Source organism: Beta vulgaris, chromosome 2 (assembly GCF_026745355.1).
Source record: "Beta vulgaris subsp. vulgaris cultivar EL10 chromosome 2, EL10.2, whole genome shotgun sequence".
Classification (NCBI taxonomy): Eukaryota; Viridiplantae; Streptophyta; class Magnoliopsida; order Caryophyllales; family Amaranthaceae; genus Beta; species Beta vulgaris.
The window spans coordinates 51,418,344-51,490,432 of NC_079203.1; the positions used below are offsets into that span (position 1 = coordinate 51,418,344).

At 32.8% G+C, this 72,089-nt stretch overlaps 5 protein-coding genes across 8 annotated transcripts in view; 2 read left to right on the forward strand and 3 right to left on the reverse strand.

Moving 5' to 3' along the window:
• The window catches only part of LOC125494938 (uncharacterized), a 5,783-nt gene extending 4,881 nt beyond the window's left edge, over positions 1–902 (forward strand). Inside the window, exon 2 of the mRNA XM_048638847.1 lies at positions 1–902. This exon is cut by the window's left edge and continues 3,133 nt beyond it. Within this exon, the coding sequence (XP_048494804.1) occupies positions 1–902 (902 nt within the window).
• Positions 903–5,622: 4,720 nt separating this feature from the next.
• LOC104906961 (tRNA (guanine(26)-N(2))-dimethyltransferase 2) lies at positions 5,623–13,813 on the forward strand. 3 transcript variants are annotated; one of them, XM_010695809.4, is made up of 13 exons: positions 5,623–6,081; positions 7,702–8,010; positions 8,129–8,216; positions 8,983–9,104; positions 9,708–9,847; positions 9,943–10,015; positions 11,089–11,177; positions 11,322–11,427; positions 11,672–11,887; positions 12,012–12,206; positions 12,663–12,740; positions 13,314–13,494; positions 13,592–13,813. In XM_010695809.4, exons 1-13 carry the CDS (start codon positions 5,755–5,757, stop codon positions 13,597–13,599), a joined length of 1,932 nt encoding a protein of 643 aa, XP_010694111.2. In that variant the 5' UTR covers positions 5,623–5,754; the 3' UTR covers positions 13,600–13,813. The 3 variants fall into 3 exon arrangements, with proteins under 3 accessions (XP_010694111.2, XP_057248757.1, XP_010694108.2); XM_057392774.1 differs by lacking the exons at positions 13,314–13,494; positions 13,592–13,813 and adding an exon at positions 13,061–13,101 and having other exon boundaries at positions 12,663–12,741; XM_010695806.4 differs by having other exon boundaries at positions 5,624–6,081; positions 13,314–13,813.
• Positions 13,814–14,454: 641 nt separating this feature from the next.
• On the reverse strand, positions 14,455–18,218 carry LOC104906953 (probable UDP-arabinopyranose mutase 2). Its single transcript, XM_010695796.4, has 4 exons — positions 17,714–18,218; positions 15,435–15,685; positions 15,175–15,343; positions 14,455–15,072 (listed from the first exon to the last, which is right to left on the reverse strand). The coding sequence occupies exons 1-4, from the start codon at positions 18,026–18,028 to the stop codon at positions 14,740–14,742; spliced, it is 1,068 nt and encodes a 355-aa protein (XP_010694098.2). The 5' UTR covers positions 18,029–18,218; the 3' UTR covers positions 14,455–14,739.
• A 9,788-nt stretch (positions 18,219–28,006) lies between these two features.
• Positions 28,007–33,026, reverse strand: LOC104906946 (cytochrome P450 85A1). Its single transcript, XM_010695784.4, has 9 exons — positions 32,692–33,026; positions 32,079–32,400; positions 30,885–31,034; positions 30,412–30,660; positions 29,899–29,985; positions 29,740–29,818; positions 28,621–28,727; positions 28,390–28,514; positions 28,007–28,276 (listed from the first exon to the last, which is right to left on the reverse strand). Exons 1-9 carry the CDS (start codon positions 32,880–32,882, stop codon positions 28,189–28,191), a joined length of 1,398 nt encoding a protein of 465 aa, XP_010694086.1. The 5' UTR covers positions 32,883–33,026; the 3' UTR covers positions 28,007–28,188.
• Positions 33,027–68,744: 35,718 nt separating this feature from the next.
• LOC104906937 (PI-PLC X domain-containing protein At5g67130) overlaps positions 68,745–72,089 on the reverse strand; it is a 20,338-nt gene continuing 16,993 nt past the window's right edge. For both annotated transcript variants that reach the window (XM_048639448.2, XM_010695773.3), the window contains exons 4-7: positions 71,983–72,081; positions 70,498–70,801; positions 69,859–70,082; positions 68,745–69,081 (exon numbers count right to left, since the gene is read on the reverse strand). In XM_048639448.2, coding sequence (XP_048495405.1) covers positions 68,977–69,081; positions 69,859–70,082; positions 70,498–70,801; positions 71,983–72,081 — 732 coding nt within the window. In that variant the 3' untranslated portion in view covers positions 68,745–68,976. The remainder of the gene's footprint in view (positions 69,082–69,858; positions 70,083–70,497; positions 70,802–71,982; positions 72,082–72,089) is intronic.

The following is a 72,089-nucleotide window of genomic DNA, read 5'->3' on the forward strand; positions in this document are numbered from 1 at the left end:
GGAAAATCCTCCCACATGAGGAAAATGTTTGCCCGCTCTGTAATTCGTCTCCGGAAAATGTATCTCATCTTCTCATACATTGTCCTTTCTCACAATGTATTTGGCAATGGTGGTGCAACCTATGGAATCTCAAGTGGGTTTGGCCAGCCCATCTAGAACCGGCTTTCTTGCAATGGGCTTTTCCCGGTAAAAATAAGTTCTTCAAGAACGTATGGCAAGCGTGTTTTATGGTAATCATATGGTCCTTGTGGAAAGAACGAAATGAACGAATCTTCAACCAAACTTCTTGTACAACAACCGAAATCCAGAATCTCATCCTTGTAAGACTATGCTGGTGGATTAAGCCATGGAAGAGCTCCTTCCCATACTCAGTGAATGATGTCTTGAGGAACCCATCATGCTTAATGTGGAGGGAGATCTCACCTCACCTTCGGCCCACTCTAAAGCCATCTCACCAATGGGCTGCCCCACGATCATCCATGCTAAAATGGAATGTCGATGCTTCTTTTAACCCAAACTCTCACAGATCTGCAATAGGTGGGGTTCTCCGGAACGACCAAGGTGTCTTTGTATGTGTCTTCTCCTGCCCTATTCCTCCCATGGAAATAAACTCAGCGGAAGTACTGGCTATCCACCGGGCCATTCAAATCACACTCAACAACGATAATTTCAAACTTTGCAGCATCGAGATTGAATCAGATTCCCAAAATGCAGTGAAATGGTGCTCGGAGGCGAAGGGAGGCCCTTGGAACCTAAACTTTATCTTAAACTTTATTAGATCCGCTCCCAAAAGAGGTCTCTCCCTCTCAATCGCGCATAAAACAAGAAACACCAACCTTGTGGCAGATGCACTAGCTAAGCAAGGGCTCTCAAGAGGATCAGACTTCGTGGCATGGCTCTAAGTCTCAAGGTTCATGGAAGGAGGGAGTCACTCTCAGTTAACATTAAAATGTATGACTATGTTCTATGTTTGTGGATAATGTTTGTATGAACTAAATGAACTTGTATTCTGGGTTTATGCCCTCGGGCCTTCGGCCTTCTCGTTATAAAATGATCAAAAAAAAATAACAACCCTTTGGCCTTTTTAAGTATTCTTTCGCTAATCGTATACAAGTTTGTAGCCCATAATACCTAAAGATATCATGGGGGTTGAAATTTTGAAGCAACTACAGTTGTACTTCGGCTTTGGTTGCCACTAACATTTTGGCCCATCCTCTTGTTACTAAATAAAGCATTTGACAGGGCATTTTAGTCCAATTTAAAGTAATTATGTAAAAATATATTTTCGTTGTAACTAATAAGTGCAACATTTCGATTTTCATATATACAATTTTGACCATTAATATCTCTAATAATGTATTTGTAAATATAATTTTCATTGAAACGAATCCAACAACATTTCGTATGATCATTTTTGTTTTTTATATATAAATTAAAGACGCGGTCAAATTAAAATGTGTGAATAGTACAAAAGTCAAAATGTTAAACGTAAAAAAAACAAAGAAGATATATATAATCATATTAAACTATCATGGTGTACTAGTAATTTCTTATTCTTTTAACAACTTGAAAGGGGGAACAAACATTGGAACTAAAAGTTTCACATCCTACTTTTTATGTGTTACTTTTATAGTTCTATTAGACAAAATAGAAGTTATCAAGTACAAGGAAGAAGAGCCTCATGTGTCCTTTACAATATTATCATAATTTGAATCCTATTTATTCCATGAAAAATTAAACAAGAAAGTACAATAATTAGATGAAGAAAGAACCAAAAAGAACATCCTCATATGTCATTTTCACTACCAATAATTATAAATTATGTTTATATTATTCCATCATAATCAAAGTTGTGTTTACTGTTTAGCAATAAAAGCCAAACTTATAAGTGACTCCATACTTTCCCCCCAACAATTTCCAACATCAAAATGTAATCTTGATGAGGGGCAAAAAAGTTCCCTTTTCTGGTAGACAAGCATATAGAATGTACTAGTACTCTCACTGTTTAAAGAGGATCACTTTAGATGTGTAGCATAAAACAATTTGTTGGATATAGTGTAAAATTTTAGCATTTTACTGTTTGATATAAGATTCTACTCGACATGAAGTAATAGAACTAGAGGTGATCAAGGTAGATGAATACTATATGTTAGCGTCTGGTAATTCTTTGGCCTAAAAAGATTTGGTGTTGCTCATATTTTACAAGAGATGCTTACTTATAAATCGGATCATATTAAAGCTCGCCAGGAAGTACTTGGTACTACGATCATTGGGGGAACCACACCTAACCCCGAAGATGAATTCTGCTACTTAATTAGATATCGGTCCAAAAATGGGCGTTTTTTTACACGATTTTTTGGCCCAAAGTCGGGCCCGGTCCGATTTTCTGGACAAAAATTCCGAGCCACGAGCCATCTAGATTTGAAAAAATAAGCTAAATTTTGACCCGATCCGAAAAATAGTCAGAAAATCTCGCTAGGTCCGGCCCAAAATAACGAGCTTTGGTGCGGATTTTTTTTGCCCGAACCGGGATACTTTTTTTGGCAAAATTCAAACCCGTCCCTGATCACCTCTAGTAGAAATATAGATAGAGATCAGTTTTGAACAATATCCCTATACATGAAAATTAAGAAATTGCATAATATAGGATTTGATTCCGAGACCTCAAGTACATATACCAAAGTTCTAACCACTAGGCTAAGTTGTAATTAGTGTTATTATCATAAAGTATTATATTAATAAATAAATTTTTTTCTTACCCGGTGTAGTCGGAACTAATAACTAGTTGCTATATTATAGGAAGGGATAGTGTGAAAAGTTTGAAAAATATGAAGATACATTGTAATTTGTAAATTTTCAACAGACACAAGATACTCCTTAAAATAAGAACGACTACAACATACTTTGAAACTAAATCTTCAACAAAATCTTGGAAAAAAAGCTGACCAAACATTGATACACAATCACTTAAAACTCATGTTAGGTTGTTAATCCTAACGAAGCGGTATGGAGGAGATGCTAATCTTGCAGTTGTGGTCTTTTATCGAATCACACCTCTTGTGAAGGTATATCGACTTAGGAAAGTGATCATATCACGGGGTTTCAAATATAATTACCTATACTTAGGAAAGTGATCACGATTGAAAAAGCTCTCTATTTGCATAATTCTCCTTGTATCATAATCACATATTCAAAGTTCTAGTGCACTATTTATCCTTTATTTTCCTGTTAAAGGGTTTCCATGTTAATTCTTCTTTTATTCTTTGTTGCTTTAGCTTTTTAGTTTCCCCGTATATATGATACTTCGATTGCTCGATTTGTTAGCACCTATGATACTTATTCCTAACAGAAAGCATGCATCATATATTCATATTCCATCCATTTCTTAAAATTCTTCCACTTTGACATTTTTTCACTATTTATAAATTTTACTTTGACTATCATTTGCGATTTATATGTAAGTGAAATATAATTATTGTTATTGTTATTATTATTTGTTGTTGTTGTTATTGTTATTATTAATTTGTTGTTGTTGTTGTTAATTATGATTTATTTATTATTTTTATTATTTTTATTAATAATACTAACTATTATCACTATTAATGATAATAAAAATATTATTCTACTTATTATTATTATTACTATTCATGAAATATAATTTTACAGCATTAAAAAAAATTAAATTCATTTCAATACAAACAAATCAAGTTCATTTCACTTCAACGTAAGAATGCCAAAATCTCGATAATAATATATACTCTTTTATAGGGATATAGACTTTTTAAGATAAAAAATATACGAATAATTGTGAATCTATAAGTGAGAAACTATGTGCAATATTTAGCAACCCAAAATACCCATTTGTTTAGCAAATTAGCCCAACATTACAAATCATGGTGTGGGTGCACCTAACATCACCAACTTTGACAAGTAGCAAAAACATGAAACTATCGGTCTTGGTGCAGCGAGTGTCATAAATGACTCCACAACTAACTTTTGTTGTCGATAGCGTGTTGATTTTTTTTTCCTTTATTTCCTTTTCCCCTCATTTATTATATTTTTTCATTAATTAGAAGTCTAATTCACGTGAGTATATGCCGAGAAAACTTAGCTTCGGCGTCATTTATGACACTTGCTGCACCAAGGCTAATAGTTAGTAGTTTTTTTGGCTATTAGACGAAGTTGGCCGGTGGTGCTGGGTGCACCCAAAAAGCGTGGATAGCAATGTGCACCGAAAAGAACATATCATTCATATAAAAGAACATACAATTAGAATGAATGAATACGTATATCTCCAATTATAGAAAAACATAGAAGCTAATGAAAAAAACATATAGTAATTGAACATATACTCTAAACTAAAAGACCATATCTTTTACATTCAAATTTGAAGAAAAAAGGTCAACGACCGTTTTGAAAACGTAAAACAAGTTGTAAGATTATTTAAGGAGCACATATAACAATATTTTTCTTTAGATCATGAACTCGTTCACAAAAGGGTGCACCATATTTGACATGCATTTTTTTTTTTTTTTTTTTTTTTTTTGAGCTGGGAAAAAACCTAGCCTCCCCTCTCCTTTTCTCTCTCTAAAACCCTAGCCTCCCTTACCCCTTCTTCATCAATTAGGGGGCTGCCATGGATGTTTTCATCCATGGTAAGCCCCTTTTTCCCTTTTATTTTCAGTTTTTAGTTCATTTTCTTGTTTTGTTCAATAAATTAGTATCTCTTTACGAGATTTTCTCAAACCCTTTTATGGGGTTTTTAGTTTTTGTTTTGGAAATCTCCTTCTCTCCTATGGGAGTTGTGAGTATGGTTCTTTTGTTTTTAGGTATGATAAATTATTCTCATTGGTTGAAGTTCGAGACTCAACATGAAAAATTAGGGTTTCACAACTTCTGTAAAATTATGGAAGACTATTGGAGTACGTTCATCCCAAAATTTTCGCATCTGCAGATCGTATGCCGAACCAGAGCGAACTCACAGATTGCATTGCTTCAGATGAAGATTTTTATTAAGGCAAAATTAAGTCAAATCTGCGATGTTTACATTTCTAGGGTGATATGTATTTCTATTAGAATTTTATGTTTTTCAGAAATGACTTGTAAGTGCCGTTTGACGAAATATTAATGAAATTCCTTTTCTTTCAAAAAAAAAAAAAAATATTCGACATGCATGCTAATTTGTGGTATTGAGGTCAATTTTATTTATTTATTTTACGAATCTAAAAAAATATTTTAATGAATTCTAAGCTCATAACCCAAAGACACAAAACGACAACATTTCAATTACTACAAAAAAAAAACAAATGAAGAAATATCCAAACTAGCATTTTCATCAAATGCATCATCCGAGCATGTTCAGAAATGCACCCTCCTTTCACATGAAGCCAAAATTTCATTCAAAGATAATTCCAAGACTCAAGTCATGAGACAAACTCAAAAACAATTCAGTTTTCCATTCCAAACGGCAACACTTCTCGCAAATGTATCACAAAAATCCAAAATTCATGGTATTAAGGTCGATTTTATTTATTTATTTATTTTCTTATAAATCCAAAAAAACATTTAAAAAAAAAATACTTACTACATATAAATGAGATTTCGACTCTGAAAATCATGGAGATAGGGTTTCATAAGTCGACAAATTAAAGGAGCCACTCCGTTACCATCGTAATTCATCACTGAACATGTATTCAACTATTCATAAAATGATATAAATTTGCCCCCTTTTAACTCCGATTTTGTGTTAAGTGTATGTACTCATTGCTCTCCCAACTTCCCAAATTTAAACGAGATCGACCCCTAAATTTCACTCACTACTCCCATTCTTCGTGCGCTCAAAAAGTCATCAAAACCTTAAATTGCCCTATTTTTCAACTTCTGAGGAAAAGTTTGAAGAGAAAAATCAGCAAAAAGTACTGGGGGTTTGATAAAATGGGTAGTTCAAAAGATGGGTCAGTTGAAGAAGAACATAAAGACAACTCTGCTTCTATTGATTTGAATGATTACGCCATTATTAAGGAAGGAGAAGCTGAGATTCTTATGCATCGTGAAAACCAAGTGTTTTTCAACAAAGCACAGGTTTGTTTTTGTAGTGGGTTTTAGGGTTTTAGATTTGGTTTAAAGTTTATTAATTTAAAGTTGTTATCTTTATATCGTGTTACGAATGATTGGCTCATTTTAGGTTATTTTTTCATATGTCAATTGGATGAATTGATCTTATTTCTGTGATTTGTTTTGATGTGTATGAATATTGGTATTGATTTTGTAATGTTGATTCATGTTTGTAATTTAGGCTCAAATTCTGGTTCTTTATACCGGCCGTTTGGTCAGTGGTCATAAATAATGGTAATGGTTATGAGATTTAGTGTAAATTGGTAAAGAAGTTCTCATGTTAATGACCATATGAATGAAACTTTATCACAAAACATGGGTTTCCCTTTCTAAATTTCCATTACCACTCAATACGACCTTTTCAAGCGGTATGGATACTAATGAGATTTTAGGAAGAAAATGAATATTTTGAGATGAAGTAGCATTACCATAGGTAATGACATTGGATTTTTAGTACAAATTTACACTATAATGCATTACCATTCCCACCATTTATGACTTCTTACCAAATGGGGCGATAGAGTCTGATATTTGAAATGTTTAATTCATCAGTGAAATCTTATTTGTAATATACTATAAGCATAGACAACTAATTGCATTGCCAATGTGATGCCAATGTTTTGATGTGTATGAATATTGGTATTGATTTTGTAATGTTGATTCATGTTTGTAATTTAGGCTCAAATTCTGGTTCTTTATACCGGCCGTTTGGTCAGTGGTCATAAATAATGGTAATGGTTATGAGATTTAGTGTAAATTGGTAAAGAAGTTCTCATGTTAATGACCATATGAATGAAACTTTATCACAAAACATGGGTTTCCCTTTCTAAATTTCCATTACCACTCAATACGACCTTTTCAAGCGGTATGGATACTAATGAGATTTTAGGAAGAAAATGAATATTTTGAGATGAAGTAGCATTACCATAGGTAATGACATTGGATTTTTAGTACAAATTTACACTATAATGCATTACCATTCCCACCATTTATGACTTCTTACCAAATGGGGCGATAGAGTCATAGTTGTGTGATATTTTGTGGGAAATGTTTAATTCATCAGTGAAATCTTATTTGTAATATACTATAAGCATAGACAACTAATTGCATTGCCAATGTGATGACATCACTTTATGAATGCACTAGCAAATATAATTTGCTCATTCAGATTGAAGATATGAGAGGTATGATTATGTTATATTGAAAGTTTTTCTTTTTCCTCCTTTTTGTGCTTAACCAAGCTTTCTTTGAGCTGGGATTTATCAAAGTTACCATTTGAATGACTTTCCCTGGGAGAAGCAAGTGCTTGAGGAATGACAAGCTGTACAACCTAATGATAGGGTGTTATACGAGGTTCTTCAGCTGATACTGCTTGTCTGACTGTTTTTCAAACCTGCGAACTAGTCCTTAGTGATCCACACTCTAGAGGTCTTGAAAGTGCTAGTCATACTAAGACGATCTTTGTTTTCTTTTGGCAGAACGACGTGTAGATTGCTTGACATCAGTGTTTTGGTAATATAATTGTTATTGCAAAAATATTTTCATGATTGGAAGTTGTTATCTTTTTTTTTTTTGAATATTAATCAGGTTAACAATCGGGACATGTCCATTGCTGTCCTGCGAACATTTATAAACAAACGTAAGCAAGAGCATGAAGCATTTTTGTCAAGGAAACCGAAGGGGAGATCTAAAAAATCTGAAGAAAAATCTGATTCCCCTGCTTCTGAGGATGTGTCAGTAGAATCTGTTGCTGAATCCAAGACAACTAATGGTGTTCATGATGGTAATGCTCCCGAAGCAAAACCTGAGGATGCTTGTTGTGGCACCACGGGAGAACCAAGCAAGAATGCTGGAGGAAAAGCTCCGCGGGAGCTAAAGCCGCCAACAGTCCTTGAGGTATCAAAGTTTGATCTGGTTGTTTTGTCTATCTTGGCGTAGATGCTGAAGGGAGCTTGTATTAAAGTTTCTGCAATGTAGTGTTTCTGACATGAATCTTCTTTGTGCAAATCTGCAGGCTTTATCAGCCTCTGGTTTAAGAGCTCTGAGATACGCTCGTGAAGTAGAGGAAATTGCTAAGGTAGTTGCTTTGGACAATGATAAAGGTTAGCTTCTTCCAAGATTAATGTATTTCAGTTCGAGCACTGCATATTAAGGAAGCTGTTTAATAATTTATGTACGGTTTATACATGGACGTGGTCAGTTTCTCTTGTAATTGCTAGTAGGTTATCGTTGATTAGTGAACATGCTGTGGTGTTGGATATAGTTCATATACTTCTTTCTGTTTCAAAATAGTAAGCCATATTTGATTTGTAAATGCCTTAATTTTGGCCATTACTGGGATAGAGAATCCTATATAAGTAGTTGTCAAGCTAAATCTAGCAAAGATATAACTTCAAATATATTGTTGATGTTAGGAAATTTTGACCACAAAAGTCTAGTGTGGCCTATACATCGAGGCTTAGCCGGTAGATGTCTAAGAGTGTGTTTGGTATGGAAAACGTAAACGGAATGGAAAGAATTTGGATAAGGAGGGGAAATGGAAATAATAACCGTTACCTTTAATTGTTGTTTGGTATCTTAGTGGAATGGAAACAATTGAGAGGATTATGATTGAGGAAGGAAACGTGATTTGTTTCCACTAGTTTGATAAGGGTAACAAATGGGGGATTATGTTTCCCCTTGGAAACGGTATTTGTTACTTAACACTCATACCAAACAATTAGAAATGGAAACACTTATTTGAATCCGTTTCCTACATCAAAATTTCTCATACCAAACACCCTCTAAGATACATATATTTGTACTTTGCATGTGCACCACTATATTTAAATAGCTGTCTTGTTGATAGTATGTGCGAATGTTCTGCAGCTTCTGTTGAAGCATGCCGGAGAAACATAAAACTTAATGGTTCAGTGGCATGTTCAAAGGTGGAATCTCACCTAGCTGATGCTCGAGTTTATATGCTTACTCATCCGAAAGAATTCGAAGTGGTAGGCTTTCTACTTGGTGGATTTTTTCTTGTCTTGCATAACCGTTGTATGAACTCTCCTGTATTTATACACTCTTCACTCTCGCTACTAAAAACTCAGGGATGGATTATTAAGGGAGTTGTTCTCTCTTTTTATATCTTGTATTCCCACTCATTTTATTTAGTTGATCCACTTTGATTTTCACATTTGCCGATGCACAACTTTGACCATTTATATCTTTGATTGCCCATTAGTAAAATTGTGAAAAGTCGATATATTAAAATATTCATTGAGACATTCAACATCTTACATGATAGTGTTTGTTTTTATATATTAGTAAAAAATTAAGGTCAAAGTGGATATGTGAATAGTGCAATAGTTCAAAGGGGACATCTAAATAAAAATGAAGGGTGTTTTTTCAAACAGATTGTATGATCTTTTCGTCTTTATGTAGAGGATCTTGGCGGAGTTTGCTTTCGAACCTTTAATGTTACAACTTCTAATTAATATATTGGATTTTTAAACTAATATTCTGCTAAAGTTGGAAACTGAAGAATTGCCTTTTTTTTTCTCTCTGTTTTCTCTTAAGAAACGTACTATTATTTATTGTTAATTTGCTTGCAGGTTGATCTTGATCCATATGGTTCCCCGTCTGTGTTTTTGGACTCCGCTGTTCAGTCTGTTGCGGATGGAGGCATGCTTATGTGCACAGCCACAGATATGGCAGTATTGTGTGGAGGTCATGCAGAGGTTTGCTATTCGAAGTATGTAGTTCGCTCCTCTTTGTTGTAACTTGCTGAGCTCTCATGCCTGCTTGTAGATTTTATACTATAGTGATAATGGTTGATTATTCAAACAGGTATGGTGCAATTCCATTGAAAGCTAAGTACTGTCATGAAATGGCTTTGAGGATTTTGCTGGCGAGCATTGAGGTACCAACTTTGTCTCTGCCTTGGTTTCTCTACCTTGAGAGAAATTTAACCATTTTCACATGTCCGTTTTTACCAATGTTACCTACTTTCTGTTTCCATTTGACGATTTCATTGTTTTTCAAGAGCTTGGAAAGTTGGAATGGATTACTTCTTATTTTTCTGTTTTTTTTTTCGTATGATAAGCATTATCTTGCTATGCTATGATATTAGTTGATAGTCAAGGAGATCAATGTGGTTGAATATTTTGTTGACGGTGAGGCCTGAAGAAGAGCCCCTTCTTCATAGTTCATGCTTAGATCTTAGGTGATGGTTATACCATTCCATTTTGATACACATTGCCTCTTATAAGGTTCTTACCTGGGGGAGAACGAAGGACATCAGATATGTAATTAGGGTGTTGCTGGTTATGTTATATGCCGTATTGGAAAAAGCCATTTGACTAATCAGTATTGTGTGATGTTTGGTATGGTACAATTGTGATTAGATGTAAAAAAGTTGTCAAATGATGACTTTAAATTTTAAACATTGTTGAAAATGGAAGACCCGACCCATAGCTGGTGTGTGGACTGTGACCAGCAACATTCTTAATGATATGTCTGTGACTTTTGGATTTTGTGACAATACTTTTTTGTGGAATTAATGCAATTGTAATGAGTAATGACCTAGGCATATTGAGCAGGTTTGTATTGATTATAAGAGCACTTTCTCAGACCCGCAGTTCTGACTGTTTATGATTTGCAAAGAGATCAATCGGTTGTCAATACAAGGACTCATTTATGGACTATGGTAACACATGGAAAAGAGTTATCTTTTTCTTAATTCTTGCTGTTTAAAGGGATAAATTCATAAACATTTCAAACTTACTGCAGACCTGAGTTTTCCTCTCTGGTTTAATATATGTACCCACCTTGGAGAAATTTTACACATAACAGTAGGGTAGTGATGTAGTCAACTGAGTTTTTTTTGGCATTTCTTCTAGAATATGTTGTTTCTTATATTTGGAAAGTTTTGAATTATGTTGGGCCTCCTCAATATGTATGCCACTGGTGCTAACCTTTGATGGTACTATGCAGAGCCATGCAAATCGCTATAAACGGCACATTGTTCCTGTACTCTCTATACAAATGGATTTTTACATCCGGGTTTTTGTTCGTATATACAGGTGGGGGTTATTTTTCCACAATTTATGATGTTAGCTTTAATTTCCAGAGCAGACGACAATACTAAAATTTTCCTGGTTACAGTTAGGAATTTGGATTTTGACCTTCTCTAGTTGATCCTTTTGCAAATTTATGACACAATGCAGTTCTGCAAGCGCTATTAAGGAAACTCCTATTAAACTATCATATGTTTACCAGTGTGTTGGATGTGATTCTTTCCATCTCCAGCCTCTCGGGAGAGCTGTCTCTAAGGTAATTTTGATTATGAACTATTTGACAGTTTTGACGCACTCTTTCCGTCTATAGTGCTGCAAATTGGGCAATTGCCACTTTCTTGGATATTGGATATCTTTTGCAAGTACTTGCAGTTCTTTTTCTTACAAAGAGAGGAAGGTTACATAAATTTCTGAGTAGCAGTATTTATGATAGGTCTTTTGCTCACTTCTTTTTCCCACCCTGAAGTTGCATATATTTTATTTTATTTTTGTTTCTCCAGAACAGCAACTCGAAAAAATACTATCCTGGCAGTGGTCCTGTTGTCCCACAAGAATGCACTCATTGTAATAAAAGATATAACATGGGTGGGCCTATATGGTCTGCTCCTATACATGATCAAGAGTGGGTGACCTCCATACTATCAGATGTGAAAGCTATGGAGGATCGTTATCCTGCTTATAATCGCATTGTTGCTGTGCTGACAACTGTTTCAGAGGTATATCATGTCTTAAAGAAGTGATCCTTAATATCATTTAAATTAAAGTCTCCATGCATGAAAATGTGTTATGAGCTTGTGTTAGCCATTCAACAGGTCTCATATAATTGTATGTGTCCTGCAGGAGCTGCCTGATGTTCCATTGTTTTTGTGCTTGCACAACCTTTGTGGAACATTGAAATGCACGTCTCCTTCAGCTGTAATATTGAGATCAGCAGTACTGAATGCCGGGTATCGTATATCAGGAACACACGCGAGTCCTCTTGGTCTAAAAACGGATGCTCCCATGAGTGTCATTTGGGACATCATGCGTTGCTGGGTAAGAAGTAGTTTGAGGCTTTGAGCTACCTGTTTCTAAGATCTTGTACTTCTTAAGAACTTCGTACCTTCGTTTTTTTTTTCTCGATTTCGGCCTTTTCACTTATTTAACTTTACTAAAATGAAATTAATTTATTGATTAAAATTATTTTTGCTGATTCTTCAGTATTTTACTCATCTATAAGTTTACTGTTTTTAATCGTTTCGAACTGTTACTGACTGAAACTGGTTTTTTTTACTGATTGATGGTCATTTTTCTGATTAAATCTGATTTAAAATGGAAATGAATTTTTAAGTTCGAGTTGAGACTTGAGAGGGCCTTATTATCACTACTAAACCGCATTCTGTTCTGTAATGTAACAAATTTGGTCATACTGGTGGCTGGCATATAAACATTACATTTCCACAAAGAGCAATGTCTATTAGTGTAAGCTGTGTTCTGACTTCTGTGGTGTAGGTGAAACAACACCCAGTTAAATCTCAGTCTGCTGATCAACCAGGAACCGTGATACTCTCCAAGGAACCAGAACTTCAGGTAGCAACTCTTCTCATTCCCTCCCTCTCATCTCACAATATATATTACTATTTTTTAAATCAAAACATTATGCCACATTTGGCTTCGTCTAATCTCGATAAATTTGCTTATGTATTTTTGTGGAGGTATGTCTTATGTTTTGTCATATATCCCAAGTCCATCTAGAAAGATAAATTATATTATGTGTTTGGTTTTGGTATGAGCCTATGATGCGTAGTAATAGAAAAAATGGTCTTAGTTCACAATGTATAGCCATAAATATAAAGTGTCAATTACTACTGTCGTTTCTGAAGAACTGCAACACTTCCTTTTTCAAAGGTCAAACTTTACCAACTTTGACGATTAATTCTCACCAATGTTGAAGAAAAAGTATTGTCAAGTGGGATCTTGTTAGGTTTTTGCTGATGAGTATTTTCTAATTTCTTTTACTTGTATGTTGGTAATTAAAGATAATAATGGTCAAAGTGTCAATGAGTTGTGCATTGAGCTGCGAAAAGAGAAGTGAAACAATTTTCTTCAGAGTACGAATTCTGAAATCTCATCCTTCTTGTACTCTGTTGAATCATCTACCAGGCAAACTTTACCCGAGCAGTCGCCTCTCTTAGCAAGGCGCAGGCAAAGAAAGTTGCGCGTTTTCTTCCAAATCCAGAAAGGTACTGGGGGCCAAAGGTCAGAGCTGGCCGCCAAATTACGAGTAAACACGTGTCTCTTATGGGTGAAGAGGCCATCAAAGGGTCTGCCAACTACGAAGAAGGTGAAGAATCTGATGCTAAGCGTCAAAAGATGGACAATAATACCTCTGATTCATGAGCATAACACTCTCTTAATCATGGTTTTATGTACCTCAACAGGGGGCTGATGGGAAGTCCAAGATTATGAAGCCATTAGCCATCCTGTGTTGCGACAGATGATAAAATTTTGGCTTTTATTTAGTTAGGCGTCTACATTTTTCTGATTTTGGTCTATGTTTTAGATTTTTACGTTCACATGTAATTGTTTGCTTCTGTAATATTATTGGCAGTTTTGTGCTAATTTATATGATGATATCTTAATTAATTGACTTTTTTTCAGAACTGTTTTGTAGTATTGGTGCTACAAATTTTGACAATTTGGATACCACTTTTTCAAGAACTATATACATATTTTTTTTTACAATTTCTAGGTTTCGAAATACTTGAATATTGTGGTTAATCAAACTACAATTTCTTTTTCTTAAGATAAATAGTTAGCTTGTGAAAAGGTTATATAAAAGACGTTGAAAAGTAGAAAAATGTTATGCAAATTTGTAAAAGGCATATAGGGTTAGGCCGTTTAACATCAACCTACTTGTTTAGTAAGGCACTAGGTCTTTGTAGATATTTGAAATGGCCTTTAAACTGTCTAAACTTGAGTGATTAAGGCTTTGTTCGTTTGGATTGGACTGAAGTGAATGAAAACTGTGAGAGAAACTAACTAAATCGAATTTGTTTGAATTGACTTGAATTTTCACTAATTCAGTCCAAAAGAATAGAGTCTAATTGCTTCAATTTTTATTTCTTGCTTGGTTAGCTGTCTTTATTTAGTCTCAATTAGCAATGATTAGTTTGTGAAACTAGATTTCATAATTCCAAATTTACAAATAAAATGGAGTTAGAGTTTGATGTTTCCATTTTCCAAGTATCCCAACTAATCACAGTTCACAACAGGAACATAACATAAATCCAAATAACAGAAGTACCGAAGCATAAAATTTTATTGATCTAAAACTCATGGCCTGCAGAAGGCCAATGTAACTGTAAGACCATTATAATATCAATCCTGGATAAGCTAATACTGACCAAAACAAGTCAGAAAAGAAATGGTGAAAATCAATGCAGTATATAAGAGCAGCTTTTACTAAATATACTTCATATTACCACTAATTCTGAACACAAGTTTCAGAATATGGGTGTTTTAAATATGCCACAAAAAGAGTTTGAGAAAGCATGAAAATAATGTAAACACTGGATAGTTGGTTGATCTACTTGGCGTCACCATTAGACAACTCGGCTTTGGGTGGGTTGAGCTCGTCCCATGCATCGATCCATGTGACCATAGCATCAGCAAGCTTGTCAAAGTAAGGGTCTACCTTGGATAACTTATCCTTGACCTGTTTAGCGAGCTCTTTGTAGCACTGCTGAACAGTGGTACAGTCCTTTGGAATAACAGCAGATTGGAAGAAGGGGATGATTTCTTCTTGCCAGAAAATGCCCTTGTACTCTTTCCTTAAGTTCGTGAACGGGTTGCTAGCTTTGCTGTGGTAGATGTAGGGAAGACCGGTTTTCACTCCCAATCCCAAGTGATCACAGATGACCTATGCAAAAACCATTAACCCTTAGCTTACATACATTGCCATTGAAAGACACAGTAACATGCTGCAGGATATGTGGGTAGTAAATCGGAAAGAGAACTATACCTTTGTGCACCATCCAGCCCACATATCGTCGTAACGTCCAATAGGCTGACCATCGCCCATGAGACCAAAGTACATGGCAGGGCCGATAAGCTCACGATCAAAAGCCAAGTTCATACCACACATGGGGAACAATGTGCCCTTGGGGATAGTCAAAACTGTGTCCACATACCTGAGATGGCATACATAACAAAAGATTAATCAAGTGACAACTTGATTTAGACGAGTAAAAAGACCTGCTTGATAATGGATGGGTGCACTACCTAGTGTTCCTCTCAAGGGGCTTGACAAGCTGGGTAGGTGCATCATAATCAGGGATGTTGAGCCAGAGACCATGAGAAACAGCAGTAGGAACACCCTCACGTAAGCTGAAGGGGTATCCACGGACAAAGTCAGCACCATCACGGAAAGGATCGTATAAAGTGTTGAAGAAGAAAGGTGTTGACGGGCACAGAAGGTTCTTAATGTGCTGCTCGAGAGCATTAATATCTTTGCCAGATGAGTCCTTGGCAACCTATACCCCAGAAAGATTATATTTACGGAACATTAGAAGGAAAACTAACGTAATCATTAATGTATAATACGTAAAGGAATTAGCAGATCAAATGATTCCTGTGTGGGGGGCTGGGGGAAATGACAACAGACAAGGATCACAGAATCAGAGGAAAATCATAAGCTGCTAATAATAAAGAAATCTGCATCGACTGCACCTAGTATCAGCAATAGCAGTCAAGTATTGAACAACACATTAAGATTCAAACATTATGTCACACTCCTAATATAAAATCTACAAGAAAAACTGTTTCTTAAACCAAGTACAAGATCTATTAATGATTTGATTGCGGGTTTAATTCTAATCATTATTTTTGTCGCCTATGTTATCATTGGACATCTTCTCTCAATACTTAGTTTCATCTTCATGCATAAAAAGGCTATAGACTTGCAATTTTTATCTAATACCATATGATGACTACAATGGGCTTACTCTATCCCATTAGATGTCTAACCAGTTGAGAAATTCCCAATATATACCCGATATGAACAACTCTTTTGTTCACACCATTGATTGTAGAACATAATTATAAACGCTGAAGTCAGGACATTGAATAAAAATGTTGCATATCGAAATCAAAGTATCCGTTGTACCCATCTATTAGCGATTATAGTAAGATGACGATATTTAACTTTCAATAAACAGCATTTTTGATACTATATAAGACAGTTCTGATTGAATGTACTATTAAAAGTATTGTTATGAGCAAAAAAACATTCATTTTCGATTTTAAACGTCCTCATTGTTAGCTTTTTATGCCTTTTGCTTTCAAATCTTATAGGTGCACATCAAATTACAATGATTTCTTGAGTTAAAAGGAAACAGATACTAATAGAATGCATCTCTTTCTATTTTTTTGCAACATTTTAGTCCATCATATATTGCTGTGGAATAAAAGTTTGTTACTTTTATTCAACTAATGACATAAAAAGTGTGGTACCAGGGAAAACAGATGAAACATAATCAGGAAAATCTCATGCAAAGTTCACGTTCAGGCAAATAGTCACAGAAATCAATGCAAAAAAAAAATACAAATATGATTCAATAGCATGCAAAATATTAGAATCAGTGTCATGCATTAGATCTATGGTAACAATACAAAAACAATCACTTACAAGTTACAAAAAGTAAGATCACACCAAAATTCATGGCATAAATATCAGCAAAGAATCACATTGTTCTACAAAATCACAATTAACAACCTAGATTCCTAGAACCGCTTATTTGTGTTCCAAAGACATTATCAATTTACTTCCTAACTACAAATAATCAAATATAGGGAAAAACTTTGTCTACCTACTTGGTAATCTACCCACTAGAGAATATTGAGTGGAGTCCAATTCAGCAAAATTATTTATATTTTAATTATCTATTTCTAATGCCTAATGGGTAGTTTACCCAGTGGGTAGATGTAGCAATCTCCATCAAATATAATACCTCCGTTCTTTTTTAATAAATACACTAACACTTTTCACGAATGCCGATACACTACCTTAATCCTTTATATCTCTAATTTTGTATATTTAAAAAAATATTAAAAGTTCATATTCTAAGAGTACATATCGAGAATCAAACAAGACCTCATATCATATGATTATATTTTCTCTTAACCTGTCAACGGAAAATTTGTGAATAGGGTCAAAAGTAAAAGGATAACTATTAAAAAGGAAGGAATGGAGGTCGTATGTATTCAACCATGCAAATTCCAATTTACCAATTTAGCCAAAAAAATTGATCTCCAATTACATGCAACACTAGATCACAACACATTAAACCAACAAAATCAATCAAAATCTTAACTTTATTAAGATCTATAATCAAAACCTAAAACTCAATAAGCACAAACATTGATAAAATAGAGAAAAAACTCAAAACCCAACAAAATTCAACAAACCCAGATGAAAAAACCAATAATAATTCAAAACCCAGATAACAAAACCAATCAAAAAACATGAAAAAAATTAAAAATTTCAACAAAAAAAAACTTACAAAGCAATCATCATCAATGGTGTAGATGTATTTCTTCTTAGAAACCATGTAACCAAAACAACGGCAAGCAGAATCTTTAAAGGAGATACAATTAGCTTTAGGACCCAAAATTTTATTAATATCATCTCTATTATAAAGTTCATAATCAAAACCTTCAGGAACATGAATTTTTTTGGTAGGATCACCATCTTGTACAATGATTAAATGGTAAGGTTGAAAAAATGGCCTCCACATTTCAAGAAAATCAAGGTTTCTAATTGTGGGTATGATGATATCAAGTTCATCTTTAAGCAGAGGAGTTGCAGAAGTTGACATTGTTGCAAAAACAGGAGAAGAGAGAGAAAGTGAAAAACAGGGGATGAGAGAGAAAGTGAGTGAGATGAGGAAGTGAGTTAGGAATGAAGAAGAATAGGAGTTTTGAGAAATTTATAGAAGTTTTTTTTTTTTTTGAGGGATTTGTTATGATTTTTTTTTTTTTTGTAGATAGATTTTATTTGTGAAGAAAATTAATAGATATGCAAGAAGAGTGTGAGAGGCACGTGGGTTTTTCTTGTGAATTGTCCTTAAATTAAGGGTTTGTTTTAATTTTTTTTGGGAAGTGAAGGAAAGAGCTTGTTTTGGGGGGCCTATTTTTATGGTTTTATGGATAAAATATAATCGATTAAAAATAGAATAGTCTTTTAATTTTAATTTTTTGAAAGGAAAAAAAGTTGAAATGGATTTTCTAATTTTAAGGAAAGAATATTCCTATTAAAGTAAAAAATAAAAAAAATAAATCTGGTTGGATTGGAGGGAAAATGGATGATAGTGTGAATATATATATATATAATTTGAAATTAGTTTGGCATTGGATACTCGGGTCGAATTTATGAATAATATCCTGATGGAAGATAGTTTACAAAAGATTTGGTTTTTTTTATATCTCAAATGACACAAATGTGAAAAGTAAGAAATAATTTGTATATGTGTATGGACGAGTGATTTTATTTTACATTTTTAGGTTATAATTTGCATAAGTGTAAGTTTGCATCCTCTCACATTTTCATCCTTGTGCTCACGTGCAGAGAACATATTGCTGGAGAGTGGAGAATGTGAAGGATGTACTAATACCATGACCTAGGTACATCCAAAATGTTCAAAAAATGAACTTAGTTTAGGCGCAATCGAAAATTTGTTTTTTTTAGTAAAGTTATGAAATTGGAAAAAGCAAATAGAGATGTTTATTAGTGTGTCAAATTGTTCATCTCATATATATTTTTCACATGATCAAACCACTCCTACATGAAAATACCTTATTTCAATTATACTGACAGTTATGCACTTCACATTTATGTTGTTTATCTTAGGTATGCATTTCATGTGTCCTGTTCTATGTTCATCAATAACTAGTAACTACAGTAACTTCCCCTGTAAAGAATATTGGTAACAACTAACAAGGGAACTTTAGCTCAGGACCAAGCAATAAAAGATATTGGATGTTTTAAACCAAGACTACGTGCTTTATATGAAAGTAGTTACTAATTATTATTATTTTTGGTACGAATGAGCCACAAGGACGAGGATGAGAATCGACCTCAAGATCACCTGAAATTGGAAAGGAAGCTCTAACCAGCCGAACTATCCCTCATTTTCAAGTAGTTACTATTTTCACTTGTTAATTAATGGTATGAATTCACTTTTCAAGAGTAAAATTTTCCATTTTCCAGTCAACTTTTAGGCTTAAGGCACCAAATTTTGGGTACATATCACATGAAGTAATTGAGAATAGGAAGGTAAACTAATTGGTAAGCCGATATGTAAAGTAATGAATTTCTAATCTTTTATTTCCAGTATCATATTGATATTTTATTTAAAGGTATTAATTATATTCACACATACTCATGTAATCATGTATAAACAGAGGAAGGAAATATGTTTTTATAGTATCGTTTATTGAAAATTTGATATGTAATAATAAGAGCTACAAACATATAGTAATAAGCTCAAAATTGAAGTAAAAACAAAATATCACTAATCAATGTAAGATTTGCCATACATTTAATACTTACTGTTAGTCTTTAAGATTGCATATATCAAATCCTAAAATGTGAAAGACACCCAAAAAAGGTAAGTGGATTGCTTTTAGAGTGTAACACTTATATGATAACAAGATCCACCATGACCTATTTTCTTTTTAGATAAGAGACATAATTTTCTTTTCGAACGTCCGTATTTCTTAATAACAATATCCTTTTCATAATTCTAGCAACGTTTGCTTTTGTTTTATATATTTTACTGCAAATTACTTCTAATTTGTTCACTATGAATGGTGATCCGATTGTTAGATAAAATTAGAAATATAACTCTATCTACCCGGTGGATAAACTACTCGCTAGAGATAGATTATCCACCAATTTTTCATAAAATGTTTAGTGAAATCCAACTCGTCTATAAATAGTGCTTTCTTAATTGTCTATATTTAGTGGACGGATTATCCATAAGGTAGATATAACTTATAAAATTATCCTTCAAAAGAATAATATACTCCATTTTTTAAGATGTAACATATTGACTTTGGACACTATTTATCCAATACACTTTGATCATTAATTGTAATTTATACATAAGAAAAAATATAGTCATGTGGGATCTTGTTTGATGCATCATGGTACTCCCTCCGTTTCCTAAAGATCTTCCCACTTACTGTTCCTACAGATACCAAGGAAAATCAAGTTGTGTGGGGCATGGTGTGAGTAAAGTAGGAGAGAGAAAGGGGTTAAGATAAATAAACAAATAAAAAGGGGTTAAAGTAGGAGAGAGAAAGGGAGTAAAATTGAATTAATAATGTAATAGTAGACCATATGATAGTGACATGAGAGGGTAAATAGGGAAATTTGTTTTGCCAAATAAGGAATAAAGCAAAAGTGGGAAGATCTTTTGGAAACACCCTTAAACGGAAAGTGGGAAGATCTTCAGGGAACGGAGGGAGTATACATATAGACTTTCCAAATATATAATTTTTACTTTTATACAATTAGAGATATTATCGATCAAAGTTGTGCCTTGACAAGTGTGAAAAGTCTAATGTTACATCTAAAAAAACGCAGGGAGTAAAAAATATTATACAGTAGTTCATGATCTCAACTACTAATTTTTAGTATTATCTGATTTTGTAATCACTATATATATTTATTTGGTGCTAATTGCCATATATATATATATATATATATATATATATATATTATAATATATATATATATATATATATATTGATGCGTATATGAGCCATAAAGGTCGTACAAAGTATAAAAAAAGAAAAGGATATTCGAAACTATAATATATCATTCATAACACTTCAATCTTGACCAGTAAAACAAGATATCCTTGATTTACCATATCTATTTCTGATTGCATGTTGACTCAAGGTCGTGCCATAAATCTAACACTCGTAGACACGCAGAAAAGTGCGGAATTATATGTGGAAGAAATCAAAAAGTTAAAAGTGGAAGTGGAACAGAAGTTAGGTTGATTTGACTTGGACAAATGGAAAAGTAACAATACGATCGAGAAGGGTCATATATGAGAGGATTAATTGGGTTTTGTCGCACTTCAATTTTAAGGTATTGTGACACTTTTATTGGCCCTTTAACAATTCATTTTGCTTTCAACCTCTTTTAAACTATTTCTTTGCTGATTTTGCATGATTTGGGTTAAATCCAATTTGAAGTTTTAACAACATGCTTAGTATTAATTCACATATATCAATGTCAATGGGAATTATGTACATTGAATGAGTATGTTGGCCAACAAACTTTTGCTCTCTTCTTGGTGACTTCCACTTAACTAAAAGTGTTTCCTCCAATTTTAGTTGATTTCAAGTTTTGTATTACTTGAAAAGTAGATAGTACAAGAAAAAAAAGTATGAAAAGGTGTTGTAATTAAGAGAGAAAAAAGTGTAAATGTGATGGAAATAGAAAAGTATAGCTAGCACTTAACAAGAAATTATAAACAATAATAACTTTCGTGATATTAATAGAAGATTATTATAACTAGTACTTAACAAGGAGTTGTTTAAAAATTTATTTATATTGTGCTTGTAATAACCTTGGAAGCCATTTCGAGTGTGAAAATCACAATTGGTTACATATGCAGTTGATTATACAAGTTTCAATCATATTTTTACTACTTGCGAGCGAGATTGGTATTCTAATTACTTGCTTGCTTATTGTATATAGCGTTATTTTTTCAGGAATTCATTTAAAGTCGTATGATAAAAATTCTCTATAAATCGCACATTATCATAGATCAGCTCATGAATCTATATAAATTTGAAATTTAATATAAATCTAGTAAAAAAAATTCAAGCCTATTCACAACTTTCCTTAATCAAACTTAACTGTGCTCCACTTATAAAATTTTAAGCCCAAGTCAAATACTTTTCATGTTATTTAGATTAATAAGCAACCCTACAAACAATGCTACATCTATCCAGTGGGTAGTTAATCCACTAGATATATAGAGAATTAAAAAACTATTAAAACTGATTATTTAGATTACACTATTAATTTATTTTGTTTTTTCCACCAGGTACCCTGAGGTTTCAAGAAATGCACCAAGTACCCTTGTTGTTTCAGAAATGCACCAAATGCCCTTGTGATTGGCATAAAATGCACCAAGTACCCTTACTGACTAACAACGTTAAGTTTCCGTTAGCTTTAAGGGTTAATTAACCCTCTAACCCTAATTAAACTCTAATTAGTCCTAATTAACTAATTAAACCCTAACTTCTAACCCTACCCTAAAACTAACCCCTAACTTCTAACCCTAACCTAATTTTAACCCCCTAACTTCAAACCATAACCCCACCACCACCAATCCACCATCACCTCCCCTCCCTCTCCCCCATCCCCACTCCCCGCAGCAGCCCACCACCCCACCCCACCCCCGCAGCCCCCTCCCCCGTCGATTTCCCGACCCCACCCCCGCAACAACCCCCTACCCCTGCAACAAGCCCGTCAATTTTCGTCGAATTCCCCCTACCCTCATCGATTTTCATCGAATTCCCCCCACCCCTGTTGATCTCCGTCGAATTTCCCCCACCCCCGTCGATTTCAACCAACGACCCCCAATCACTTTTTCTTTCTCTTTAATTGTTGCGGGTCTGATGGTGTATTTTTTTACCGGGGTGGGGAGTGGGGGCTACTGCGGGGGTGGGAGTGGGGGAGGAGGAGGCTGTGGTAGGGGTTGGGGGAGGAAGGGTCTGTTTGACTGGGGTGGGGAGGGGGTGCTGCGGGGTGCGAGGAGGGGGCTTGCTGTGACTGGTGTGGGGGGAGGATGGCTTGCTGCGGGTAGGCAAGGGGTTGCGTGGTGGGGTGGTGGGGGAGGGTTAGAGGGTTAATATTAGGGTTAGGGTTTAGGAATACGGGTTAATAATGGCAAAATGGTAAATAAAGCTAACGGAAACTTAACGTCGTTAGTCGGTAAGGGTACTTGGTGCATTTTATGCAAACCATAAGGGCATTTGGTGCATTTCTGAAACAACGAGGATACCTGGGGAATTTCGTGAAACCTCAGAGGTACCTAGTGAAAAAACCATATTTATTTTATTTTTAGTGGGTTGTTGACCCATTGAATCGATAAAGTTTTTCCCGCAACCCTACCACTACCAGGCCAAATGTATATCCAATCCAAAGTTAAAGCATCTGGCATTCTGGCCTTTAGTAGTTAGCTAGTTGCCCAAACCAATCAACCATTGAACCAGCTTTACGCCATTGTTTAATTCTTACGTTAATTGGTTGAGGAAGTGTTAACTAAATAAAGAAATGAAGTGGGTCTAATTTCTAATTTAGGAGTTAGACAAAGGTGACCAGATGTTTAGATTAACTGGTCTCTAATTGTCATGATTAGTATGGCCATATATATTTGGATGGATATAAATATATAATGGCCCAAATTCACAAAAGTTGGACCAAACATTGGGTCACACTCTAATTATATTTAGTTTTAAGTCACACCCTTGAAATGGGTCTACCATGTGGGTTGGGCCACATATGTAGCCCAAAGTTCTTGCTGAATATCAGGCCACGATTTTTGATTGACTCGAGATTGAGATAATGTCTACCATCATCCTTTATTACTGTTTCTTAACTTTACACGTTTAGTTTAAGAATTTTTGTCCGATTAGAAAAGATTATAGTATATTATCGTTCAAAATGTTATTGGATCAGATAAGTGATGTGATATGGGAGCTATTAAAAATTTGGAATATACTTGTGCAATCCATGAAAAAGTAACATGTTATTGTAAATATCCACTATAAACAATAAATTGGAGAGAGTGGGTAAAAAGTCGTTTCTAATAAAAAGAATTTTTATTGAATGAGGAAATAGAGTGTGAATATATGATATTTTAAAAAAGATAGAGTTTAGAGAGATTATTATAAGTATTATAATTTTCTCGTTTTAAAATAAATGGAACGTAGGGGTGAGACACAAGGATTTAGGAGAGAAGAGAGTTAGAAAGAAATAAAAAGAGCGAGGAAACAATTCATGTGATGAAAATAGAGATAGAGATAACTAAATGCCAAATAAAATCATGTTTCATTTATTTTCAAATAGCCTAAAGTGAAAAATGTTTAATTTATATCAGAAAGGAGGAAGTATATCTTTTAAAATTTGCCATAAGATGAATAAAATATATTTGCTACTTTTTTTTATATAAATCCCAAGCATAAGGTAGGCATCTCTTTATGAAATTGCAAATTCTTTCGTGTTCTCATGTGCTCCCAAACAATTTTTTTTTGTGCGTATATTTGTCACATATTTTGCCCAAATGAAAAATATGTGAAATATGCAAATATAATATTTGCGAAAATTGTGAGAGGGAGCATCTAGTTCTAGCTTATCTTAGGAGCACTACGGATGATTTTTCACCAAGTAGAGGGAGAAGATATCATTAGTTCATTACTTAAATGCAACTTTAAATATCATGCTAGACATATTCTTCATTTGTCTTCTACATGAGGCTCGCATGTTTAAATGCTAGCGAAATTTTTATGTATACAGTAAATAGATGTAGCATTATTCTTAAATGATTCGTAATACTATTGACTATTGAGGCATTCCTACTAGGGATGGGCGGATGGCAATGGGAAGGGTTTGGATAGGGTAAGGCTAGACCCATATCCATATCCTATTTTTTGGATGTAGAACCATACCCGACCCATATCCATAGGGTAAATTTTTTTAGGACCTTTACCCATATACCTGTAGGGTCCGATAGGATATGGGTAGGGTCCAGGGTCTAAAATGGGTCCAACACAACAAAAAAAATCCGCGTATATTATCACATGTATATATAATCGTTAAGCACAATTTTATATATTAATCTTGCAATTAAGTTCTACTAGTTCTATACTTACTTCATTTCTTAAAAAAAAAACATCACAGACAATTAGTTCTACACTTCTACATCATTAGTTCGCCGGTGGAGAGTGAGAGACGAAGAGTAGAGCAAGAGAATGAGAGTAGTGGGGGAGAGAGAGACCGTGAGTTCGATAGACGTGAGATTTACGGCTAGTAAGTGAGGGAGGATCAAGATTTTAATGTATAGGAGGTCTGCTAGAAGTTGGAAGGTTATGTTTATATCTATATTTATTTTAATTTTAAAAAATAATATATATATTTTATTTAGATGGGTCTATGGATAGGGTCTCGGTATTTGAGGAGTGGACTCATACCCTACCCTTACCCGATAGGACCAAGACCCATACCCTATCCTTACTCATAGGGTCCAAAAAATTAAGACCCATATCCTAATTTTAGGATAGGATCTGGATGGGTTTGGATAGGATCCTGGATCCATTACCATCCCTAATTCCTACTGATAAATTAATAGGACTCTATTATAATTTTACTAATCTTTATTAGTAACCCCACTTCTTTCTTATCAAAAAATCTATTCACATTGCATAAGAAATTCTATTTACCCATTGTCAGACGTTAGTAACCCATCATTTTTTTCAATTACTGTTGTAACGCATCTCATAAACTTTGTAAACCATGAATATGTTCCATACATCCATTCTTCTGATTGAAAAAAGGAGAGAAGAGAATATGATTCATTCTTTGCAACCCTATGCGGTTAACTAATTAGTTATATGATTGAGCCTTTGATGTTCGTTATGCACTTGATGACTTGTTGACAAAAGTATGACTTAGACTTAACACTCTTAAAACCACTTATTCAACATCACTGCTATGCACTACGCCTTATACAAACAAAATTAGTGAAGGTCGTCTTAAATTATTGTATTTCATATATTTGTAAGACAACATTGGTCTCAACATTAGAAACTATGACTTAGGTACACCCAACAATATAAATTTTGACTAGTTGTCAAAACATTGCAAATTATTAATTTGGGTGCAATGCAAGTCATTAATGACACCAGAGCCCAGAGATACCTTTCTCGATGATGACTAGTAGCCAATCTCAAGCTTTCTCTATCTAAAACTCTTCTTCTTCATGAAGAAATCTGAAAACTAATACTAGAAGGTTCATGGGTATAGCTAAAAGGTACATCCATCGTCATTTATGACACGCACCGCATCCAGAGTCCAGAACAATAGTTTCTGGTGTTTTGGCTACTAGTCAAAGTTCCGAGCCATTATTTATCTATTTGTAAGTGATGAAGTACATATTATCATTTTGGCGATGAATGATATCAGTTAAAACAAAAAAAAACAATTCATCCTATACTATATAGATATCGATAATTGAACGTAATTTTCATCAAAGCCTAATAACTCTGGTTGGTAATGGATTCTTCAATTTGTTACCTCGCCTTCCCCCTGAAGTAAAAAATTCATTACTTGGTAGTAATGGTTACCATTTATTTCCATTTTTTGACTCGAATCAAACACTAATTAACAGAGGTAATCATTTTTGTTACCATCTCAGTCCTTCATTTATATCCATTCTCTTTTCATTCCATATTTCAAATCAAACAACCCATTAATTATCATGTTACTCAAATATTCTAGATGATCAAACAACTTGCTACTATGCTTTTGGAGAGCTCCATTCAACATTAACATATATAAAATGGTGCTTTTAGGGAATATGAAAATAGTACTTGTAATGTTGCACTTTCTTGTAGCAATGGGTTATGCTTCACTAAATAAACTACTAAGTATTTGCTTACTATCATTATTCCTTTGATTGTGCGCTTTTTTTCTTCTTTTTGCCGCCTTCTTTTTGTGTTGTTTTAAATTTTGATGATTAGGTTGTATTGTGGATTTAGCTTTCCAGCCTACAAATTTTTATAATAAGGTAAGGTTTAGTGTATTAATCAACAAATTTGGACTACAACTTATTGCCAAATTAAAGGATCAGATTCACTTTGGGAAGCACACTTAGAGAATATGGACAATGTCCTTTAAGCTAAAAAACAGACTATAAGCTAAGGTTGTATTTGCACCTGGGTCCAATTTACAGACTGTACTAAGGTCCCCATGAAATTATACAACCAATTATTCATACTATACATCATTAATTTGAAGAACCATAAAAATAATCTTTCAAAAAAAAAGAACTTTATTTTTGACTTTTCTTTAGAATTATGTACTTTTCATCATCCAAAAAATGTGTTACTATATCATTTGTAATAGTATGTAATTGTTGTATGAAATCATAACATTATTGCATGCTCATGCTAACAAAGTTTTTGTGAACATAGCTAACTTTATTTTGGTAACGTCAAGGTTTTTTGTGAGTGATAAAGGTACATGTTTTGACATTGACTAAGAAAATAAGGCACCAACTAAATTTTGGATAGATACATCACAATATATGTGGTTACAATATTACTACGTCACTATAGTTTTTTTTTATTCATATGAGCCACGAAGGCAGTACAAAGAAGGAGAAGGGGGATCCAAACCTGTGACCTATCGTTCACAGCACCTCAATCTTAACCACTAGGCCAAGACATCCTTGGTTTCTACTTCACTATAGTGATTAAATAAAAAAAATACATAAAGAGGTCCAAAGCATTGTTAATTAGTTATTTTTTGGTTGCGCACCTGTTAATATGATCATTAGATTTGCGGTCTTAATCAGCCACCCGTTACTAATAAGCGAGGTCTTAATCCGATTGTTAACATTGAGAATTGCGGTATGTTAACTCTTAAGTTCGATAACATACTTATTAATTTAGTCAATATGGAGAGATTGAGTCCTAAACTCCAATAACTGATGTTGTTGCTGGTATTATTTGTCAAGGTTATATAATTAATGTATGAGACAGGAACATGAAAAAAATCAGGGAATGCTACATTTCATTATGAATTCTACAAGTGTGTTAGATGTTAGGGAATTATTGTACAAAAAATCCCTAATGTCATCCGTCTGTGCTACTTTTTTTGGGGTCTTTTTTAGGGCATAAGCCTGTGCTACTTCTGTACATTTCAATGGAGTCTAGAAAAAATATATCTCTAATAACTCGAAACTCGGATCCGTAATCCATTTGGTGCCTCCACTCTAGGAAACTTTACCAGTTTATTTCCCTCTACTTCTTCCCATCTGCAAATCACAAAGAGCAAAAAATCAATTATAAAGACCTAAAAAATTAATGACGATAACGAACAGACCCTAAAATGTTGGTCGTATAGTTTATTTTGATTCATGGTTAGTACCTGTATCTAGTTACAAAATAATGAAGGAATGTAGAAATTTCAGCAATTCCTAATTCCTTCCCAGGGCATTGCCTCGTCCCACCTCCAAATATTAGAAAGTAATGCTGGGATTCCAAGCCTTTATCCTGAATTTTATACAAGACAAAATGTTATTTGTGATGGATGAGTTTATAATTAGATTAAGTAACTGCTAATTGTAGGCAATATTGATTAATGAATCTAATCACTTACCAGCCATCTCCATGGATTGAAGGAGAGTGGATCAGGGTACAAATATGGATCATAATTTACTTCTCTTGTATACACATATATTCTCCAACCTTCTGGGATCACAAAACCTGAGAATTTATGAAAATATATGTTAGTAATTGTCCAACCTTAGTATCTTTAAAGACCAAGGATCAAGTTTTTATATGTGACTTGAGTTATAGATCTAGGTTTAACTGAAGCAAATGTTTCAAAGTGTTCGATGTCTAGATAAATGTCGATAAGTTCATATAAGTAGTAATAATGGCAAAACTCGGACAAAAAAAGAAGGCAACATATGAGCTAAACCGTCTTAACACTTTTCTACCAAGATCTATGTTCGAAACTCATCTAGAAATATAATACTAAGACTTCTGTGCCTATTTGTTAACCAAAAAGAAGTTGCGAAGTGTTGAAATCCTTATCTAAATTGCCATTAAACGTCCTTCATTTTTAAATAAGTGAAACACTTCTTTCACTTATTTCAGAACGGAAGAAAAAGTATGTAATTATATGCAATTGCTTTGAGTTTGAAATATAAGTGCATGTAACATAGCATGTTGACTTTTAAGCATATAGGAGCAAAATAAAAGTTATCCTAATATGGAGATCTCCTTATAGTATTATGCAATGTGCACCAAAAGCTATGGGCCTAAAAGATGAAACACTATGGGTCAGAATTATAAGCAGACCATGTGGATCAAAATGTAGGAGGGTCCACAAAAAAAGAATTGAGTTAACCCAAAAAAGTTTACAATAAGTATGGACTTTTGCATATTCTATTTCCAAAGTCACAATAAAGTATATTTGTTTTAATTTTTATAAATATATTTTAGATAGTAAGATAATTAAATAGCTTCATAGCATCAGCAGCAACTAGCCACCCTTTAGACAGATCAACTTACCAAAAAGGCAGACCATAAAAACAACATATAATAATTTGACAAGTAACATGGGATTATTAACATTATTTACATAACTTAATGATCTAAAAATAATCGAAAAAAGCTATATGCAGTTTTAAGGGCTGTATATAAGAAGTTAAAAATGGAAATAAGTTGCATTAATTGATTCGGAAGATATTAATTAATGTCAAACACCCACCATTTATTTCCATCTCTTTAGTTGTTTTTCTCAAGACTCCATTAACAATTGTGGCTAATCTGGAAGTCTCAAAGATAACCTGTTAAACAAAATAATTAATTAGAGAAGTTAATCATAATTAGTGATTTGAGTGTTTAAAGAATGATTTAATGTTCTTACAGCTCTAGTAAATTTCATAGCCTTGTAATCTTCCCAGTTTATTGGTTCATCTGGCTTCTTTTTTGCTCTGATTTCCAAGTGCTCTTTCTACAAAAATGTAACAACTTTTAGAAACAGCAAAAACTTCATTAAGTATCACTGTAATGATTATGATATTAATCTATATGAAATTGTCAACTTTTTTTTTTGTTATAGTAACGATTTAAAATTTTCTAATATGCCCTTAAGATAAAGCAAGCATATATCATGATTCGTATGTGCCAAATGAGTTGGAAAATTTGCTTTTTATTGGTGGATCCTTATTTTCACTAAATTAATAGGAGTATAATAATAACATTATTATATAGGATATTGTTACATTTTCTTTCTGATGCGTATAATTATAATATCAACTTTTTATAGTTTAGTCTATCTTATAATTAAAGATATTAACGATCAAATGTGCGTCTAGAAAGTGAAAAATCACAATGGTGCAACTAAATCGAAACGGGCGAGTATAAAACGAGCCCTTACTCTGAGCTCTTCAAGAACATGGGGATGATCATGGAGATACTTGACAGCCATCATTGAAGTAGTGGAGACAGTTTCATAACCAGAATAAGCAAGGGTAATGATGAGATCAATGATCTCTTCTTCACTTAATTTATGTTTATTCTCTTGATCTTCTTTTAAAAGACAATTAAGCATATCAACTTGTGTTCCTTTTGATGCTCTTCTCTCTTTAATAAGTTGTGTCAAAATATTCACTATCACCTTCCTTGCCTATAATAACACAAAAGTGCAAAAAAAGGAATTAGTCATATTATGTTTTTCAATTTTTTCAACTATATTTTGCCTAGAAAATATTTCTTCCGTTTTTTAATAAGTGACACACTTCTCGCAAAAAGCTCTCACATAAAAGGAAGAAATGTGTCACTTGTTAAAAAACGGAGGTTAGTATGAGCTAAGAAGGAATTATATAGTATAAAATGTTAATGGTAATTTACCTGAAATCCCCTACGATAATTAGTTCCAGGGAGGTCAATAGGGAGCGAAAGAGTCCCTACAACAAGCTTGAAGAATTCAGACATAAATTCCTGGGCAATTGAGCTTGATTCAATGCCAGCAATTTGCTTTAGGGAAGAAAGGAAAGCCATCTGAACAATGAAAAAACAAACACATGCAACAATTAGCAAAACATAGAAACTCATTATGGCATTTAGGCTCCGTTTGGTAGGGCGTAAAACGTTTTCCTGGAAAACAGTTTTCCTCTATTTTCAGTTTTACATTGTTTGGTTGGCAAAAGAGTGTAAAACCATTTTCCTTTGGGGTAAAATTATTCTCCCAATGATGGAAAACCATTTTCCTTTCAAAATGAAGGGAAAACTATTTTCCTTATCTCTTTTGTACACTCCTCTCACTACCTCCTTACTTTCCCTTTCATTTTCCTTTCATTTCATCATTTTTCTTACATCGAACCAAACAACGGAAAACTAATTTTAGAATTGTGTTTTCCATTGTAAATTGTTTTCCATGAAAATCATTTTACACTGAAAATATTTTACGCCCTACCAAACGGAGCCTTAGTGATAAATGAAGCTATTATGTTATACACTGTGTTTCTCCTTAATCTGTCCGTTTCTGTTTTAATCTACACACTTTTCTTTTTTATTCGTTTCTTTTTAATGTACGCAGTGTTATTTTTTCTAGTTTAAGTAACATATCTCATATACTTTCTCATTTTCTTTACCCATGTGATCTTTACCCATGTGATCGACCTTTTTATATAATAACCCACCTTATCATTTTTCTCTCGACCTTTTTAGTTTCCCCTTGCTTTTTAATTTATTTCTTTGTCATACTTTTGGAATGAGGAGTGGTGAAGTAAATAAATTAAAAAAACGAATAAATATTATGTTGCACGGACTGAATTTGTTTGGTGAGCTCTACGAGTGTGACAATGATGTAGGCGAAATTCAACTTACAAACTTGTTAAGCTACTTAACTACTCTTATAGTAGTTCACCCCTCATAACAACTAAGTTAGCTGACATCCACATACCGCAACCCAGGTTCGATCGAGTATCGAACCTCGGGTTCTCAGGTTGACGGGGTCCAGTGTGAATTTAGAGATTTGTCTAGAGTTGAAGAAACATAATGAATGTTAAATAGAAGATGAGGGATAAATTATATGGAACTGACCTCCTTAGTCTTATCTTGGATGTCAATGACAAGATTTTGCCAGTTGCTGAGATGGGATCTCATGAACTCATCAATTTTGGGAAGAATATGGTCTCTAATCATGGTGGGGCTGATAAGAGAAAGAAGGGCACCCCTCATGTACTTGTGAGTGGAGCCATGAACAGCAGCAATGTTGCATTTCCCAAGGATGTCTAACATAGACTGAGGGTACCCTGGTACTAACCCTTTTGATTCATTCATTAGTATATACCTGTTTACTTCTGGATCCATTGACACTATTGTTGGGCACCCTAATATATGGGACTTGAAAAAATTCCCATATCTGCAAAAAAAATGAAAATCAAAAAAACATTATTCTTTTGGTCAAACAACACTTAGCCAAACAGGAAGCTAAACCTAAAAAAAGAACAACTTTTTTTTATTTTTTTAAAATTTTGAAAAATGGGTTTTTTAATAATAGGAAAATCATAAAATGGGTATTGATTATTTTTGAAAATAAATAATCTAGGGGGTGAGAAAAAATTAAAAAAATAGAAGGGTGTAAGGCAGAAAAAACAGGGGAAAACAGAGGACTCTGTTTTTTTCTATTATTAAGAATAGTCAAGTGGCTAACCTTGATCTTTGGTTTTTCATAAAGTTGGGACCAAGTTTAAGAAACTCAGTGGTTTCACCAAAGATAGGCCAACCCATAGTACCAGGAGGCAATCCTTTTTTCCTATATCTAAGTTCATTCCATCTTAACAAGGCAGATGAGAAGCAAAACAAGCTGAAAATAACAGCAAAAATCACAATAAAAACTGCCATTGTTGATTTGTTGATGATGTTTTTTTATGCTTCTTTGCTCCTCTTCCTGATGTTAGAACTAGAGAGGAGAGAAAAAAGAAGAAAAAGAAATGATTTTTGAAAGGAGATGAAGAAGCACTTGTTAAGAACTTAGGAGTGTGGGGGTGAATGAGGGTGTATTTATAGGCCTTTTTGGAGAAGAAAATGTGTAATGTAAATGGAAGGAGTGGTGGGGGGTCACTCAAATAGGGCCAAAACCATGCACCCAACTTAACTATGGAAGGGCACTATTGATTATCCTATGACCTCAAGGTTATTTTAAAAGTATACAAACCTAGTTAATAGTGTTAGTTGCTCTTTCAATAAATGCATTGTATCCTATTTTTTTGTCATTGTAACTTCTAAGGGGGATGTGTAGGTTCATAATCCATGACAGGTAGCAACTCCCTTTGAAATTGATTGTCAATTTGAAGTTTCTTGTTAATTTTTTTAAAATAATTATTGTTTAACTTTATTAGAAATATAATTCTACTATAGTAATTAAAAATGGGTTATGATGTTGAAATAGATTTATAAATTTCGGAGAGGAAAAATTAAAAAGGATGTTTTTATTGATGTATATTAGATAATACTCCCTCCGTTTCCTAAAGATCTTCCCTCTTTCCGTTTAAGGGTGTTTCCAAAAGATCTTCCCTCTTTTGCTTTATTCCTTATTTGGCAAATCAAATTTCCCTATTTACCCCCTCATGTCACTATCATATGGTCCACCATTACATTATTAATTCAATTTTACTCCCTTCCTCTCTCCTACTTTAACCCCTTTTTATTTGTTTATTTATCTTAACCCCTTTCTCTCTCCTACTTTACTCACACCATGCCCTACACAACTTGATTTTCCTTGGTATCTGTAGGAACCACAAGTGGGAAGATCTTTAGGAAACGGAGGGAGTAAATCATAAGTACAGTATATATATATAGCATTACAAATTATCTCCGTGAAATAAATTTCTAATATTACCCAAACACTTAGTAGACACAATTTTAATATAATATTTTCTCAAAAACTCGATCCGAAAAGGAAATTATATTTATGAAATAACTTTCTAATATTACTCAAATACTGTAATAGAACTAAATTATAATATAATATTTTATAGGATACTAACATATCCTGAAGATATCAATCTTATTTGATATATATAATCATATATAGTATGGACTCTTTAAAGGTTGTTGGTTTTAAGTGATCCAAATTCTCATCCTCCTCATTCTTGGGTAGCCGATATATATTTCACATATCTAAATTTGACACATTTTATTGTCCTTTTTTTATACACAAAATAATAAGTTGTACTCCCTCGATGCTGTTTTGTTCTTTCTTATTAGACCTTTTGTATTAATTTTTTTTTAAAGATTTCAAATAGAAATAACAATAGATAATATAAGAAACATTTGATTAGGATTACCTTTTATCATATACTTCCAATAGACTTGTGGTTCGTATTATACATGGGTTTAAAATTTGTCATAAGAATAATAATATTACAATAAATTTTAAAATTATAAAAATGAGAATAAGTCCTTAAATAATACTCCTACGGCAAATGAATATTTTTATAAAGATAAGATAAAAGTGAATATTATTAAACTACTTCCTCCGGGCCAGAATATAATTTGAGTAATTGTTAACACAAGTAGTTTAAGTTATAAGTTGTAATGTGATTATCAAACGTTATTTTATTAAAAAGTAGATGTGATAGGAGTTGGTATGGGATCTTTTTTTATTAAAGGAGAGAGAAAGGTACTAATTTTTTTTATAAAGTTAGTGGTTTCTTGGCATACATAGGAATTTAATTCCATGTAAAGTTATATTTTCTAGAAATTTATCTGATTTATTATGTAATTCCTATATAATGGCCTTAATATGTTTGATAGACATCAATGAATTGCGATTTCCATTAATTGATATGGGAATTCTGAACGACAATGGGGGATGAGCGAATAAATTCCCACATTTGTGGGGATTTTGAGTTCCCAAAGAGTTATCATTTTCCCCACTTTCAGTCAACCAAATAAATAACTATCCAAATCAGAAAATCATGAGAATTTTTATTGCTTACATAATTTCTTATATGCCAAACAACCACTTAAGGCCTGTTCTCCCCAGCTTATTTTCAGTTCAGTTCAGTTCAGCTCCAATAAGTTCAGTTCAGCTCCAATTAGTTCAGATCAGTTCAATTCATATCAGTTTAGTTCGGTTCAGTTCAGCTCCATTCTTTTATAACCATTTTGTTAAATACTATTATTATGTTGGTATAATTTATTTTACTAATTACTCTTATTATTATTATCATTATTATTATTATTATTATTATTATTATTATTTAAATATATATCATTACTATTAAGTATTATTATTATTATTATTATTATTATTATTATTATTATTATTATTATTGTTGTTGTTGTTTCTATATATTATTTTGTTTATTATAGCTTTACTCATTATTATTAGGAAGAACATGGTTTAGGTCAATGCACAAATAAACCCACTTTTTTTAGCCCATAAACCAATCAAATCGCGTCAAGACGGTTTATGATGTAATTTTCGCGGTCCAACCCAATCATTATTTTTATTACTAAATATTTTATAATATTAAATCTAATTATTAAAATAGTAATATTAATTTACTTCTTAAATATTATTGTTATTATATATCATCATCAAGTATTAATATATTAATACAAATAATATAAAATAATTATTATTCATTATCATTATTATCATTAATTATTATTATTAATTTATGATTATTAATATTATTTATTTATAACTATCATTTAAAAATATCAAAAATACTATTATTATTATTATTATTCATCATTATTACTTATCATTATAATTATTATTTAATATTCATATTATTATTGTTTAAAGTATTATTTATATATTTATTACATTCAGTTTAATTCAATATAATTCAATTCAATTCAATTCAATTCAATTCAGTTCAGTTCAGTTCAGTTTAGCTCCAATAAGTTCAGTTCAGTTCAGCTCTAATAAGTTCAGTTCAGTTCAGTTCAGTTCAGTTGTTTTATGCCGAAGAGAACAGGCCCTTATAGTGGAGTTCACTAATGGTACACCCGGGTGGCCGGGTGTACCATGAGCATGGTACACCCAGGGGTATTTTTCTAATAAATTAGAACTTCAGGTGCTCATTTGACACCAAATTTGCTCATATGGGTATTTTGCTCATTTTGTAATAAAAGTATTTGCTCATTTTCTTAAATGAGTAGAAATGTTTGCTCATTTGCTCATTTTTTCATTTTGCTCATTTGCTTATTCGCTCATTTGCTTATTTTGCTCATTTGGAGAAAATAGTCTTGGGTGTACCATGACCATGGTACACCCAGGTGTACTATAAATGTTCTCCTTATAGTGTGGGCCAAAATGTTGTAAGAAAAGTATTATACTCCATTACTCCCTCCGTTTTATTTTAAACTACACACTTATACTTTTCACGCATGCCAATGCAAAACTTTGAGGATCGGACATATATCTTTAGTTTTGTATTTGATTGATTTGATTTTAATGTTGTGGAATATTCATCTGTGAAGTTGTATGACAGATCATTTATTAGGAAAAATGTTTTAGAACTGCGGTTTCATACTTTGATGGTAGTATTTGGAAACTTGATTCATAAAGTTGTAAGAGTTGAATTTCGTGTTTTATTTGTTTGATTTGATGCGTATGTTGCCAAGAATTTAGGCTTGGACCCTGACCCGGACCCTAGACCCTAAGGGTATGGGTCCAATTTCTCCATACCCTTAGGGGTCTGAGTCAACCAAAAAAATTACCCGACTCTTGCCCATCCCTACATGTAATATTGGCCTTGAGTTCATGTCAAGTCATCAATACTCAATCATGTTTCACTAGTAGAATAATTACTTATTGCTGCGGTTTTACCAATATGCAGCAATATATCACGTAAAAAGAAAAAGAAAATATATATAAAATAAGTATATTGCTGCGGTTTCGACCGAAAACCGCAGCAATATAGTTTAAACGAAATTTTTTTGATTTTTTTTTACCATTTGATCAAAAATATTATTGCGATTTCTGGCAAAAACCGCAGCAATATATTAAAATAATATTAAAAAAAATTATTTTAATATATTGCTGCGGTTTTTGACAAAAACTGCAGCAATATGACCTTAAAAAAAGTATTTAAAGATACTAGGATTATAAGCCCATCTCTCTAAGGACTTGTTCTCCCCAGCTTATTTTCAGTTCAGTTCAATTCAGTTCAGTTCAGTTTAATTCAGTTCAGATCAGTTCAGATCAGTTCAGTTCAGCCCAGTTCAGTTTAGATCAGTTCAGTTCAGTTATGCTCTTGACAATACTTTTACTCTCACATATCACTATTCATTTCAGTTCAATTCAGTTCAGTTCAGATCAGTTCGGTTCAGATCAGTTCAGTTCAGTTCAGTCCAGCTGTTTTATGCCGAAGAGAACAGGCCCTAACCCTAAATAACATTTGTGCGTGCGCCTCTCACCACGCCTCTCACGCCTTACTCCTCCTCTCTCACATGTTCTCACCTCTCTCCTCTCACCCTCAACTTTGTCTCACATTGTTCGTTCATCTTCCCGGTGGCTAACAAAGAAAAAAGGGTTTCACCGTCGTTCAACTCGCTTCTCTCTCTGTCTGCTCACATTTGTGCGTTCGTCTCCCGTTCCTTCGTTCGCCGGCGTTCCTTCGTTCGTTGGCGTTCCTTCGTCGAAATCCATTCGTCCATCGAAATCCGTTCGCCTTTCGTCGAAATCCGTTCGTCCTTCGTCGAAATCCATATTGGCGCCGATCCTTCGCAATAGATCTTCAAGTTCTTTAAGTTTTTGTGCGGTCGATTTTTCAGTTCCGTTAATTTCAGTCTTGTTTTACGATTTTTTTTTAAGTTCAGTTTCTTATTTTTTTTCATATATTTTATATTTTCATTACGATTGTTTTACGTTTTAGTTCTGTTTTTTTTTCTTAGATTTAATTCTTCGATTTTAGTTTTTTTTTTTTAGATTTGATTTTCTGATTTTCTTGTATTGTTATAATTTTTTAGATTTAGTTCTTCGATTTTAGATACTGTTATAATTTTCATCATTTTTGTTTTCTTTGTAAGTGAGATACTATTACAGTTATAATCTAATGTTAGGAGTTTCGGTTTTTTTGATTTATTGTTAGTTTTATTTGTTGTAAATAAATGTGGTGTTACTTTTCTCTTAAAAGATCTGATGCTAATTTGTTATGTGAATTTGGTGGGTAGTGCATGGGTTATTTGCTCAGTTCTAATTTTTCAAATTTAATATAATTTTTTTTTGCCTCTACCCTGACATATTGCTGCCGTTTTGAGAAGGAACCGCAACAATATACTTAAATAAATACTAAAAAAAAGTAATATTGTTGCGGTTTCTAGGCCAAAACCGCAACAATATTCTCATATAAACTGATAACACATAATTATATTGTTGCGGCTTAGCCTAGAAACCAAATGCCCACTTAATTGCTGCGCGCCCAAAACCGCAGCAATAGGTCACTTTTTGACTGCAACAATAAGCATTTATTCTACTAGTGTTTCTTTTTGATTTACTGACTTCATTCTGGAAAAACTAAATAGAAAGTCTAATAGTATGAGATAAAAACTAAAAAGATGGAGATAGAAACTAATAAGTGGGTTAAAATATTAAAAAGTAGATGACATGAGTCGAACAAAAGGAGAAAGTAACTCGAAATGTTACCAAGAATAGAAAAAGCAACAGTATGTAGATTAAAAAGAGATAAACCAAAAAGAAAAGTGTGTACATTAAAAAATATACTAAAATGAAAAGTATGTAAATTAAATATAAACAAAGAAAATACTATATAATGACAAATATTCGAAGATTTTTTTATTTATTAGAGACTATAGAGCGATTAAGGGCTTGTTCTCTTCAACTTATTTTCAGTTCAATTCAGCTCTGGACAATACTTTTACTCTCACATATCACTATTCATGTCAGTTCAGTTCATCAATTCAGCTCAACTGTTTTATACCGAAAAGAGCATGCCTTAAGTATTGTAGACGAGATATGATTTCAAGTTTTGAGTACCATCATCACTAATCTTTACCAAGTAAAATGATGAGATCCACAAATATATCAACATTTCTTTCGAGGGACACAAATATATCAACATTGTTGATAGAAAGCTTTGAAGTTAGGATTCTGTTATATCTCTATTATATAAGCCAAAGGGATTAAAAATACTCATATATCCTTAATCTCACAAAAAATAACAAGGATATTTTTTTTAATTCTTTCCTTATTTACAAATATGGGTAGTAAATAAAGTTTTACATTACCAAAAAGGAATACATAAAAATGTGTAAAAAGAGGAAACTCACAATTGAAAATATAAATTGATGACAAAATCAATTTTCAAACAATCATAAAAACAAAGATTCAGAAGATTCTTACTATCTAAACTTTCAGCATGTAATAACAATTTCAAATAACATGCATTAACAAACCATAAAAGAATTAAGAAATTTCATTAGAGAATATTTTTTTTTTATTTTTTTTTGGAAAGCACAATCAGTTGGGATAATAAATAATTAAAGATATAAACAGTACTCCCTCTGTTTTTTTTTTATCTTTCTCACTTAGAATCTTGACACTATTCATGCATAGAGAGAATCTTCTCAAATGTTCTCAATTTATAAGAAAAAACATAGTCATGTGGGGTCTTGTTTGATTCGTCTCAATTAGTACTTTATTAATATTCAATCGTTATAATTTTTACTAATATATAATGAAAGATATCTATACTAATATATTAAAAGGCGTGCGCAAACAAGAAACGGTGCCACGTGGCGCTCCCCCCTAAGGGAGTTTTACTCCATGTAATCCACAAGAATAAAAAAAATTAGAAATTGCATAGTATAGTATCTGATCTCAAGACCTCTATAACATTTACTAAAGTCTTAACCACTAAACCAAATAACATTTAGTGTTATCATCTTAAGTTATAATATTAATAAATGAAAATTTTCTTACCCGGGGCATAGCCCGGGCATAATAACTACTTTAAGTTTTAAAACGTGCATTGGAAGACGCGCACAGAAAAGTGAGAATGATAAAAAAAAACAGATGGAGTATTAGATAATATCAATTTATAATTTTTTTTATTGAAGCGCTACTTACCATAGTATGCCTAAAAATCTCTATTACCCAATGAAATTAAATTGAACTATTACTCATAAGATACTCATATATATAAATTATATGTATTTTTAAATAAATGAATAGCATAACCTAAATCATTCTTTAAAAGGAGAGTTGTTAAATATTCTTCCAAATACATGATAACATATCCTACCTCGACTAGTCTTTTCTGGAAAAAATTACTCTTTACACTAGCAATGCAAATAAAAAATCATAATGTTAATAAAATATTCACCATAAATATTACACTTTTAAGTTAGTTTTTTAACACCTTTTGATGTTACTATTAATATTAATATATTGTCGCATGCATCGTATGTATATATTACTAGTTAACAATGAAGGAACGACTTGTTCCTTAATCCACTACGATCTTCTTTTTTTTTTTTTGAAAAAAAATACAATATTATTGATATTAAATGAATAAATATATTTACAACTTACGATGTAAATGCATAATTATAACAAACAACTTATTTCATCCTTTAATTTAAAGTAACATCCTTGCATACAAATTTAACACTGTATTTTAGTTGATCGCAACAATGATTTATTGATTTGTCACTTGTCAATTATGAGCCAAACATGATTGCAATATTCATTATACTTCTGGACATTATGTGTGTGGTTCATCAACTTAATTCTTTTTCTTGCTCATTTAAAGGGTTTTCATATTAGCAAATAAGTAATACTTCCTTTCTTTCACAATACATGCAAATTTTTTTTATCTAGACATTGTTAATCAACCGATTTTGATAAAAAAAAAAATTCACTATTATGTAAGAAAAAACATATATAGTCAGTTAAGATCTTGTTAAATTCTTCTTAGTGTGAGGATTTCAAATATTAACTTTGCATACTTTTTACTTAAACACAACTAGAAATATTAATGTCCAAAATAGCGTAGTAAGTACGTGAAAAAGCAAATATAACATATACTGCGAAAGGGAGGCAATTAGGGATGGGCATTGGGCGGGCTTAACCAGACTTAGGCCTATACCGACCTGCAAGAAAACTGGACCAGCATAGTCTGTCAGATGATCGTGGCCGAACCGATCAGGAAACAGACAAACATAAGGGTTCTCATGGCCTAATTAATTGATGGGGGAAGAAACCGACCCGACCCTAGTTATGAATCAGATTGTAAACCGTACTCAATCTTAAACCGGGCCGTAAATTGTATTCAACTCTAAATTGAACTGTTAAATCGATTCAAAATATGCATAAAAGTTCTTCATCCTCGGTCTAATTATCAATAACACTAGCGTATATGTACGGTATCGAAAATTATTTATTGTAAATACTAGTACATATGCATTTAAAATTTAAAATATAAATGCTTTTCCACTTAAAAAAACTGGATCGGTGGTCCAAACCTGAGTCGGCCCAAGCCTTGAATGCGGTCTGAACCGGGGATTATTCGGTTCATCTTTGAGAAATCCAATCTCGAACCTAAATCAGACCGATGCGGTCAGCTAAGGGTTTGGACATAAAACAACTAAACTAAATTGAACTGAACTGAAATGAATTAAATTATAATTAATAGAAATGATAATTGAAACTGAACTGAATTAAACTGATTGCAACTGAATTGAACTGAAAATAAGATGTGGTGAATAGACCTTAACTGGTCTGATTCAGGTTAATGACGAGCTGAACCGTCTCCTAGCCATGTCTAGAGGTAATATATATAACTTGAAAGGTAATGAGAGAAAATTAAAGCCTCTTATGAATTCCATTATTGTTAATATATAAACATTAGCTGTTTAAGAATAACATTCTCCTCCTATCCACTTTTTTTTTTTTTTTTTTTTTTGACACAATCCTCCCTGAACTTTGATAAGGGGAAATTAATATAAATAGATTAAATACCATGAAAAACATTATAGGAGTAACAAGTACTAACAACTAACAAATGCTGATGGAACCTAGAAAAAAAGAATAAAAAAGGAATAGTATATGACAACTCTTCAAGTCTTTCAAGAGTCTGTAACACTTTTGTTGTTATGTTGAACAGTGCACACGTGTGGGCGGAAAGATGCAGAAAGAGATTGAGATATGGGGAGGATGTTGACAGTTGAATATAAATATACAATAACAACAAATTACAGTTTCCGCTTCCTTTATAATCAATCAATGTGCTATAGTGCTTTTTTTCCTCTTAAACATTAATATGGATAAGTAATACTGTAATAATGCTGAAAGAATAGTAGTATACAATAATACCTTTTTCTACTTTATTGACAATTTTTTTTGGTAGAGAGGATTTTATAATATTTTATTTTTATAATTAGAACAACTCTATTATTTTAAGAGGTTATATTATTTTTGGCTAAAATTTTGAACATCTAAATTATCGTCGTTAGTTAGTCCCTTTAGAGCAAGTACAATCACGAAGATTTATCATTTTCATGACAGACTTTCTCCTCTATGAGAATGTATAATTTCATGAATGAAAAAAAGTTTTGAGAAAGAAGGATGCATGTTTTATATTTGAAAGATAGCAATTCTTGGTCAATATGCCAAAAAATGGAGTTGTGGGAGAGGGAGTCGCTGGAGGGGGTTGCGGGAGAGGGAGTCACAGGAGGGTGGGTCTGGGTTGTGTGCAGGGGGTTGCGGGAGAGGGAGTCGCCGGAGGGTGGGTTTGGTGTTGGTGGCTGTGAGGGAGGGGGTTGGTGGTGGGGTGCTGGGCTGGGGCTGGGCTTGTTTGGGGGGGGGGTGGGGAGCTGGTGGGTTAGGGGGGAGAAGGTTAGGGTTAGTTAGGATTAGGATTGGTTAGGGTTAATTAGGTTAACTTAGGGTTAATTAGGTTGATTTAGGGCTAATTAGGTTGACTTAGGGCAAAATTGTAAATAAACACTAACGAAAACTAACGTCCGTCAACATTTGGGGTATCTGGTGAATTTTGAAAAAAGGTGGGGTATTTGGTGAATAAATTATTTTGTCAGGAGTATTTGGTGAAATAACCGTTTATATTAACATACTACTATAATAACATATCTAGCTATTTTGGGTTAAATTGTGAAATGTGAAAAAGGGTGAAGGGAAAATAGAAAGGTAAAATGTAGCTATTGAACTTGTGAGGTGAAATGTAGCTATGGCAGAGGAAGAGATAGTCACATGCACATGGTCATAATTCATCATTCCCAATTAGAGAGACAAGTGAAAGTAGAGATAAAATCACAGGCTATACAATTCCTATATCTCTCAGTCCTGCTTCTTCTTCACATGCATGTCATCTCTGCTCCTATTCAATTAGCTTAATTTACTACAAAGTACTATGCCAATTTTTGGGAAGAATTTCAACTCTACGAAGATTAGTCACGGCTAATCGAGAAGTTGGCTGCTGTATCGTGAATGTGGGTTAATTACTTAAGCTAAGCTTTATTCTTGTTGACTTTTTAAATTAAGTCAAGTTAAATTAGCAAAAATAACTTGATGAGAACATAGACTTTAGCTTAGTTATTACTTGTTTCATGATTATCGACTATTGTAGAGATTCTCTCTTTAACTTCGTCCTTACGTTTGACGGATTAGACATTCCCCTTAAGAAAAATATTGTGTAATGTTTTTCTCCTTATTTTATCAAAAATAAGTAAACATCTTTTAAAGAAATCTGATCTTTTGAGGATTGTCAATTCATATTGTTACTGAAACATTCTCCATGTTATATCTACATATAATAGGTGTAACAGAGCAAGTGATCACTACTAGCTATACAGCATTAGCATCATGTAAAATAACACACGTACTTCAACACCGACCTTCAACTTGAGGCTTCGGTTGCTGCGATGGGATTTTCAGGGGCGGTTCTTGGCCCATGCTGTATAGGCGACGGAATAGGGCCCCAAAAATAGAGGGGCCCCGAAATATATTATATGTATTAAATGTTTGAAAGAAAAACAAAAGGAAAGCATTTGGATTAGTGGTAAAGTGGTAAGGGATGGGCAAGAGGGGTGCGGGTTCAATTCTAGGTAGGAGCAAATTATTTTAGTTTTTGCTCTTTCAATTATGACTGCTGACTCATCACCTATTCACATTAATACTGACCATCACGCGTGGTTTTTTTCTTTGGCTGCTTCAGATCCCCAATTCCCCATTAATGGCTACTCTCTTTTCTCTCCTCCTAACTCTCTCTCATTAATTTCTACTCATACTCCTATATATATCTTTTGTTTGCAATTTTCCAATAAAATTTACTCTTAAACTTCAATTCAACAAATTTTGACGAAAAAGTTCAAGAGATGGATGGTTTTAAATTGATGTACAATGTGTTGATGCACAATGTGTTGATGTCCAATGTATTGATGTACAATGTGTTGTTGGTGATTTTGTTTAAATTATATAAATATGATGTAATTAGATATTATTTATAATATAAAAGTATTTTTTTTAATTGAGAATCTAATATCTTTTATAAACTAAATATGAAGGACCCAATTTTAAAAGAGCGTATAGGGCCCCCGTTATATTTGCCCCGCTCCTGGGAATTTTTTGTATTTTTGATGCATTGGATAGGACATAGGAGTAGTAAATGTTTTAAGTAGTTGGAGATATGGGCCTAGGTGAAATTGAATTTGTCTATTAAGACTTGAGAGTCTATATTTTTTATTCCTATTACTAGTTTTTTTTTCCAAGGTACATATTCTAAAATGAAAAAGCTCAATAATCAGTGAAAAGTTCATGTAAAAAAGACGTAGTCATTTTATGAGAGAGACAATCAATGACAAGCTAATTTGAAAAGGGGGCTCGGAGCAATTTGTGATTAGGATTTATTTCATTATTTCACATAAGACAACTAACTTGTGAATCAATCAAGAGGTACATAGGCAAATAATAAGATGTAATAATTATATGCTAATCACATCATTTGCACTAATCAAGGAGTACACTATACATGAAGCATTAGATCGCACATTTGCACGGATGAAGTTTTGAATTACCATCAATACTATATACAATTTGATGTGCGTATATATGTGTGAAAATCTTGACCCAAATTATACAATGATTGAGTAACAAAGGGAAGTTCAACACTACATAGAAGTGTTAGCTTTGTTTTTTTTTAATTTATAATAAATATATTCCCATTTATCAGGACATGCATATAGATCTTTCAATTTCAATAATCAACGATTGAAAAGAATCAAAGATATATATTATGCATGTTATTGGAACACCACCGACGATTTGCACGGGATATTCCGATCCCCTCTAATTAATAATTAAGTGCTAGTTTGTTGAAGTACTTCATTCGTCTTTTGTAATTATTATATTTTGGGTCAATTCTTTTCAACTTGTTTTTACTTAATTGAACTTATCTTAACATACTACGATTTTATTAGTCCTTATTAGATCTAATATGAATTTATTTGACTTTATTTAGTAAATTTACCAAACTTTATATTTTCTTTTTTTTGATAAATTGAACTTATGACCTTATCTGAACTTAATTTTCCTATGAGGACTAAAAAACAAGGTGAACTAAATGAACCATTTGGCTTTCAAATTTGACAACACAGGACTTTGACCATCAATATATTTATTATCTAGTTAATTAGTAAGAAATATATTATATAATTTGATTTTATGAAAATATACATTAAAACTAATCCACCAATGTAATCCATGGTAACATTTATTTTACGCTATGATGTAATTATAAAAGAACGGAGGACGTATGTAGATCATGAAAGTATATGCTTGCTGACAAACATTGTTTATAAATTATATACATGATGCATAATTATGTACGAAGCATATCATAATCTACATATATTCATGAATAAACTCATGTATTTGTGTAGCTATTATAATTTGCCTAAGCAAGATATTCTTTCTACAACTAGGAATTAAGGTAACTTAGACTTTATTCTTTTGGACTAAATTAATGAAAATTTATTTGAATTCAGACAAATTCAATTCAATTCAGGAAAATTAAGTTCAAATTAGTAAGTTTCCTCTCATAGCTTAAATTCAAATCAGTACAATAAGTTCAGCTGAGTTCAGACAAATTAATTAAGTTCAGTTCAGACAAATTAAGTTTACTTCATTTCAGACAAATTAAGTTCAGTTCAATCCAAAATAACAAAGCCTTAATATCAATTTTTTTAAAAGATTAAATTAAAAAATACTTCTAAATTTTTCAAAGGCATACTCGTATAAGTAAAATAATTTTTAAAACTTGAAAAACCACTTGTATAAAATAGTAACGCAAACGACTGGTGCTTGGAATTTGGAACCCTCTACAGAAACGTCGGCAAACATGAAAACAAAATAATAAAGATCACTGAGTCTAACTACCAAATTCCACTTGATTAGATCTCCTCATGTATAATTTCAACCATATCAACAAAACAATCGTTGCTCATAATTAGGTACTTCTTTCATTTTTATCCTTTTCGGGTGGTCTTACTACTATTTTTATAATGGTGAAGGAAAAAGTATTTTGACTTGTTTTAGAGCAATTCTTTTATGGTGTAATGGCGTATCTTTGCATCTTTACGATTTTTCGTTGCATTTCTATTATATAATTAAAAAGGAGGGGGACATAAAAAATGGTAAATTTTTTTATATTATTACCATTATACCTTCAATTAACAAAATATTTATATCATTCTTGATTTATTGGTTTTCATAAAACAGAAGAAAAATATACAATGAACTTTATGAACAAATTTTCGTATATATTATTATACAATTGACATTTTATTTATTTTCGCACGCATCACGTGCATACAAGACTAGTGTTTCCTTATTGGAGAATTGACCTTTTGTCTCATTAATCGAGATGTCGTGTATATTGTGCACGGTCGATAATTTCAACTACAGGAGATGATTGTTCCTTAAGCCACGAGATTTGGCCTAATTAAGCTTATCCTTATAATTATTGTTACTATTCATGTATTTCCTACACACAGATTATTATGAAACAAGATAATCGAGTGCACGCATGAGTGGGCTTCGACTTACATCAAGCTGAGGGGAATGAGTTTGTCATGGTGTGACACAAAAGTTTTGGTTGGATAGTGACTAAAAGAAAAGCTAGAATCCGTAGAGAGATCCGTGGAAAGGGATTGGACAGAAAATCACGCAAATTTTGCCAAATTCTAAGAAATAATTATATGCATATATAGTACTATACACTCGTATCATTCGTGTATTGCTTTGTAATTTTGCATGAAACCTATCATTATATTATTGTTTCATTCATTAATTTATATTCATGTACAATATATATATATGATCATATAGCAGAACATGGAAAGGAAACATGTGGTAGCAATTTTACGTAGTCGACGATTTCATCTCTTCTCCTCAAAACCATCCGTACATCCCATATGGCAAGGTCAAGTCTTCACCTAACTTAAAGTTTAGCAACTTTTCTTTTGTATCAAACACATAGGTAGACATATATTATGCACATACATTAATACACATGGCATATTTATAGGGTTTAGAGATGACATGATTGGGTCATGATACAATATAGCCACATCATAATAAAGACACGATGGAGATATATATTATTTGGCACAAAGCTATGTTGAGTCTTCATGGATTATGCATGGCACAAAGCAAATTTAGTTTATTATTAGTTGATTAGGGCTTAATCTTCAAAAAATTATATTAGCTTTGGAAACAATTAGTTATCCTATATGCTCAAAAATAAAGATTTGAATACGGCTGAGACTATACAAATCAAATTAAATTTAGGCGGTCTCTTAAAAGACCAATTGATTTATGATAAAATTTTATCAAAATCAATTTATAAACAAGTCAGTTATTTATTGAAAAACTTGATTTGATAATATATAAATTTTAAAAAACTAAATTTTATAATTTTAGTATTAGCTCTGGAAGATTTAAAATCAATACTCCTATGCCATGAACTCATAATGTAATTAATTGTATCCTAAATTTTAGGTTGATTTGTATTCGTGCATGTTCTTATCATAATAAGGGTGTGATTTATCCAACTTCTTTTTGCTCATCTGAACTTATTAGACCTTATTCTGAACCTTTTTTTGTAATAGTATCAGACCTTAGCTGATTTTTGCTTATTATATATCGCTGAACTGAATTGTTTCAAACTTATTAGATTTTATTAGTCTTAATTTAAAGTTATTTTTTCTAATAAGGACTGAAAATAAGGTGAACAGTGATGCCTTGATGCTTACATCCATACCCATGCCGATACCAACTAGCTTCTTAAGTCTAAAGCATTGTATATGCTGCTTAAGGAGAGTCGTAAAGCGCGTACAATTTGCATAAAAATAGTTCTTCAAGGCTTGAGATACAAAGCAAAGATTAGAAGTTTAACTGTCACTAGTGAAAAAAGAAAAAGAAAGAGGATGAAGTACCTATATTTGGTAAACGAAAAAGTAAATTAATCACATGTATTAATTATAATACCTCGCTCGTATGAATAGAGTAAGGCTGAGTAAGGGAGGAAACAAGGTTGGACGAGAAGATAGGCATATATGACTATATATAAATAATATAATTGGGACTTACTAGCCTACATGACACGCGAGTTCAGAGGTTGGATATAAGGCTAAACAACCCAGATGTAAATGTCCAACATATTGTTAATGAAGATTCGAACTCTGAACAATGCCCTAGAATTCGTGGTGGTACTCCAATGAGCTACCACCTCTCCTACAAATATACGAAATTATGAATACCAAAGAAACACCACTCACTATATTTGCACATAGTGACCTTGAATACTAAAGATGCATGCATGCAAGTATGCAACTATATATACAATTAAGTAAAAGATGGAAGATTTCTAATACAATCCTTATGTCATATGACACTACAATTCTAATATACAACTGATTAATGGTTAACAAAAAAAATGGTTTTATTTTTTTTACCGATGATATTCTTCGAAAAAGCGGCACAATATTCTTATATAACAGCAGAACAACAAATCATGATAGAGTTACGTGTTTATATAAATTTTAGAAAATTTCGCTTTCATCAATACAATGTTTTCCCACTAAGTTTTATTTTTTCTATCCATTTGGATTTTAATGAGTAGGTATATGATACATGTATGATAAAGAATTATAAGTTGAAAAGTTTTGGGCGATGTACATCTAAAAATCCATCCATTTGCACGAGTGCCAGTGTGTTGTTGGTTTGTGCTTCACTGTCCCACTGACTTTTGTTGATAAATTTCGCCCCCACAAAACCAAACCCAACCCCCCTCGCTTCCCTTTGTGAGGTGAGCTATAGCTAATTAGCAATTGTCCAAGGGAGTCACCATATTGTATTCATTTCCAATACTTCTCCCTTATCCCCTTTCCCTTTCATGCTTGTGCATCATTTTGGCTTTAGATGGATCATTTTGGAAAAATCTTCCTATCAAGTCCTTCTATTACCATTTATAAATTAATTATTAGCATAATTGATTGATGTGAAATATGTGATTAATTAGTGTAATAATTTTCCACGCAAGTTATGCTTTATGAAACTTTCTAGGAGATTTGTGTCGTTATTGTCTCTTACTTTGTATCTTTTTATAAAGGTAAGTACAGAGAGTTTTAGGATACCCTACTCGCGAGGGGAACTCCTAAAAGTCTGATACAATGATGGAATTTAAAGTTGAAGAGTTGCATTGATAAATTTTGAAACTAGACTGAACAAAGCAGTCAACGTTAGCTATCCAATCAGCTGCTCGGTTGGCTTCGCGATAAACATGTTATAAGTGATATGATATGGAACTTGTGCACAAGAGATTTGACATCGGCGGCTATAATATTCTAAATTTGCCATGGAATTGAAAATAGACCTTGATAGCTTTGGTAACCAACAAATTGTCTCCTTCAATTTAGATATCTTGACAATCATGTTGTAGAGTTTAGATAAGATCGTACCTTTTTGGGGTGCAGTTACTTGAGGAATGAAAACGGGTGAATTTACCGAGATTGTAAGGACATGTGTGAACTAATTCTTCCTTATAGTTGCGGATGATGATCCCAACAGCAACTCAGTTTTTGGCGACAGAGCCATCAAAATTTAGTCTATAGTGCGTTGGAGGCGGTGGGGTCCTGACCACCAGAATAATGTAATAAGAGAGGCGCTGGTTGGAGAGATGATGATAAATGGGAGAAGGAAGGTACTTGGGAGGTGACAAGAATCAAACTTGTTTTGAAGAGCCCAATCGTTATGGATAAATTTAGCTCTATAGATAATAAGGAATCTATTGAATGTGTTTGAATAATGTCTCTTACATGTATTTGGATTGTTAAGATTTCAACATTTTGATTTTGTGTATTTTTAGACTAAATTAACACTAACATCGAGTAGCTTACTGTAGTTATTTCTCTAGTTTATTATGACAAGTATAGAAAAGTATTGAAAATGTGATTTTATCTGATAATCAAATCAATTATATCACATACGCTTACTTGATACTCCATATAAGAATTCGCAAAATTGAAGAAAGAAAGAGAGAGAGAAAAAATTTGATTTAAGAAGACAACGTATATATAGACCTAACTATAGTCCAACTAGTGAGCTACCATTTAAATCCAACATATATTTAAAGAAGTTCAAACCTAATTAGAGGGTATTTTAAGTTTTTTCTCCCATAAAATGACTAGAGCCACATGTACTGTTTAGTAAATAATATTATGTTAGCAAGTTTAAACTGTTAAATGTACATATTCAACAAGATTAACAAAGGTGAGGTTCCAAATACAAAATGCAATTTTCAAGTTATTAAGGTTGTTGTGAAGCTCATGGACATATATAAGAAGAATTGCAAATGAAAGTCGCTTCCTCACAAAGACTGAGAGAGAGAAAAATAGTTGGAAGAGGCAGATTCACACAACTCTGACATATTGCCATAAAAATCCTTTACTATAAAGATTTACAATAACGTTACCAGTTACCTCAGTAACCTGAATCACACCTCATATTTTTGAACCGGCTATATTTTTGCCTAAATATTAAAAAGCTATCTTAAACTAACTCTTGTATCCTTAATTCCTTATTAGCTTTTTGAAAGTAAAAGAAGTCTAAGACTAGCAAACATGTCATGCATAATTTCGGGCTTTTAATTCTCTTTATCTCAACATCTAAACCATTAGAACTTTCAATAATTTGGTCACATTTGACAAAAGTTATGATTTGCATAAAATACAATTACACAACACCTATGTCATGCAAACACAAACTTAAATATTGTAGAACGACCATAATCATATAGTTAAATGTTTGACGGTGATCTGAGCCAAGTAAAAGGTAGACTGCAACAATGCAATTCACACTTTCCTAGGAAAATAGTGGAGAACTTTTTCCATATAAAAAAATCCTATTGCTCAGTGACTTATGCAAGTTACAATAACTTTTTTCCTTTTTCCTCTTTTTTGAATGATAAAATTTCCGTCAGTTTGCATTTATTCATCTATCATCTAGTGATGGTGCTTGGCTCGACACAAAATTAAAGTGGATGGGAGAGAAATTGAGGGGGTGGGTGGAAATTTGGCTTTTTTTAACATAAAAGATGGACTGCACGTGTGGTATGAAATGGCAGAAGTAGTAAGAAGCATTTTTGTAAGAATCTTCGTGCACTTGGTTGTTCTTATGTGAATATTATACTTGTTCTTTTATCTTATTTTTGATGAATAGCAAAGTATTTATTGGATTTCGTTCTTTGCTTTGGTTGTTGTTCCCTAATATCTTCATGCATGATTCATCTCCTGTGACCAATATATTGATATACTAATGTCTAGTTGATCTGGTTTGAAGGAAATCGGTTATTGACTTACGCCAACATTTTTCATGCCGTCACCAATAATGCAATTATGCAAATATGCAATTGGTGGGTAACTCAGCAATGTATGTAATAGAGGTGATCAAAGGTGGCATGGTTTGGAATATGTTCGGAATTGGGAATTAATAATTGATCACTCATTCTCAAACCTTTAATGTCACATAGCTCATCTCCCAACTTTTTCAAAACGAGCTTTTTGGGCCCAATAAGCTATTTCAAGGTCATGTTTGGCAATTAACAGATATATATTACCTGTTAGATAGCTGACTATAGCTGATAGCTGATTATATTAGCAAATTTGAATATTTATTTGTGTTAACTGTTTGTATAAAAGTATTTGGTAAGTAGATAATTGCTACATAGTTGTGTAAAAAGAACAATAAAAATATGTGCATAATATGTTGTTGTACCTTTTATTATTTATTAATATAATTTTCAACAATTTAGGAAATAAATGTAATTGGTTCACTCATTCCCAAACCTCTAATGTCAAAGAGCTCCTCACCTTAACTTTTTCAAATTGAGCTTTTTGCAATAAGCTAATTGAACCTCTCTTTACCAAACTTTCAAATAATTAGAGGATTGACTAGTCAAATCCTCTAATATGAGTTCAAACCTCTAATTTTGGCCCAAACCTCTCTTTACCACTAATTTTGCCTCTGTTGACAGGATTGATTTTGTGACCAGCTCTCTTTACCAAGTCATATTCTATCTTTCTGAAGTTCTTTTTTTTTTTTTATCTCTCTCTATTTATTGAGGATACTATAGTTATCCTAGTTGATATATTATCATATATGATATTATTGTTATAATAGAAGTCTAGTAGCAAGAGATATGTTTAAAGTTAATAAGATAGAACTAGGAGATCGTAGATTATCTATTATTATACAACTAGGAAAGCTAGTCGGATATATTTTATCAGATAGCGTTTAGTAAGGTTTCCAAAGAGAAATTTGACATAGTATCAAGAGTTTAGGGAGATTCTAGGGACCTTAATAATGAGAGTTTATGAGAAGGAAAATAGAGCCAAAAAGAAAGAAAAAAAAACTCTACAAGAGTTTGTGAGGGAGAGATTGAAATAAAGAGAAAACAAACCTCCATGAGAGTGTGAGAGTAGAGATTGAACCAAAAATCTTTATAAGAGTTTGTGAAGTGAAATACATAATTAAACACAAAACATATGAAAATTTGTATGATATACATGAAAAATATGATTTTTTTAGACAATCATTGTCGAGTTGAGACGAAGATTGTGTGAAAGATGATGATGCCATTATGATAACTATATCTCAAAGGACCAACTCAACCAAAAGTTTAAAGTGATGGTTGAGCGCCCCAGAATTAGTTTTATACTCTATCATCATTCCCCCTCACGCAAGAGCCCTTTGGACATGAAGTGTGGATGTAGCACAAGCCTCCCTCATACCTAACGCTAAGTATTCCACTTAGAAAGGAAGAGTTGATGAGATTTGAATTCGTATCTTTATGTCACACTTGCTCTGATACCATGTCAAATGACTAACTCAACCAAAAGTTAAGTTGATGGTTGAGGCCACAGAAATAGTTTATACTCTATCACAATACTACTCATTGATGAAATAGGAGATCATTGTTACTCTGATGAGAAGGACGAATAATGTGATATAATGATGTGGTAAAGATTTATTATAGTGTTTTATCTTTGTTATTTATTTTCTAAGCAAGAAGCGATTATTGTGAGGGATAAAGTGGTAAGATCAATTGGTTGGATAGTGTGTGTGGAGCAAGGCCATCGTTTGTGTCCAACTTTTTGTGTTAAAAAAAGAGAAATTAATTTATATTGGAGATTTGACGGATTTGGAAAGAATGGTGTTTCCGATTAACTAATATATGTGACAAGAGGTTCGAAAAAATGGTGTCCATGATATGAAATACTTGACGGGTTTGAAAATAATGACGTTCTCGTTCGATTGATATATGTATCAAGAGGTTTAAAAAGAATGGGGTCCCTCGCAGACAAATTTAACAGGTTCGAAAGAATGACGTTCCTACTATTTGACAGGTGATCGATGGATTCAAAAAGATTTAACATTTTCATCATCAAGAAAAAAGAAAAAAATGTTCAAGCCAACATCACCATTTTTTGCATCTCGACTCCAATAAAGACGAGGAAGTTCCCCTTCATCCAAATTGGTGCTATAATAGAAGATTTTTTTTTTTACTATTCCAATCGTACCGATGTTGAGGATTCCATAGTTATACTAGTTAATAGATTATCATATACATATGATAGATAGATTATCTATTATACAACGAGTATAGGCTGCTCCCGCCATAGAGGAGTGCAAATTCACTTTACAAAATCCATGAGGTTTCACGTTAAAATTATATGGCAATAAGTGGAGTTGTCCTTTAGTCTTATAAAGTGGACACATCTCATATATTTCTTTAATGTGGGATACACATCCCAACACTATTTCTATCATCACCTTGGATTTTGTGCAAAAGGAAACAATGCAAGTAATAAAGAATGGATAAAGGCTTTAACAAAGTGTGATACAAGATGGGAGGGAACACAAAAAATGGATGGGTTCTAGATGATCATGAGGTCATCTAATAATTTTAATTGAGAGAGTTTTAATACTGTGATTATCAATGATTCAAAATGCAATAGTTTCGGAAGAAGGTACTCTATAGTATCTATCAAGACTCAAATATGTTGTACCATATTTGGATGACAAGCAATATACATGACAGTCTTGGAGAGGAAGGTTGAAAGATCTGATGATGTAACGAGTAAGATAGGGAATGGCATTAAATTTCGTAACAAGCAATATGCATGAGTGCATCTGTGCATGACAGTCTTCAAGAGATAGGAACACAACTTTTTTTTTTTTTTGAGGGGTGTTATAAATAGTCCAATTCTTTGCTCCGTTTTTCCGAAAACCAAGGTAATATGAGGAGACATTAGAAACATTGTTTTTTTTTTTTTTTTGAACAGCGAAAACGTGGTTACAATCCGTGGCGGAGTCAGGATTTTCACTCAGGGATAGCATAGTATAACTAACCAAAAAACGGTTCATAATATAGAACATAATTCACGCTAACCTACACTTATAACCTTTCTAAAATTACGACACTATATTTTTATATGCTTCATAATACTATATTCTTGTAAAAACTCTACGTACCCTACTACTCTGTTGTATCCCTTATCAAGCCGGAGAATTTTAGTTCAATTTCAGTTCAATTACTCTATATAGTTAAGTTCAATTCAATTTCTCCAATCCAAAAGAGAACGGGGCCTTAGAGTTCGAGGCACCCTCAGATCTCATAGACCTCCACGCAGCTTCACTAGCGATAACTTAATTCAATATCAAGAGATTTCCCTTTGTGGTGCTTCAACCACCTCGTCCTTTTTCAGCTATTAAAGCAACCTCTTTTTTTGATAGAAATTCTAAAGCATCTTGCATCCTTACACAACCCTAATGATGGACATAGAGTAGATTTAGGAATAGATTATACGATTTAAACGAAAAGAAATTAAAAGCATACAATATATTAGGGAGGGGAGTTTAATTATCAACAAACAGCCTTGCCATAAGTGTGTGCTTCCAACCAACATATCGCAAAAAGATTCCTAGCCTTTGTTTTTGGTTCCACTATACCCCTTCCCCATGTGTTAAGGTCCCCATTGCTATTTGTTGTGTGTGCTAGTTTTTGCTTATATTGCTTGTCTTGGCTGTTGGTTTATATATTCCTTGTGCTGCTTTAATTTGCATTAACTTGTCTAAATATTTTCTTCAATTCATAGTTAATATAATTATTCTGGACTGCCCTCTTAATCTATGAAGAAGAAAAGACAGTAATAGAGCTGTAAATTAACACTATGTTATTTGTGTTTTTCATTTCCTGCTTTGCATCAAAACAAAATTACGTTAATTAGTATAGTATTATATACTTCATCCATTCTGAAATAAGTTAAACACTTCTATCTTTTATGTAAGAGTTTTTTAAGAGAAATGTTCAGAACGGACGAAGTATTAGTTTGATACTAATTTATCGTAAGACGTAAAAAATGTATACATCACAGGGCAGTCATTTTTATTAATATAGAAGCAAGTACAAGTGACCATAGTCTGGGGTTTGTATATATGACTAAGTCCAAACAAGTAAAGGGATTATTTCATTTACTCATTCATCATAAAATGACTTAGAGCAGCAAACATTAGGTTGTATTGGATATATTGACATAAAAACTTGATAGTATTTATCAAGTTATTCTTAACAAAATATCAAAACCATGTGAGGGGACATATTATATGTTTATGAAAAGGGATAAACTAAACCTATATGTGGGGTTCGTACTAGCTTGTTATTTGAGTTAACAACAAATGAAAAAATTCCCATTTGCATGTTATCTCCTCGTGGGGGGATAAAATTTTTCCAACTGTACTTTTGTGTTATACTCAAATGGATAGTTGAAAATTGCCAAATTTCTATGTGGTCCTTTTTTGCCTTTTGTTGGCTTAATTTGTGGTTTTAAACATTGGCTTTTGGCTTTTGATACTTAGGAAGGAAGCCTGGCCTATATATGTTACTTCAGTGTGTTTTTGGCTTAAAACTACGTAAAACAATTTGCCAAAGTTTTAACATCTTTTCTTCAATCTGATACATGCATGTATGTTGACTGCGGTATACATGTTGCTATACATAGTAAGGCAGCCTATACATAATACATGTTGCTTGAGTACTCTTTGTAGTCGTTTAGTGGATATCTGATCTAGTTTTACTTGGCTCTTGTATTCACCTCTTTTTGTTTCAGGGTTCCATCATATATATGACTATTTTGATGGCAATTGTTCATATTGTGCATTGGTCTACTTAACATAGGAGGATAGGAATTAGGTCATATACATTCTCCATTTTCTCCAAAATTTGCGTCCCTTTTAGTTTTATGCATAGTGCTAGCAGTTATAATTATTAGGATTATGATTCTAATGAGCTGGTATATGATTATGCGTTATATTTAGACATGTACAAAGTAAAGAAATCCGTTCAAATTTATAAGTTGGACTTTATATCACATGTAGAAAATGTGGTCTTCAATCTTAGCACATGATCGTTAAAACGTTTCCCAAGGTGGTTTCTATGTCTAAGATGTCCTAGATATGTTGCTAACTTTTTGAGTATGTATTGTATTTAGTTTTCCCTAGAATAACATACCTCTTGTAATAGGGTAAGTATAAAAATACTTCAGAAACTTATTAAACGTAAAACCTTAATAAATCTTACCGTTGTACAATAATCTTATTCTGTTAACTGTTTAAAGCATAGGGTTATCACTTACATTTATGATAGATAATTTCCTTTATGATTATGAATAAAGGGTTTATAGCTTTTCAAAATTTTGATTCCACATATACTGTAATATTAAATTAAAGCTGACTTGTGTGAAAAGGTTCAAGACTTGTCCAACGAACTTTTCTTTCATGGGATGATCAACAAACAAAATGTCAACTAAGGAATTTAATGCTTCATTAAAAGACATCTTAAATTCGTGCATGGATGTTAACCTACAAGCTACTGTGCTACCTCCTGCTTTTGCTGTCTGCATGTTTAGTGCTTACTATGAACCCTCCATCAACTACATCTGATACATCTAACTCGTCAAAATTAATGTCTTTACTTACACCTCTGTAAATGTGAGATAGTGACATTTTGCTTGTAATTCTATGATCAATCTCTTTGCATGATAATAACCCATATGTAAATGTAATGTAACTACTTGATTGATGGACCTAACTAGCTATTTTAGTACCTAACTACTGATTATTCAAAGATTTTCTTCGTCTTTTGTAAGTGTTAGTTGGTAAATCATTATATTTAATACTTTTTTAAGTATGCTAATCCAATCAACCATAACTTTCATGCTTGTTTATAAGCTTGTATCTAGAAGCACTATTAATTTTAGTGTAGTACATACATCCTTTACTTTCCAATGTGCAATTATTATTTTGTTGGTTATAAACATCTTAACATGCAAATAGAAACATAATTACGTATACAACCAAAAAAGAGGACCACCATTATGTTACGTTAAGATGGTTTGATCGAGTTTGTTTTCAATACTCATAACATATAATGGACCTAGCTAGGCTGCTCAATAGTAAGGCATAGACTCAAGGTGATTTGTAAGTTTCAAGTATGGATCTATCTTATATTCAGTTGGAAATTCGAAATTTGTAAGATGGTTATAGTTATACCTTTCCTTTTTTTTTTCCCTATATATTATAACTTTCATATACAAGCATGTACATGTACAGATATTATATATATTTTGTTTTAGATACACTCATATCTATCAACATTACGATCAAATTATAATAATCGTAATAAAAGTGAGACACACAACTGTAAAATATTAATATAGGTCAAGAACTTGGTGCAACACATCTCGTTCTTTACTGACTACACAAATCACATAATGGCCCTGAAATATCTTATGGTTGTCCCTTCCTCGGTCTACTGGACTATAAGGGACATCAAACTTAAAGTTGCATCCTTCTGTTGGTGTTTTCTTTTAAAAGTGAATCGCCAACAAGTTCAACGAGCGCATGATACAGCGCAGCTGTGTGCTAGAACTTGTTTGTTACATGTCTTAATTTCTTTGTTTATTTCCCCATTGTAAAAAAAAAAAAATAAGAACTTGGTGCAACTCCCTCATCTAGAATTACTATCAATAATATAGTTACATTCACAGTTAAAGTCATGAAGATATATATATATAAGACTTCATTTGGGAGATCTACTCCTATGCAAGATATGTAGGCCATTTAAAGTATACTATTTGTCTAAGGCCAATTTGTAGAGTGAGTATATGTTGAAACCCATGGAATGTCCACTTGTGAGTGTCCTACATTGGAGAAAGATGAGAGATTGTTACACTTTATAAGGTAGAGGAGTCACTCCTACTATCACCAATTGATTTGAGTATGAAATCTCTTTTAGGCTTATAAAGTAGACCAAATCTCTCCTCCTCCTTGTTTAGGTCACCCATGCCTGTTTCTTATTGTTTCTAAATTTAACGCTATATATAACGGGTTGCTCTACACGAAACATATAAGATATGTGCATTTTGGTAATTCTACTAGGTCTGGACTATATATTGATTATTCCTCTATATATGTTTGGTGAGCACTAATACACTCTGCATTTAACCCTTTTTTAATTCTAGTACTGCAAAACTTAATGCCGACTATGTTGCCAACTTTATTTTTGAGTTAATGGGGAAGCATCATATATCACAATCATATGACCAACTTTTGAGAAAATCTTCACTCCCATGCATTTCCTTTGTCCAATTAAGCTGTAGTTGCTTTCATTTCTTGTAATTTAACATATTATCTAACAAATTGTTTTCATTCTCTTCTTAAAGAGTAGTACAATGCCGTGAATATGGGATTCTCTGAATCATGTGATTCCATGTATATCCTCCGCGTCAACTGGGTAAGTAAGTTACAATGTTACATCAATACTAAAGCAGAAAAAAAAGTTACGTTTCCCTCCATAAAAAGAAAAAAAAGTTATGTGATTTAACATACTATTAATTTTTAGTCCCTAATTAGTGGCACCCAAAAAAAAGCTTTTGGTCTCTAATTATGCATTACAAATTTACAATAGGGTGGTTGTTTCCAAACCATGTTAGTTGGTAATTACCCTTATAATATCACGATTCACGAGCCTAAACAAAATTTACTGCAAAAACATAGGGATACCTTAGAAAATAATTAACAACCCAATTGATGAAATAATTAGTACAAATTAACTCACATGTTGATAGATATTGTCATCATATTGATAAGTGGTACTCTTTGATTGATTTCTATCTATACATGATTAAGGGAAAAAATTTAAGAGTTGTAGAAGTTAAAGGTCAATAGCAAAAGGGTTTAATAATTATTTAATGCTTAGTATATAGTACAAAAGAAGTCTTAGAAGACATTTAAGAGCAAGGGAGAGGATCTCAACTACCCAATTTTCATCTCAAGACATCCTAAAACTCTCGGAAAATATCATAATAGATAATGTTGTAATAGATTATAAATCTATTTTTGGGACTTTAACCATCAGTTTAAACTTTTGGTTGGAGTCCCAAAAATAGATCTATACTATATCATGTTGTAAGACCTATAATTGTCCGCAATGGCCCCAAAATAGTCCAATTTATAGCCTACTATCCATGCTTAGCAGACATTTTTCAGGTGGATAGCGAAAATGGGATGCATTTTTGCTTCAACTAGTATCAATGACATGGCTAAGGGGGGCCTGTTCTCCCCAGCTTATTTTCAGTTCAGTTTAATTCAGTTCAGTTCAGTTCAGTTCAGTTCAGCTGTTTTATGCCGAAGAGAACAGGTCTAATACCATCAATTATAAGAGATTATTCAACAATTTGAGTGTAATATTTTGATTTTGTCAAGAATAGAACAAAAGGACTTGGTTTTTTGTTTAATTTGAGTTGCATGAAAACAAGATACTTCATACTTGGAAGATTGTTTTCCATATCGTCGTTCATGATTAAAGCATTTTATTGAGCCCTTTTACGTTAGTTCATGGAAGAAGGGTACAATTGCTTATGCAATGGTCCTCCTTAGGATTCCTGCCCTTGCGGCCTGCATGCTCAGAGATTTATGCAATTTCAAAATCTTCCCCTTAGAAATATATCTTGGTCCTACAAAATATTTGTAGAATCTGCTTAAAATGATGGTCATAATGTTAATCTTGATTCTATAGGAGAGTATCTTAAAAGATAAAAATAAGATATATTATTTTTCTAAAAATTCATTAGCTCATGCAATTATAAAATTTACATTTAATGTGCACATAATTCAGTGAGTTGAATGTGTATAGTAACATGAATTATTTAATCTATGTGATTGATATAATATGATACTCCCTTTGTATTCTTTACTCTATTTATTTACTTACATGCAATCTTCAGTGTACGTCTTTGATCATTTATATATTGAGTCAGGCATTACTAAGAATTATGAAATGTTAATAGTCTAAATCTTACATTAAAATGAATCCAGCAAGCTAAGATCTTACATAATTATATTTTTGGACATATTAGTAATTAAACGTAGTCAAAGTTTTCCAACTTTAACTTGGATATTCTAAGTGGATAAAGTTAAAATATACAAGAGTATTGAGGGGCTATTCTCCCCAACTTATTTTCAGTTCGGTTCAGTTGCAATCAGTTCATTGTAGTTTAATCCAGTTCAGTTGCAATCAGTTCGGTTCAATTCGAATCAGTGCAGTTCCTAATTACTATTACTTATAATTTAATTCAGTTCAGTTGCAATCAGTTCAGTTGTTCTATGCCGAAAAGAACAGGTTCTGAGTACACATCAATGAAAATTAAATTAAGTTTAGCATGATTTTGCTTATAATTGACATATGATCATTTAAAGATACCTACTATATATGTATATCATTTATCCTATCTCTTTAATCGGGTGAGAAACACCCTTGTAACAAAAACTCATAAATAGTTTAGCTGGTATTTTTGTTAATTTTCAATCTTGACAAATTTCAAATTTAATTATATCATTTGTATGATCATTTTTTATTTATCACTGACTTTATTTCTTAATTATGTAGATTTGCTGGAGATAAATATGTTCGTGAACAAGTTCGATTAAAAGTTGTTCGTTAAGCGAACAAATAAACGCTAATATAACTTTTAAACTCCACCAATAAACTAACCAAGTTCGAATATTTCTATACTCGACTCATTTATATATATTCATGAACTATTTGATGGCACAAACATGTGATTTTTTAAAGATATTACATAGCTTTTTGAGGTTTTTATTTTGAGGATTAATTGTTTTAAAACTATATGATGCCTTTAAACTATATTACAAACGAAAAGTATAAAAAGATGGTATTTATTTAAGTTCAACTTTAAAAAATTAAAACACTTTTGAAAAATGTAAGGAGGGAGTAGTATACAATGGTGTATATTATATATGCTTTAAATTACTAAATTGATGTTATTTAATTGGTCAAAGTTATACTTACTATTTCAATCTACCATTGAATTCAATTTTGAGAAAAGTTTCCTTTTAATTGGCGACTATCAAAAAATCAGAAAATGTTACAAAATTTAGATTTTGCTTGTTATTTAGATCAAGGGGATTCAACGCCACTACAGCTTTGGGTTTACATTGTTGGGTTATATGGAGAGTGTTAAGCAAGGAAGGCAAGGATAGTGCGAAGATACGAAGAATCGTTGCGAGCAAGTAAATGCCTGCCCCATGCGGGTGGTATTTTGGCCCGGGTGGGCATGGTACCTAGGCGGCGGGTGGGCGCCCAGTCTCTGCAAGATTTTCGTTTTCGGCTGAATGAGGCAAGAACTTTTAAGAATTTAGGCTCGTGCGAGCGGTGCTTTTGCCCGCGCGAAAGGTTTGGCCCGGGTGGGCTACCTAGTATTCTGTACATATTTTCATAATTTAAGCCTTGATCGTGCCTCTTGGATTGCTTTTAGTCCTAGAATTATAATTGCTCTCTTTTACGGTTTTTAGAAGGTGTAGCACACATTTTCATTGTTCAAACAACTTAGTATCTCATGTTTTCTAGAGTTTTAGGAGAAATAGGGAGTTTGTGGCAAAGGTGTGTTGTTCACCATTGTTCTGAATTGATTCCATAGTGCAAGTTTGTTGGTTTATTTCTCGAGGCTCGAGTCTGTGTTCTTTCCTTGCTCTTCTTTCCTTTGATTTTATTTCTTGTTACTTCAATTTCATGCTTTTTCTTAAGTATTGTTAATTGCATAATTAGTTGGCACTTGTTTCTAAATCACAACATACATGACAATTCAATTATAATAAGTATGCCAATTCAATGATACGTCATTGTTGATTCTGGTAGATGGCATTAGATATTTTTAGTTCCCTTTTAATTTTGGCCTATATAGTAGGGAAATTCATTCCCTTTCTCAAAGACTTGTTGTACCCTTCCTTGATTACCACCATACAACACCCACCAATATTAACCACCTTCTAAGGTAGGGGTTCTAGTCATGTTGGGGGGGGGGGGGGGGTTAGTGCAGGCGGGGAGGTGAGGGCTTGATAGGTGATCGAAGGATTGGCTGACTAGCTCGAAAAGTTAGCTTTGGTTGGTGCGGTGCTTGACTACTTTGTATAATAAGTTGTAGGGATTGAAAAAATTCTTGTTTTAAAAAAATCTTTTTTAGGTTAAAAGCAAAAAATGAAAGAATGAAAAAGAAAATATATATACCTAAAATCCTAGGTAAACTACGTACAATAATGTATATTTGATTAATGCAAAATTTATAGCTTTCACAATCTTGTACATACTACTTTATTGGTGTTGTTCCTTGCACCAAACATATAGGCTATAGCTAACATGAACACAATACCTAATTTACTAAACTTACGTTAAAATTTACCTTCGAGTTTTTTTTTTTTCCCATTTTGTAAAGGTAATTCGGTCATGCCCACCATCTTAATATAATCTCACAAAACTCTCTAGCTACTTGTCAACTCCTAAGTGTAAGTGTAAGATAACATAATTGATATTATTAACCATGCTTGCTACTTGGTTTCTTGGAACAGGGACTCCATTATACTCATTAACAAACATAATTATTTCTTTAAAAGCTGTTGTTAGATCACTAATTGACCTATGAGAGGCTGAGATTACAATGATTGGATGCTTTATCTCTGTTTTATAGTACAAATTCTCCTATGCATCTTCCAATAACGTGAACCCCATTATACCGATGAAATGCAATATCCTGCAGCCATGTGTTACTATGAAAAAGTACTCTCACTTAATTCTTAATTATGACCTAGATCCTCAACCGTATTTCTAGCATTTTATTGGCTAAGTATATTAATAATTAACTACATATAGGTAGCTAGCTTTAGTTCAACAAGAAAGGAAAGTGCAACCTTGATATAGTAAGCCAGGTGCCAAACTAATGCCATGTCATTACTCATTAATCTTTGTTGGTTTATGGTGTTAGGTTGCTTTTGTTGATTTTAGATAATATGTAGTCTATTTATAAGAACATCTTATATGCTTTTGGTTTCTTAACTATATTTTGTGTGAGATTCTTCTCCAAGAAGAAAAAACAATCCGTAATTTAAAAAATCATATAGATATAAAGGAAAAAACTCAAAGATAAACCTAAGAAATTGACACCCCATATTGTCACAATAGCGGAAAAACATATGGCAATTAGATCTTACAACCAAAAGTGTATAATACATGATAAAAAAAACATACAATATAAGCAGCAGTATGATAAAAGAACATGCATGCATTATGAAAAATAATATTAAGTGAACGAAATATATTGCAGGTCATGCTTCGAAATATGAGATTCAAGCATTGCCCTATTGTATAATGCCATAAGGATGGGCTAGTTGGGATATAATGTTTAATTTTTTGGTAGTATTGTGAATTTGTGATGGCATATGAATCATTGAATGGAATAATTTTCATCTCATCATTGTTGTTATCACCATAACTCTAGAAAAGATTGGTTTCACCCTCCCTAAATATTTAATATAAGAGGTAATTACCGTTCAGTTTTTTTTTTTTTTTCATTTACCACTAAAAACAATTACCTTAACATGCTAATATAACTATCTAAAGTGAAAAATATTTTGTCATATTTAATTATAGTTTGAAATTTAGAAATATATTATAAATGGTCTAAGGGGTAAGAAGCAAGGGAGGACAACCCCTGAAACAAAATCCAACATTAAGATTCTACCACAAACTAGATTTAAAATAAGGGAATAGTTTACAACTTTATAGTCTTAATAATTAAGGAAACTTTTATCACAAATTAAATTAAATTATAAGATAATTAGATACTACTAGCTAATTAAAAAATTCTGATATGAATTAGGGATCACAAACGTACGTGAGTCGTTAGCATAAATATTCTCATTAACTTCCTAGTCGTAGCATACTTCCTGAGTTCCTAAGCATGTGTTAGGTTTCTTCTCACATGCTCCAATTTTCACGACACTAGAAAAAAACAGTTTTAAAATCTAATATATACTCACATAGCTACAAATTTGACTAAGCTTGTTCAAATCACATATATCGATGCATTTGACTGCATGTCTGCATGTACATGAATTTCAATATATCTATAAAAAAATACATCCCTGTTTTTGAGGAGATAGTATCAAAAAGAACAAGAGATAGAGATAGCGGTGTGTCCATTACACCACTAAGTTATAGTAGTGTCCAATTATGAGAGGGTAACATATAAATATATACTCCATTTACACTTTGGTATATTTTATGTTGAAAAAAATTAGTGCAAAAATGCAGCAGCAAAATAAGAGAGAAAGTAAGAATTAGGCTCTTATAGGCAATTGTGCATTCATATTATTAGAGATTATGACTCTTTAAATCATTAGTACATTACGTTCATATTATCATGCTTTTTAAGATAAGGAGAAACTTTAACAAGTTGAGAGTAAAGGGAATCCCAATTATCAAGAATAGAGAATTGATTCTAAAACCTCGTGAAATAAGGAGACATGCTCCAATCATCCCCGACTCTCTATTATGCGTATATTATGTTTGTTCAAGTCAAGCTATTACGTGTTCATGAAAGCTTTTGTACACTAGGTGTATGTATATAACATGATGACTAAGTTCAGTCATCCCAAATTATAAGATTGTTACCCTTAAACATAGTTGATTTTCATATGCTTTGAAATAATTATATACTCACTCCGTTTTCTTTCACCCACTTCACTTTGGAAGAGAACCAAGAAATACAAACATGTGTGAGAGAAATTTAAAAATGTGGACCACATGGGTGGAAAAGAGAAGAAAACAGATAAGACGTGCAAACAAAAATAGATAAAATAACAGTGCTTAGATTAAAAAGAAATGGAACAAAAAAAAATGTGTAGATTACAAAGAAACGAAGGTATTAATATGTTATATAATATATTTGATATGCACAAAACATATAATTTGTTTGTAGCTCTACCTTATTGTTTACCTAGCATGATTAGGAAATTAGAAACCGTCCACTAATAATTTCATTGTAAATATCTTTATGATATGATATAGTTCACACTTTCACACTGTTTTTTGGGCCTTAATTTGGTCAAATTGACTTACTAAACCGTATGATGCACCTATTAATAGGTTTTGTTAAAATCATAATGCTAGGTTGAAAATAGAAACCACTATATTCTTCTTTTTTAGGATCACATGATCCTGTTTTTTTAGGGTAGGCGTAATGATCCATTAACAATGCTAATCGCGTTTTTTATGCCATAAATCTTGGTAGCACCAAGCATTAGTAAGCTAGAAGGAAATATTACCCATTTGCCTTTTGAAACATTACCATTATAGCTCGATAGTTCCACTCATGTAATGTGAAAATGAGATTGTAACTTGTACAGTATGTTTTAGGTCAGATAGGTATACTATTTTATGGTAAAATATTTGAAAAATTATTCACTAAAGAGTAACAAGTCGACTTTAATGAGAATCACGTGGGAGCCCAATGGTTGGAGCTTCCACCTGTTAGAAAAGGATTGAGGGTGACAAAGATGATTACTAGATGAACTATGAATCTTCTAGGCGTGTTGGGACACTTTCCCAAAAGCAATATTCCTACCCTACACTGAGCACGAGTTACAAGGAATTCACTTCCGAGATACAAAGAAGAACAACGAATATCATGCTCGTTATGAAATCCGTCAAATGAGAATAAGAAAGTAAGAATTTGTAGCAATAAATGAAACTTGTGCTATGGAACTTTGTGAGAGTTTTCTCTGGTTTCTTTTCTTTCACATGTGAAGCATATCAACAATTAGAGCCTTTGCAACCTTTAAAAGAACGCAAAACACAGCAATAACCGTCACCCGAAAAGACGCAAAACGAAAACTAGGGGCATGGGAGCTAGCGCTCCTCAAAGGAACGAGCGCTCCTTCTCTCGTTTCGTCATTTCACGTATTTTCTCCATTCCCTGCCGTTTTCGTGCGAGCGCTCCGAGCCCGAGTGAACGCTCTTTCACTAATGCATTACGTATATTAGTCAACTCTAATTCACACGTTACTTCAAATCACGACACCGAATCCTATGTGACTTAAAGTAACGAAACATGAAAACCAACACTCCGATACTCTAAATATCCAACACCACCTCCCAACCTCATGGTCGGGAGTTCGATTCTCATTAACCCCAAATTTGGAGTGTTTGTGTGGATATTTGCTTGTGGGTATAAATCCTTACTTTTCAGTCTCTGGAAGTTTTCTTATGGGTTGGGATCCCCTTGTTACTCCCTAACTCATGAGGGTTGAGCCTACTTGGCCAGTTAATTACCACATAAGAAAAAGTCATCTTTAATTTCTCTAATTTGCATTAAAAAAAAGTCGGCTTTAAGATAAAATAAAAGCACTCTGAATGTGAGATTATCATATACAAAAAAAAAAATTATTTTGCAATAGTATAGTAATTAAACTACCTAATAGAGATATCTTTTCTTTTATGGAAACTACAACAGAATTTTGAATAAGGTTAAATGTATGAAAAGCTCTTCAAAATTTGCATTGATTGCGTTAAACATCATGTAAATTGACCAGATAAATTTAGAGCATGTTTGGTTTAAGTCAAGAAAAGAAAAATGGTATCAAATAGAAGAGTGGAATGGTAACAAAAAATTTGTTATCTTTATTGAATGTTTGATTTATGATTTGGAGAAAAAAAAAAAGGAAACAGTAGCCATTACCACTAACAAATGAATTTTGTTACTTTGAGCGGGAAGGGAAGATAATAGCGTAGAAGAGTCCACGAGTAATAAGTAATGATAATAAATTGAGGTGAGGATAAACTACAAGAAGAAAGATAATAAGTATTTGACTCCATTTTTTTTCGCGTCCAAAAATATGGAACCAAACATACTCTTAAAGAATTTGGAAATAGATATGAGCTGGCTTACGTAAAAAAAAGTGAATGGTGTTAACTTTGGGTCTCTTTCCTTTTCTTCCCCTGCCTAGATAATAAGCCCACACACAATGTTCCAAGTTTTGGTCTACTTTATAACTTTATCATAGGCTTCATGGCCCAACTCTAATGCGCTAAATATGGCCTACAACTAGTTATACGGTACAAATAGTAATTGTTATACTAATCTTAAGGGGACAATCAAGTTGCGGATGTGTTAGGAATTGGGGTTGATTCAAGTGCTAAGCTTTCTCATTTTTCCAGCAAAGTCTAGGTTCAATTCCTACCTTAAGTATTTGCTTGGAATTTAAGGAAGGAGGGGTTGGGGGTGACTGGCTTATAATGGGCCTCTGGATGGGGCCCTGTGCGAGGGTATTTTGAGAAATTCTTCTAAAAAAAAGTTGCGGATGTGTTAGCCCATAGTGATAGAAATGGGGATAAATCTCCTCTAATTATCATCAAAACTTATTAGTTATGGATTGTAAGAGGCTATTTGCCATGATTGTTTAACTTTAGTGATACTGTCGTTCACCAAAAAAAATAGTAATCTTAAGGATTGAAGTGTACCCCAAGAACTAGACTTACAGTAAAAATATGAGATCGATTGACCTCCTTGTTGGATTATGCTCCAAAATTGGTCAAATAGTTTTCCTAATAGTTAGGATTAGTTGCTATTAGTTAGTGGGTTAACAAGTAGTGGTCTAGATAATGGTCTAGTTAGTGGGATAGTAAGTAGTGGGCTACATAGTGGACATGTTATTAGTAGTGCTTTATATGCCTATTTAAAGGTTGTTTTGTTTATTCATTAATTGAGTATGAAAATATATAAAAATGTAGTCTTTTTAATTCTCTCTAAGTTTCTCTCTTTCCTACTCTAAAAATTCTACACTCCTCGTATTTTTCTCCTGCCAAACTTTACAAGGGGGGGTCTAGTTCTTATCTTTAGCTCCGATCCGTCGGGATCACAGTGCCCAGCATGTAGGCTACTAAGCTAGCAACCATTGTTATCTACGCAAGCACCCCTTCCGTCGTCTAGGCCATTGCTCTCGTACCTCGGCCTCACTATGTTTATGGGTTCACCTCAGTCTCAGTGCCTCACAAGCATGGACATCATCTCGACCGCATAGAAGCTCTCCATTTAGCATGTCAACAGCTTCGAAAGCACCCCCTCCCTCGCTTCTCTGCAAATGTAAACAGTTCATGAATATCTTATCTGATTCTTTGGATTATAATAATACTACTCCTTCTGTACCAAAATATAGTTTCCGTTTCTATCCTGGGAGTCAATTTTAAAAACTTTGACTAAATATTCTGACTAATGTATACAAAAAACATATTCATGAGGGGTCTTGTTAGATTTGTCTCAATGTATAAATTCATAATATCTTTTTATATTTTTTACTAATAAGAAATAGAAGATATCGTAGGTCAAAGGTACGTCTTGGAGACTGTGCAAAATGAAATGGGAACTATATTTTGGGACGGAGGGAGTACATACATTTTACCTTTCAAAAAAAAAATACTACATACATTTTAATAGAAGATACAAGGATAATTGTGTAAGTTTTGTATTTGAGAATCATGTGGGAGTTCAATAATAGTTGGAGCTACCACCTCCCAATCTCATGGTTGGAGTTCGATTTTCATCAATCTCATATTTGAGGTGTTTGTGTGGATATTTGCTTAGGGATAAAATCCTTAGTTTCCAATCTCTTTATTAAGTTTTTTTATGGGTTGGGATTCCCTTCTTACCCCCTAACTTATAATGACTGAACCTGCTTAAGTCAATATATTACCGAATAAAAAAAAATGAGCATTGACTCTTAAGCCAATGAACCAATCAAATTAATCCTAATTTTTGACTTTTTTGTATGTCGAGTGTCTTTTATATATATATTTTTATTTTATGAAATCAGTTTTTATGTACTAACGTATCTTATCTAATCTTCTAAGTTTACCTTGTAATAATCAACGGCAACGAAATTAGCCCATCTATGTCCAGCAGCATCATTGCAGGTGCGAAGCATCTTCATCAAATTGGCGGAATTGTCTACACAAGAAAGTTCTTTCAAAGGAACAGACCTGAAATAGTTTACCAGAACAAGTGACTTGGTTTCATCATTAAGACTTGATGATTCTCCCCTGTTTGTGCAACTTCCAGCTTTCATCCCCTCATCTCCATCTGCAATAAATATTTGGCCACATTGCAAATTTTAGAAGCTCACAATGTCAATTGATTATAGGAGATCGAAAAACTAACTGGACTGGATTGTAATCGGGACATATAAAGGGTTCCTAAAGCATCCATTATATACCCGGATGTACACCAAACACTATGTTTGCTACTTATTTATTAAAACGTGTTTGCTAATTTATGTTAAAACGTCCATCAAAATAATCCAAAATGGTCTAACCCCGTTTTAACGAGCCACTTGTTCTAGCCAAATTCCGGACCAACCCATGATCACCTCCCGTCCAAACTCATACTATGAACTTCATTAGAAATCATTTAAACTCGTTTTTCTTTTTTCATATGTACTTCAAAGTTCAAAATTGGGAGAAATGGGTAGAGTGAAAGGCAAAGAAAGAAATTTTACATTGATTTTCGACCATATAATTCCATTGATAAGCAATGCCTTCGCTGTTTTGCTTAGATCTCATAGAAGTAAATACAAGTAGCCTTTGATTTTTGGCTATCATATCACTGACTGACGGCCAATCTTGACCTTGTCTTGGCATCTTTGAAATTGGAAACCAATACTTCATTAGCCCTGCCTTAGTGAAGACCTTGGTCAACCCTTTGTATGCCTTGACATAATCCTCCAAGATTAAGGTCACAATCTCTGTTGGTTTAGAAGACAAGAAAGCTTCAATCTCCCTCAAAGTATTTATTGCCGGTTCCTGTTATACATATACATATATATGCATAAATCTAATTCTCATAATTCTTGATCATGAAATATGACAACGTAAATAGTAGTCACATGCATTATTATTTCAAAATGTTCGAAAATAATTGTCGCTTAACCTAATTAAAGATTCTTTTTTGGGGGGGTAAATCAAATTGATGTTTGATAAGTGCATATTTTAATATCATTTAGTTGTATATTAGGGCGCATTTTCATGTAGCATTAAAGCATTTACATTGCATTTATGCATGTTGATGTAATCTCAAGTAATTTGGGTTCCTTTTTAAGGACATGATTATTAAGGCATTTGTATGACTTTCAAAACGATATATAATGTGCCCAAAACGGATTGGAATTGAAGAAGATACAAAGGACTTTGTGTACTTGTACAAAATATGACACATTTGTACCATTTTACCCATAACTTTTGACAAAAAGATAATAAAGATATTTCAATTGGTTTAGAAACTAGACTTGAAGACCTTTCTAACGATATATTACATGTGCCAAGCAAAGATCCGTATCAAATGATATAGTTGTTCAAAGTTGAGTTGGGGAATCTGACGATTACCGGACAACACGTCTGTGTCGCTTTTGACACACCTGTATCGCTTGTGACATGTCCGTGTCACTCTGATTTGCATTGGAGTAGGTAGAATTGATTGTTAGGAAGTTAGAGTGTCGCTTTTAATGTCTTTAATTTGCATGATTCTATGGGAGTAGGCTTGAGTGCATATTAAGGTAGCCATAGATACTCGAGAGATGTTTATGGTATTTATAGGGTGTATTTTTTCTTATGAACATTTAATTGATTAGTTTGGGATAGGAATTATGATTTTCATGCTAGTGAGATACTTAGCTCTAGATTCTTTTATTTATATATTGAATAGTATAGTTTATTTTACCATTATTGATATTAATTTCCTTTAGTCTTACCATTATTTAAGAGTTAATCATAGAATAACTTTCTCTCTGCAGAATCGACCCTGACTTACGCTACTGCGCAGTTAGGAGGTTAGTTAGGTTATTTATTTTTGTTAAGTGCGCGACACGTATACAGATATTGATTAATAAAAAGATTTTTACAACTGAGACTCTGAATGTTATATATCTAATGAATTAAAATGTGTTAATACATAGCTACAAAAAACTGGAGAGAATTAAAGAACTCACAAAGGCGGTATAATCGTTGCATTTTCCTCCAAAGGAATGGCACAACCATACATCTCCATTGAAGTCATATGTATCAAGCATCAATGCTCTAACACCATCCTAAACAA

Bases quoted from the DNA above. Each gene is read 5' to 3' on its own strand.
- LOC104906961 (XM_010695806.4), top strand. From the start codon at position 5,755: ATGTACTCATTGCTCTCCCAACTTCCCAAATTTAAACGAGATCGACCC. The intron at 8,217-8,982 runs GTTAGCTTCTTC...AATGTTCTGCAG, and splicing joins TGCTTTGGACAATGATAAAG to CTTCTGTTGAAGCATGCCGG. The intron at 11,888-12,011 runs GTATATCATGTC...TGTGTCCTGCAG, and splicing joins TGCTGACAACTGTTTCAGAG to GAGCTGCCTGATGTTCCATT.
- LOC104906946 (XM_010695784.4), bottom strand. From the start codon at position 32,882: ATGGCAGTTTTTATTGTGATTTTTGCTGTTATTTTCAGCTTGTTTTGC. The intron at 31,035-32,078 runs GTCAGTTCCATA...TTCATTGTTCAG, and splicing joins TCCAAGATAAGACTAAGGAG to ATGGCTTTCCTTTCTTCCCT. The intron at 28,728-29,739 runs GTGGGTGTTTGA...ATAAATTCTCAG, and splicing joins TAAAGAGATGGAAATAAATG to GTTTTGTGATCCCAGAAGGT.
- LOC104906953 (XM_010695796.4), bottom strand. From the start codon at position 18,028: ATGTCAACTTCTGCAACTCCTCTGCTTAAAGATGAACTTGATATCATC. The intron at 15,686-17,713 runs GTAAGTTTTTTT...TCTGGGGTATAG, and splicing joins CCATTGATGATGATTGCTTT to GTTGCCAAGGACTCATCTGG. The intron at 15,073-15,174 runs GTATAGTTCTCT...GTTTTTGCATAG, and splicing joins GGGCTGGATGGTGCACAAAG to GTCATCTGTGATCACTTGGG.